General features: G+C 42.5%; 3 protein-coding genes across 4 annotated transcripts; 2 read left to right on the top strand and 1 right to left on the bottom strand.

The window, feature by feature from the left end:
* Window positions 1-14881: 14881 nt before the first annotated feature.
* Window positions 14882-31337, top strand: rtf2 (replication termination factor 2). Its single transcript, XM_076741324.1, has 9 exons — window positions 14882-15051; window positions 16179-16273; window positions 16519-16612; window positions 16705-16844; window positions 17112-17190; window positions 27598-27708; window positions 27912-27966; window positions 29456-29530; window positions 30077-31337. Exons 1-9 carry the CDS (start codon window positions 14983-14985, stop codon window positions 30271-30273), a joined length of 915 nt encoding a protein of 304 aa, XP_076597439.1. The 5' UTR covers window positions 14882-14982; the 3' UTR covers window positions 30274-31337.
* Window positions 17311-25526, bottom strand: gcnt7 (glucosaminyl (N-acetyl) transferase family member 7). Its single transcript, XM_076741311.1, has 5 exons — window positions 25092-25526; window positions 23373-23628; window positions 22284-23025; window positions 21386-21481; window positions 17311-20900 (listed from the first exon to the last, which is right to left on the bottom strand). The coding sequence occupies exons 2-5, from the start codon at window positions 23577-23579 to the stop codon at window positions 20659-20661; spliced, it is 1287 nt and encodes a 428-aa protein (XP_076597426.1). The 5' UTR covers window positions 23580-23628; window positions 25092-25526; the 3' UTR covers window positions 17311-20658.
* A 5470-nt stretch (window positions 31338-36807) lies between the features above and the next one.
* On the top strand, window positions 36808-44818 carry tfap2c (transcription factor AP-2 gamma (activating enhancer binding protein 2 gamma)). 2 transcript variants are annotated; one of them, XM_076744280.1, is made up of 8 exons: window positions 36808-37217; window positions 37921-38382; window positions 38809-38860; window positions 40146-40217; window positions 40774-40996; window positions 42264-42382; window positions 43628-43769; window positions 44003-44818. In XM_076744280.1, the coding sequence occupies exons 1-8, from the start codon at window positions 37170-37172 to the stop codon at window positions 44295-44297; spliced, it is 1413 nt and encodes a 470-aa protein (XP_076600395.1). In that variant the 5' UTR covers window positions 36808-37169; the 3' UTR covers window positions 44298-44818. The 2 variants fall into 2 exon arrangements, with proteins under 2 accessions (XP_076600395.1, XP_076600402.1); XM_076744287.1 differs by lacking the exon at window positions 40146-40217.
* Window positions 44819-70125: the final 25307 nt, after the last annotated feature.

The following is a 70125-nucleotide window of genomic DNA, read 5'->3' as shown; positions in this document are numbered from 1 at the left end:
TGGTGGAGGCAAAAGGGAAATCCGTGAAGACGACTGAAAAATGAGAACTGTGAGAAAAAGGAGACTGACCTAAGACCAGATATGGCCAGTAAACTAATACTGCCATGATTAGTCATGCTGGCGATGGCCTTTGAAAAGTACCCTGCATCCCCTACACTTATCTCCTTAAGTTTTAAGGTTTTCTTTAATTATTTTTAAAGGTGCAAAGTGAATGATAGTTTAAAACAAAAAATGAGCTACCATTATCATGTATTGTGTTGTAGAGATAGCTACTAAACTTAACACGCTAACCAGTTAGCGGCAGTCTGTCCTGGCTTGTAATACCACTTTGTACCTCAAGAGCCAAGAGTCCAGTAGTATAGCCCACTGTCGTTAAGCTGGGAGATGTGTGCGAGTTTGTGGCATTTCATAGGCGAAGAGCAGCAGTTACTCTGGTGACATGCTGCCCCCTATTTGTTTGGAGCAACCTTTGACAGAAACTGTTTGCTAACAAGTTCACATGTAAGGGGTTGGCTTGTAAAAATGGTGCTGCAGATATAGCTAGAGTCAGATTGCATTGACAAGTGAGTATTGTCTCCCAAGAAGTCTCTCTTTCTCTCCTCGCTTACAAAAATACAGTATGCGGATGTAATATCAGCTCACTCCTCCCCGCACTATAAACTACAACTACCTACTCAAATGTACCAAAACTCTTACAACACTGGGTTAACCAGAACAGCGTGAACTCAAAATGTTGGGACATTAGCATTTATTTTCAGGTTGAATATACAAGGCTGCGAGCAGGATTGAGGATATGATCGACTGAAACAGATATATAGCAGGCACAGTGGGTACAAAAGGTGTGAATTATAAAAAAATCATTAAATAAGGTTACAGAAACAGAAAAGAAAAAGATTATGAGGCATAGGATGTAAATAATGTCAATATTGGGGTCTTCCTTAACTTAAATACATGGAAATACTGAATACATTCAGTGTTGCATGTTAAGGTGAATTTGAGATTCAGACATCATCACTGACCACCTAACCAGCAAGGCTTTGAAGCACATTTTCAAACTATTAAAAACTGGTACTTTAAACTCACTGTGAATATTTACTCGCCCCCTCCCTGATGCAGAGCTGGAACTGATATGGCAACAGTGGAGCTGAATGGCCCTTTCAGGCTCTGTCCTTGGGCTGTGATGGCATTGTTGTTGTGAAGACAGTGCAGGGAGTTGGCCGAGGAGGAAGCGAAAACAACATCCATGCACACACAAACTGTACATTCTGTGTAACCCCACACGTCAACACATACGTGCTGTTCTCGGGTATCTGTTTCACGATGTAGTGGCTGCTGCCCAGCTGGTTTGTAGCTACTCAGAGAGGAGGCGGGGGAGAAGGTGTGAGTTAATTAACACTGTTTACAGTTCCTCAAGGCAAATGCTGCGACTGTGAAAGAAACATCTCGTTGCTTATGCGCGAGGAGACTCTCAGCGCACTTTACAGGTAATTTACGCTGAATTGCGAGAGGTAATTGAATGTTCATTGAGCACCGCCCCCCCTTAGTGCTCTCACATGGCACGTGCAGTTTACATTAATAACAAGGGCAATAGTTGCCTCACATTTTTGTATAATGTATTGTGGAGTGTAAATTAGTGGAGTGAATCAAGCTTATTGTTTCTAATGTGCAACCATTGATGTCACCAGCTGAAACAGAAGCTCTTGTAAGGTTTTATCAGTAGCTGTAGCTAGATAATTAAACGGACATTAGCTCCATGAGTTAAAATACTGTGGTGAAATGGGGTTTTAAATGTGCACCTTATGGCTGCATACATGATATTGTGCTAGACTAAGGCTAAAGTTAGATGCCCCAGGCGCAAAGTCAGCATCCTCATCAGTTGATGGTCCATGTAGAACATATGAAGGAGCAGCATTGTTCTTGTATTTCAGTGTAGTAGTGCGAGTATAAGAAAGACATGAAGAAAAATATAAGATCAGACTGCTATTTTGTTCTAGTATAACTTTGTTTGGCTGCTTAGCTGACATGTTCATATTATCAAACTTTTTTTCACTTTTAATGTTACAGTAGAAAGGGCTTTTAGGACTATGTGTAACACTATCTCGGGTAGCTTTGGCTGGAGTTACTGGAATGTAAACTTTCCCAAATCAGAAAAACGACTGGAGCTGCTAACAATAGCATCCAGGACCAGTTTACACTGAAATTACTACACAGTGGATGTGATGGTCATGATGTAACCTGGTACCCCACAACCTGATGTAGTGAGTTAATGATATGCCAACTCCTGGCCTTGGACTAATGCTCCGTCACTACTGTACGCACTAAGCTAGTTAGTAAGAGTGGACTAAAACACAGCTAATGCATTCCTTCCACACACACCGCTTTGGCATGTGGACAAATCCAAAGCTCATCAGACCTGCTGCCTATTACCGTCAATACATGATTGCTTTCAGTGATTGCTGATTGTTTGAATGGTTAATTTTGCATGATTCATCAAAATCATAGCTGCGTGAAATCTAACAGTCCCTGCCAATGTTTATTGTTTATCAAACTTGTTAACCTGTAGCCTAACTGTTGTTTTCACATGAAGGGGCAGCTATCAGTACACATTAGTGCAACGCATATTTCTCCACAGGCCCAATTCATTATGCTCATGTGGTGTTGTTTCAGGGTATTAAAACATATCCTCAAGCTCTGTGTGTTTTGCCCGATAGGCCGACCACAATGTGTGATGTCAGCGTTTGGAGAGCTTAGACTGGAAACCTGCCTTTCCGTCCTCCCCCTCTTTGCTCCTTCATCCCCTTTTCCCCTTCCTCATATATGGTTCATGTGTTGCTGATTACCCCCAAGTCCAGGTCTGGACCCAGAGCTTCCACCTTCTCCTTTCATATGGTTTGAAGCAGCCTGCTCCCTCGCTGGAAATCCCCCAACCGACTCCCACCTTAAAGCGCCCTGCACCCACATGCGTGTGCACAGGTATGTGATGTTTGTGGTTTGTGCACGCTAGCACATATCCAATCCCAAATGTAAACCCATGCACACTGGTACTGTATATGCAAACATATCCATGAAAATGCACACACACACACGCACACACACACACACACACACACACACACACACACACACACACACACACACATCTTCCCCTGCCTTCTTCCCTGGGGTCCTTTTGATTGACAGTGCCCACTCCTGCAAGGGATTAGGCTGGAAAACGGGGGGTGGAGAGGGTGGAAGGCCCGGGGAGGGGTGAAGGGGTTTGAGGCCGGGGCGAAGGAGAGTGAGAAAGAGAGCCAGGGATTAGGCCCTCTGAGCTTCATTAACCTGAATGTTTACACAAGCTGATCTCTCGCAATGAGACCCTTTTCCTTCCCACAAGTGTCCCCTTCAAGAATCTGCTGCCCCTTCCTCCATCCCCTCAGTCCCAGTGAAGCAGTGGAGCACCGTCCACAGCCAACAAGTCAGGCATACAGCCCAGTCTGATAAGAGCCAGGATTAATGGTCCTGCAGTTGTGAATTAATCGCCAGCATACTCCCATTTAGAGTTTGTCTATGCAAACATATTAATTCAGATGTGGGTTTCATTTTGTTTTTGCACAAGTTTAAGGATTCAAATATTCAGTAATATTAAAATTGAAATTTTAGGTGCAGTCAGTTTTGATTTTGACAGTTTCCATACAGTTTTGCACAGAGTGGTGCGCTTTCTGAAAATGTTATGTTTGTTATACAATGCAGAGAAAAACAAAGTCTGGAAATAATAAGATATAGAGTGGAGGAAGCCAAGCTGTTTGTATTTTAAATGACCCCCAGCAGCCTCTTAACTTTTCCAAGGCCATCACTAGTATATTCAACATTCTTTTTGATGGTAGGTAAAATAAGTGAGAGATCTGCCTCTTAATAATGCTAAATTAGCTGATATTACTAAGTTTTTCAGTCTTTCTGTGTCTTTTTTCTCCCTGTTGAGTGTACATAGAGTGCAGTGTTTAAACCTGAGTCAAATTCCTTGTATGTGCGTGCACACACTTGGCCAATAAAAGCGATTCTAATTCTGATTATGCTTGTTGCATAAAACTAGAGTCAAACAATCTGCATTAAATCCCTGCCATGTTTCTAAAATTAAGAGTCTAAATTAAATTGGCACTTCAGGTCTTTGTCATGATTTTCCAAGAAAAGAATGAAGAAAATTTGCAAAATTCAGATTTTGTTGGATCCTTTACGTGTTTTCCATAATGAATGCCTCTTCGGAGTTCAACTAAGAGCAGCACATTTGACACTCTTGACAAAGCAGTTCCTGTTTTTCCAGAGCAGTATAAATCACAGCTAATTATATAATGCTTTACAACATAATGTAGTACAAAAGTAAAAAGGGGGTAAAGAGCCAGTAAATTAGTGCCAATCACAACGCAGACTTCAAACACACCGACTTGTGCTTTTGTTGCTACTCTCCAAGGACCCATTGAGCCGTCCGGAGTTGTGCCTGAGCTCTAAGGACAACACTGGGGGCTATTTGCTTCTCAGATTAAAGGGGTTGAGCAAGATAGCCGGCTGAAAGCAGCAGCAGTAGGAAGAGGAGCTCTAGAGGTTTCTCCCCTGAAGAGCAGTTAGCAGAAAAGGACTGCCCGTATTGTTTAGCATCTCCGGGAAAGGGTGTTTTCTCTCGGCACTGAGGTGGAAAAGTAAATTAGCGTTCACTCTGTGCCTGGCTCCGACCCCGACAAACTGAGAATGGTGTGTCGACAGCCACAAGACTGCTCCTTTCAAGGAGCTGTAACTAAAGGGACATGGCTCATGCTAAAGTAAACAAAAAGAAGTCTAGAGCTCTTAGTTAGACAGGCAGGCCGTGGCATGTATTTCAAAATTGCCATCACATCAAATGGGCAGGCAGATCAACTGGAAGTTATTCTGCAAGAGCCACTTCTTTGGCGGCATCTGCCATGTGGGTCTAATTTTTCACCTTGAATGATTGTGAGTGCTGCGGAGGGTCAACATAGGTCCACGCCTGCTTGACAAGATGCTGATTCTGAAGACAGAAAAGAAGGAAAGGGAAAGAAAGCTCCAGAGAGAGAGAGAGAGAGAGAGAGAGACAGACAGAGAGCCGACAAGAGTGCCAAATCACGACTGCTGAGGACCAGCCGTCTACACAATCTCAGACAGGAAAGGGAATGTGGGGGGAAGAGAAGGGGAGAATGAGCGATTGGAGAAAGGGGTGCAGTGAGGAAAAGAGAGAAATAGTTTTTGAGGAGACATCTGGCTTTGATTAAGAGGGGCAGTGTGGACAAGCCAGCCTTTGCCGCTTGTTTTGACTGGGCTTTTGGGGGGAAGTTGATGCTGTTTGTTTTTGAATAGCAAGTGGCTTGTTAATTGATGAATGCGGGCCATGGACACAATGACTGAGCAGAGATTAGGCATTTTAGAAGTCGTTGTGTTTATCTGTTCGTGCGCTTATGCAGTTTGTGCACGTACAAGTACACCATGTATTTGCGGGAATGGGTGATGGCTGTGGTGGAGGTTGGAATATATACAAAGCATAAATTTGTCCTCGAAATGCCAAACCTTTCTTCGGTGTAATTCTCTTTGATGTGAGGACATGAGCTATATTTGTTAACCATTATTTTTCCAGTCGCTTGGGAGCTCAAAACACTGCCGGAATTCAGGGAATTGATGCTAATGAAGAATAGAAACTAAAACAGGCTGAAACAGATGACTTCTACAGGGGAGCAGAAAAGAACAGAAGTGGAGAGAAGTAAAGAAACAAGCTAAAAAACAAAAAGAAACAGACAAGATTAGATTGAGTAAAACACAATAGAATTACACTGAAAATCCGTGTTTGACAGCTGTAAAGCATCTGCCTTTCTGGAGAGAAACGGAGAAAATCTGCGGTGTTGGGTCGACTTTGAAAATGATCGTTGTTCCAATCTCAAGACGAGAGCAAAACATTTCAAGCGCCCATGCAGCAAAAGTGGGACTCAGACCTCCTTCCTGTTACTTCTTTGCAGACATATTGAGTGTGAGAGGAACCTCATGGCACAGCGTCCTGCACCGCTGAATATGAATAAACCATCAAGTGCAGAGACTCAAGCCAAGCCAAACTCAGCACGCAGGCATCACAGCAGAACAGGGCAAGAGGCCCTGGAGCTCTGCCTGGCAAGCACAGACGAAATCCACCCCGCCCCCCCCCTCGCCATAAACCCCGTTCCCAAAGTCAATTGCCCATCAAAAAAAGATAATGCCTTAAAAAAATCCTGCAGTGATTTTTTTCTGCTCTCTGATTTTCAATTATCGTTAGGGTGAGAAGACATGCAGTCAAGATACTGTGGGTCAGAGGGAACGGGAATCTGAGGGAATACTGGTGAGGCCGGTGGGGTTTCGAAGAGTTTCAGAGGTGAAACTGGAGCTCTGGAGTCAGGCTGCTTGTTCTCTCAGGGCTCTGAGGTCGTGATGATGATTGGAAGTGATGTCTGTTTGGTAGCTGCTGCTTCTGCTTCAAGGGCAGCTGCATAAATGTCAGAGGGGTTCGAACCTTGGTCTCTGGCACAGTGAGGCAAACTGAAACCCAAAAGTGTGCGAGGGATCGAGGAATGATTAAGAGTGGCGTTTATTAGCCAATGCTGTCTTAAGGGCAACCAGGTAAGGCTGCTGCTTATGCAGGGCATTAGACTGAGCTGGATTGGCTGGCATGGGATGAAACTTACTAAACATTTCTTTTAAATTCTGAGAAAGTGTTGGACTGAAGTGCTTTTTCAAAACAATAATATTAACTCAATATAAAGTTCAGACGGCGTTATTACTAAATGCTTTATCTATTCGAAGAAAAGTTGATATTTCAATACTTTGCAAACATTTCTGCCAGATCTTAAAAATTATCCTTTTGCTGGAGTGTAATTTAAGGTGACTTAAAACATAAACAGTGGCACATTTGACAGTTTATGGGCTTGCCAAAAAATACAGAAAAAAATGTTGTCACATTTTTACAGATGTGTAATTTGTATTGTATTGCAATTCATTATTTAGCATAAAAAAGCTGATTCCTGAAGAGAAAGCCAGCAATGTGCTTATTCAGAGGCTGTGACACAGGTTACCTTTACTTTCTAACTTCTACTGGACCCAACAAGTATATGTAATTGTAACACAACACTTGTGTATATAGAAATCAAGTCTAAGAGGGTTTATTTAAAGATTTGATTTTTTCCCAAATGGTTATTGTAATTAATCGTGCCATACTCTTTCCACTATGGAATGAATGATGTTTTAAATCGACACCTTACATCGCAGCGTGTGCTATCTCTAATGTCCACCCTCTGATAGCAGCCTCACTGTAACACCAGGCTTGAAATGCTTAACACCTCATGCAGTAGACAAACTTGTTATCTGTGTTGTGTTTAATTGGCTCAGAGGTCTTGAACCTCTGGCCACCACACCTTGGCAGCAGCAGCGCAGTGTGTCAGGGGATCAGTGAAACATTATCCGCAGGACGGGAAACCAGCTGGGGAGCAGAAAACAGGAGCGACTCGAGGATGTTCTCTCTGCTTACCAAACAGAAACTCAAGAGGATCCGTTCCGAGGGTGAGGAAGAAGGTGTTAAAGAAGGTATCAGTATCCTGGAACTTCTCGCATATCTTCAGGGCCTTCTGTTGCGTTTGCGGTGGCGTGCGAGGCTGTGTGCGCATGTGAGAGATTTCCTGGTCTTAGAAAAATATTTGACGCTGCCCATCATCGCCAACACAAGAGAGAGCTAGTTTTTATTTCAGACAGAATGACCACTAATGGTGATCTTTTGCCAAGTGGGGGAGGGAATGAAGGGGAATTAAAACCATGTTTTTCTATTGTTTTGTCCAATGACTGGGAGGTCTAAAAATTGAATTTCCTGTAGTTGTTATTAACGAGAGAAATAGAGCAATCAGTTGAACATTCAGTAAAGTTATTGTTTAATTTTCCACCCAGATATTACTTCATCCCATCCACAAGTTAAACATGGCGTTTTAACATGATTTTTGGTCTTGATTTTTAATCCGCTTGTTTGCAAATCCAGCAATTATCCACTGTGACTGTAAGGAAAAGCTGACATTTAATATGCTAATAGAGGTGAATTAGACCTGTCAAGAATAATAACTCTGATAATAACAATGTCAGTCAAAAGGTAAGAATGTCAGCATAACACACTGCAAGAACAGAAGTCTTTTTACAGCAACTCGAGATGACAGCGCCGTGTAAAAATTTCATTACAACTGTGTCCTCCTTCACTCTAATCTTACTGTCAGGGAGACCTTGCCCTTTACAGGCTTCGAGAGCATCCACCTTATCCACATAATCAACCAGTCAGTGCCAGGGCGCTAAAACAGGCGACCGCAGGTGAGGCCTGTGGCTGTCTGTCATTTTCTAATCAACCCGTCAATCACACGGAAGCGCCGCCCTGAGGGGAACGTTTCCCCATAGGCACACAGGTGAACCCTTAAATCAGCTTTAATTGGGCTGCGGAGTAACAAGCGCGTTTGAAAGGTGTGGGAAAGTGAGACTGGTGTCGGTGAACTTTATGGGGCTCTGACAGACTCCCCGTCAACTGCAGAGGCAGAGCGGGCGATAACAGTCTCTCTATCATCACTTGTTAATTTGCATAAGGGAAGAAAATCAACAAAGCATGGGAGGACATTATCAATATCTAACTACCATCCCAATTTTCTGTTTTTCATGAGTTTCTATAAAACATTTATAGATTATCTATATGTTTCTGCTACATATAAGGCAGTAAAGACAGTAATCATTTTCATTTTCCCCCAAAGCAGATGCAGAAAGACAGCAGCATTCAATCTTAACTCTATTGATTTATCATAAATTACTTTCTTCGAGATCTTGCTTTTACTGCACATGTCTGTTAGCTTGTTGACAGCATGAGAGCATTTTTATTTGATCGTATCGCAGCTTACTTGTCAAACAAGGCGATTCTGATTCTGGTATAAATTTTGCACATTTCTAACTCATACGCCAGCAGTTTCCTTCAAACCATATTTTGGCCTTCAGCCTATAGTCTATTAACCAATAGCTCTCACAGACAAGCACCCACCCAGCACAGGAGCCCAATCTCCTCGGCTCTGGCTGTGGATACTTCTCTCAACTCAACACTACAAATTTATTGACAGCTTTTAAAAAATATTTACTGCCCCACTTCCTCTCCCAGCGGGCACCTAGCCTGTAATCTCCCTACCCGTTTATTAGATCATTTGTCAAAGCCTCAAGCTTTTCTTCTCTCTCTTTTCTTTTTGTCATCATCCCCTGCTTTCACTTTCTGGAAGGAGGTGTGTGTGTGTGTGTGTGTGTGTGTGTGTGTGTGTGTGTGTGTACTGTATGTGCATGTGTGTATGAGCGAGAGAGAGAGAATAAAGGGAGTGCATTGGGCCTTGGAGATTAACTCCTTCCATGCCTTCCTTTTCCTTTTTAAAACAGAATTTACAGCTGATTAGCCTCCACTGTAAAGACAGGCCCCAGTTCCCAGAAGGAACGCTGCTAAACATTTATGCAAGGCCAGACGTAAAGACCCTTATTAAAAACATGTGTTCCTCCAAAGACCCCTCAGAGAGACATCTAGGAGGGGACTGAATAAAAACACTGCAGACCGAAGGCTCATTTTCAGCACATCATTGAAGATTGAAGGATGCAGGGAGAAACAGCTAGCTCTGTTTGGTGGTAACAAAATCTGCCTATCAGCACCTCTAAAGCTCACTAATGAACATGTTACATCTTGTTTATTTGTTTCATGCGAAACACAAAGTAGTGTTCTTCTGGTCCTGGAGAAGTAACTTCCTGAAAGCTTGCTGGCTGTCTTTCAACTTCATGATGACAAGTTTTCAGGAAGTTTCTGCTCCGAGCCAAGAAAAACTCCAAGAAAATACATTTTTTTTAAATCCAGTTTTTGTACAGATTAAACAAACAAGATATAACAGGTCATTTAGTGAACGTTAGAGGTGCAGGGAGGTGTTTTTTCTGACTGTCAGACAGAGCCCTGCTAGCTGTTTTGCATGTTTTTATGCTAAGCTAATGGGTTGCAGTTGAATACTTTCAGGCCAGATGTAAGACTGCTATCAGTCTTCTCACATAACTCTCAGCAAGAAAGCAACTTTCCCAAAGTGTCAAACCATTCCTTTAAACTATTCCCAAACGATTCCAAAAAGCTAACAACTTAGGCTAATAAACTCAAAATAATAACTCCACTCCAAATGGATTTTTGGTTAGCATTCAAAGTTAGCACTGAGCTCATCGTGGCGCAGCGGTAGCCTACACAGAATCGCCCTCTGTTTCCCCTCATGTCTGTGTAATGTGAGTGTGTGTGGGCAGGAGACAGACGGTGAAAGTGAGAGTAAGAAAAGAAAAAAAAAGCAAAAAAGTGAGAGTGAGTTTTATTATTGCTGAAGACGTGTATGGTGAGGCGGCGGCTGGCGTGGACACCCAGAACCTTAGCTACCGTCGCTGCCAGGCCTCAGCTGCTACGTGTGCTTAGTCTTCACCACGTGCCCACAGAGTACACAAGGCAGCCGCAGGTATGTCCCCATCACCCCGGGCCACACCAATCACAGCCAGGAGCCTGTCAGAACCTTTCGGGTATCCCGTCAAGCTAATGAGATGTGACTGAGTCTGTGCTGCCAGCGCACAAGCAATTGTTCCATTCATATAGCCTCCACTGATGTATGGAGACTTTCCTTCCCCAGTCACAGGCATCAAGGAGGGACCATGATCGTGTGAGTGTGTGTGTGTGTGTCATATGGTTGTCTGCGTACTGTGAATGCATGTGGGCCTCTACGTACCCATTTATCCGTTAGGGCGTTTGTGTCTGCGGGTGTTCAGAGCTGGTTTGCCACAGTGGAAAAGATAATCATAAACTGGCTGCTGGTAAAAATGTGTCCAGGTGGACTGTGTGTGCTGATGCATGGGTCTGCGTCTCAGCCTGGCTAGGATCATACCAGGTCCCGGTGCCTCATGAAGTTTGTGGTAAATAAAATGTTGAGCTGTACACTTCGGTGCAGCCGATGGATTAAAATCGTCGCACAACAGGCTGGTGCAACGAGGGAAAACGTTCCGCAATCATCTGCTGGGGGAATCGTGGCAACATCGGGCATGTTTTTCTTCATCAGTCATCCCTTGGAAGCCGAGAGATACCGACAAAACCTGATTTCCTTGCTGCTGACTCATCTATCATGTTTCCAAATCTAATTGGAATCACCTACAATAATAAACCCTAATCCTTTAAATTTGGAATTTTATCCTGATCACATTATAAACAATGACAATAAAAATAAAACGCTAGTTCTGATTTACGTTCATGACTTCATGCCAGACTACATGGAATATTTGACCGTACGAGCTATCAAAAATCTGTATCAGTATGTGGCAAAGCTCTAGTGGGTTAATCACACTCATACTGCTCAGACCAAGTGGATAGAAAAATTAGTTATGGGCAATGTTTCCAACTGACATAATTTTAGGTATGTGAGTTTCAACATAAACAGAAAAAGGAATGAGAAAATAATTGTGGTCGACTGGTGTGTGTGGTAACCCGTTGCAGTCCTCATGTTGGATGTGGTGTGCTTTTTCCAGGGTTTTGGATTTCTCATTATATGCTAGGTACATGAACTTGCATATGGCTCTGTACATGGTGTCGGGGCTGCGTAGTGAACAGTGGTGTTCCCTATTCAACTTAAAATCACAAATAAAATATTCTTTCGTATAGCAGCCGTTTTATTGAGGGGAAATGTTGCGGTGACGGTAATTTTGTAGTTGAATTTTTTGACGTGGGACTGCTTGCACATTGTATGGTGTCACTTCATCCACTCGAGTTGCTACAGGACGTTATGAAAGGCCTTCACAGCAGCCTTTATACATTTTGAATTTTGGATTTTTGGGTTCCAGGTCTTGACAGTTCTTGTAGTATAATACTTTAATCAATGTAATGCTTTTTATGTAAGACTGTTTATGGTAATGAGCAAATTAAATGGGACGGATGTGTGATGTGGAGATCGAGATTAGGGTTGAAAAGATTAGTCAATTAACCCTAACCCCTAATTATAATTATATGATTAATTGACAGCAATTTTGGCAAATCATTGAAGCCCAGTTTCACATTATTATAAAGTCAATATCATTAGATTTTGGACTACTAATCGGAAAAATAAGTAATTTAATTTAAAGATTTCACCTGGGGCGCTGGAAACTGATTTTTCACTGTTTTTTAACATTTTACAGACAAAACTATAAATGATTTAATAAAAAAAAAATCACAGATTATTTGACAATGAAAATATTTAGCTGAATACCTGGTGGAGATTATAGGCTTTCTCTAGTACACACAAGACATTCACCTCAGTGCTTTTAAATGAGTCATTTCAGAAGCAAAATAGGCCTTTGGGAGCAAATTCCCTCACAGTATGGCATCACCTAACACTAATCAAATTAGTGCACTATGGATTTAAGGTAAAATTTGAGGGGAAAAAAAGATTCACCTCCCTGCCATCCCCCTTAATAAACCTGTGTAAATATTCCTCTTCTCTGTTCCAAATAATTTCCTTCCAGCTCTGTCCAGAGAGACTTCAGGGACAAGGCAGTTTGGTTTCTCTCCTACAGAGGACTTTAGCTCGGTTGGCTTAGAGGGCTAAGGGTCCAAGTCTATCAACTAGCGCCAATGTAAACACAGCAGTTCCTTCCCAATTAGAAACGCTAAATGCATTGGACTCGGTGCACTACCAGGGCTGGTCCGTGCAATTAATGCAGCCTTGGTCTCCGCTGGCTGCTTCGGATGGCTGGGATGGTTAAGATGTATACAGTTTCAGTTCAAGGCCAGTCAGTGGAAGTCTGATTGGGCAGGTTGGACTCATCATGGAAGTATAAACATGAGGTTGGATGGGCGCTTGGTGGTTGGGGTTTTCTTTGGGTCAGCCGTGCTGGGTAGCACCACAGCAGGCCAGGAAGATATGTGTGGTAGTGAGGTCAATCAGAGAGGGAGATTTGGGGAAGAGGAAGCTGCATTTCAGCCGTGCAGAGTCTTCAGATTCAGCTGTAAAACTGGAGAAGATGGTGATCAAAACAGTGGAGACTGACTGATGCTGGCGGGGGCGCACTGTGGCTTTCGATTGCAGTCACGTCAGAAATGACGCAGGGTGCTTTGTTTTTTTGCCTTCTGCAATTTCAAGTTGTTTTAAATCTCATCTGATAAAAATTTAATGAACTGCAAACTTTTTCTCTTACACTGCCGTCTCGTATCCAAAGTATCTGAACATTCATGTAAAAACTAACGTGGTCTGCAGTGAGAAATCACCTCCACCTTTTGGCAACCTTCACTGCCCTCATTTTGTTGTTATTTCAGGGTACCTCTGTGGTAATTGAGCTGTGACAACACACGTCTCTCTGTTACATGGAAGCTGTGATACCTGAATGGTTGGAGTAAATGACAAGTAGTAAACAACCAACTCCTCTGCCTTTAACCATCCAGCTTAAGTTACTCAAACCTTCAAAACAGACATTTTTGGATTACCTTTGGCATACCAAAATACTGTGAGATGGTTGGTTGTAGATATTTGCAATTTTCCCTGATATACTTGAAGCTATTCTTAAATTGCTGTTTATAGCTGACTAAGAAGATGTGAAGTAATTTGTAACTTGCATCGCACAGGCGCAATGTGTAACCTAAGTTTTCTGCCAATTTCCGCTCAAGAGATCTCTGTAGCATGTTTTTATGCCTAGGTGCATCAGATACATGCCAACGTGAACACACAAAACTGAAATAAATCATGGAAAACAGCTATCTGGCCGTGTGGTTTGGAAAACAGCAAAACATGCAAGACAGGGATAGAAGACCATTGTTCTGTCTCCTTTTGTCCAGTGGCCATTGTGCATTGTGTGTTCCTGAGGTGTTGGTTTGCTCTATCAGCCTGGGGCGCTGCACTCTCTCAAAGATAGTTTGCTAACAGAGCTTTCACTCCATTGCCTCTAATGAAAATCCATACTAAACATTTAGCTCTGTGTGAGAAAGGGGGGAAATTCAATAAGAGACATAACACAATTTATAAATTACAGGAAGGACCAATCGAACAAACAGGCAAAATGGAGAAACGTTTTTTTGTTTATATTGTTCATTTTGCTGCATTTTGGGAACCACAGTAGCGGCTGCTGGTCTGTGGTGAGCATAAAGAGGCTGAAATCTAGTTTCTCAGCCAAAATGAAGTCCAATGCTGTGTTTTTATTCAGTCTTCTTTTCCACACAGATTATTAGTCATGCCGCCAGAGATGTCTCCACTGAGGTATTCCCCAAACTAATGGTCGCTCTTGGACAGCACCATCGATAGTAAACTAATCTGCAGCCTGCAAGGCACAGGAAACAGATCTCATTAGCACTCATTGAACTATCTTCCAAGGAAACTTTCATCTTTAGACCACTCTAACAACAACCCTGAAAGCCAGACTAATGTCACTTACTAGTTCTGGGTTTAATGGCTGACTGAAAAATGTCTAATAGATAGATGGGCAGTAAGAGTGAAGTCATCTGGGGGATGTTTTCTCATGTTTACATGCATGGCAACAATACTGTAAGGTGCTTTAGAAAACAAATAAAAATGCTGGTGGAAAAACAAACAATTTTGGTAGAATAACTACAAAGAAAGATATTCTCAGTATCTTCATGGTAAATGGTGAATTTCCATTTGCTTCCCATTCCTCTGGCAGCTCTCATCTGGGCTGCATGCTGAACAGAAACTTGAATTGATATTTGGAGTAATACCTCCACACTGTGGCTGAAGCTATAAAATACATCAATAAGTTTGAAGTCGTATTCAATCCATCCAGAGGTGCTCTATTCGGCCACATGGGGGCGACATCAAATTAATCGCACATCCCGCGAGTCTTGCAGACTCTCGTCGTTTGTTTACAACCCGAGAACTTCCTGTCTGCTAGTACCGTTGTCCTTAGAAAGCCAACTCGATAATTGAACTTTAGAAGTCAGCTTTCAAGATGGGATGTGATGGAGGAACGATTCCCAAAAGACACGAGTTGGTGAAAGGTCCCAAAAAAGTCGAGAAGGTAGGTCACGGTTATTTTTCTTCCTTTTCAAATTCGTCACTTTGCGATGTTATCGAAAGCTGTCAGTGGTTGCTAAGCTAACTGTTAGCCAGCTAACACTGTTTATTAGCATATGTTCTCTTGAAAACTAATTAGCTAACTAAAACTAAGTAATCATAACAAATTCAGTTATTTTCAAAGATATATTAAACAATCAACGTATTTGTGTCGAGCTGCGTTATGTACACGTAGGCTGGCTAACAAACAGACTCGACTGTTAGCTAAGTAGCTAACGTTAGTTATTAAAATAGGGTAGATAGACGGAGACTCCCAACTGAGTTCGCTCACGGACGCGTAGCCCCAGGTGGTTTAGACGATCTATCCCGCCGGATTATATTTCACGTATTATCATATATATACACTGCCCCCTGATTATATTTCACGTATTCGTGTCATTTATAGCATATATTATGTATTGGCACACGTATTATTTCTTAACACCACTCCAGTAAGAATAACACTACTGGATAAAACGACGGCGGAGTATGCCAGTCGAAGCGGCAGTAATGCCAGTAACAGGACGTTCTTGGCCAGTAATAGGACTGGTTTGCTAGTCCGGAGTTGTTGTTCGCTCTTTTCAACAACAACAACAACAACTACTACTACTACTACAACTACTACCACAGATACTGAACGAAGGATACAGTACATCGTACTACCAAACCAGAGGCATGGCGAACTCAAGAGTATCTGTGATGTGACGTTAACTGACCGGAAACGGAAAGAGGATTTATCCACCACTTGTTAAAACGTAACGACAAAGTCAATTCATAGGCTAATGGTCATACTGTAGGTGTATTTGAAACAATATGTCACTAATTATATGTCAAATACACTTGTACGTAACAAAAAACTAACATAAAAAAAGATAACTAGCTCCGTTATATGTCGGTGGGCTCGATAGTCTGGCTAGCGGGAGAGTGCCGACCGGGGATAGTCCCGCGTTGGGGTAGACAATCAGGGAATCTAAAATAGGACAGATAACCCACCCTGAAAAGTGAATTTAATCACCATAGACTAAAGTCAAAGACAATTTTCTGATATTATATGTGTAAATTGTGCTCTTATGTATCTACGCATGTGTCCAGGTTGATAAAAATGCGGAGCTGGCTGCCAAATGGAAATACTGTGCCTTGAGCCAGGAGAAACTCAGACGTCCCATTGTTGCCTGTGAACTGGGAAGGTGAGAGTTGGCTTTCTTTTTGTCTATCATCGAACAGGCTTCCGAGGTACCCTTCTTGAGACAGGACGGCTTGGTGATGTGACAGTGAATAAACATACTGTCATTAGTTTGCCAGACTTGTGTTAAAAACTGATAATAACTCTCATGTGAAGGAGCCCGTCCACCCATTCATCCATCATTCTTTAAAAATATTCACTTATTACAGCTCACTATGTTCTTAAAGTCTCGTCCATGTTGTGTTTTAGGCTGTATAACAAAGATGCTGTCATTGAATTCCTTCTGGATAAGTCTGCTGAGAGACCCAATGCTGAGGCTGTAACTCACATCCGTGGGATCAAGGTATGTTAATACTAAAGTTGGCAGCGCTTGTGTGCATTTGTCTCTGGTTTCATAGGATAATTGTCATGTTTGTTGATCTATTCCTTCCACAGGATATAAAGGAACTGAACTTGACTGATAACCCTGAGTGGGAGGGAGAGAGAAGAAATGCTAAAGGTGACAGATATGAGGACATCCACTGCGGCATGTTCATTTGCCCTGTTGTTGGGTTGGAGATGAATGGCAAGCACAGGTAACAAACAACAAGTAAAGGATCCACAACCACAAGTATAACAAACAGGCTGATGCTTCACTGTGTTAACTGTTATGCACCAAGTATAGTTAAAAAAGCTTATCAATTTGATCTAAAGATCAGTTTTATGTATCTAGTTGACTGTAGTGCAGTACTTACTGGGTGAGACTTAAAGGCCTTATGAGACCTTTGACAAGTTCAAGACAGTTCATTTGTGCAGGAAATGTCTGTAGAGGTTATTATACGCCCTGTGGTTTCCATTTTCAGGTTCTGTTACCTGCAGACCTGTGGCTGCGTATTTTCCGACAGGGCCATGAAGGAGGTAAAGACAGAAATCTGCCACAAGGTGAGCAATATTTCACATTTTTTCCCCCAGTCACTCTATTCCAACTCTTTGATGTTTGCCAACTGTGACTGTTAAATTTCCCTAATGTTAATCTTTCCTTTCAATAAACTGCTCCCCGTTGCAGACCTCTCAATGTGTGGCAGTGACTCTGCTTGTTTTATTTACATACAGAGTTCTCTCACTGCTAATGCTTGGTAAATAAACAGCCTTAATATCAACGCAGATAACACACTATAGCAGTCTGGTATTGGCATGATTCCAGATACACAATCTTTTCCTCACATGCAGAAGAATGTGTGTTAACAATGTGGCCCTGTTTGCACCTGGAATTAGCACGTATCTCTGGTGATCCGATCACAAGTGTACAGCTCTAAGTACAGATGTGAATGCACCCACAATACATAGAGCACATACTGAGATGTGATTGCTCAGACCACATCTGGAGGTGGTCTGAGCTGCATATGGCCACATTCTTGTGGTATAAGCGAATGTGTCCTGGGTGACATTGAAAGACCGCCGACTCAGCAGACATCCTCTGCGTAAGGACACAGTAATTTCCATTTGGTTCACTGTAATGCAAAATGAACGAATTGTTTTGGCTCTCCTTCCGCTCAGATAAACAGCAGGTGTTTGTGAACTCACTGTTTCAGTTGATTTTGCCATTTATGCCAAATTTATGACAGAAAACATTTTATTAATGTTACACAGGAAATATTAAACAGTAACCAATATTGGCTAACTCTTTGTCACCTATGGAGAGGAAATCTTGCAATTTTGTGAGTTGTTGAAATAGGAGAAACTTTATAAGCTATGTGAAAGGCTGCCTATGACAAATCTTTAATTATTTGGGCCTCATGTCAATTTGGCAAATAATTTCTGTCTTTCTTTGTGTGGAAACATTGTGTTTCATGTGTCGGCGTGTGTTTGATGTTGCTGTGAGGCCGCTGCACTGCTCAAAACCAAAACCACATCTGGTCTTTGCAAAGGGAAACTATCTATGTGTTTGTTTGCACGTAGAGTGAGTAAGTGAGATCCGATCACAAGTGGTCGCTTGAGGAACGTGGAGACTTTTGGTAATTCCAGGTGTGAACTGACGCCCTTAGAGCTGTGTACTTGTCATCGGATCTCCCAAGATGCATATTAATGCCAGGTGTAAACAGCCTCTCTGAAGTGTACTGTTTTGACACTCCCATGGGGGGTTTTGACATTTCAAAACACTGTACGCTGGTTGAAAATATTGTGTCAGCTTGAAATTAAAACATGTTTGCACTGTTTACGGTATTTAAAAGGCTAGAAATGCTCACAATAAGTAGTGAACTGTTAAAATCTGTAAGTTTATATAGCTGAGGAGACAGTCTGACCGCTGTGGCAGGCAATTAGCTTAAGAACCGTCCAGTTAGCCTGGGGGTAAATGAAGGGTGGTCATTTTGCATATGTCTTATGGGCTTATAGTACGACATACAATACAGGACAGATGGGTGGATAGCTTATCAGTTTTGTGTTGCTAGTCTTTATAGGTTTCCAAAATGACGGCTGGAAAGCAAATTGAAAAACTGAGAAAAATATGTGCATTTTTTCTGACTTTATTTTACAGTGACATTGTGTTAACCGAACATTTTCTTCATAATTTGTTAAACTCAAACTCAAAAAAAGAAGAAGAAAAAAACAGCAACAGTAGCAACAGCATTAACAAACACAGTAGTAGTTACAGTTTTTTAAGTTGTCTTTTGTTTGGTCCAGAGGGACACTATATTTTGCACGTACCTGCTACAGATCTCTTTGTAGTTCAGTGGCATACAGTCTACTCCAATTTGACCCTTTCTAAATGTAGTTTTGTATTATTTCTGGATTTGTTTCAAGTGGAAAGTGTGGTCACAGACCAAACTAACTTAAAGACGTTCCATATTCTTGTCTAGTTTTCATCAAGCGTCTGTAGACATCTGTAGGCTTTACTGTTCCTCTTTTTGAGCCGTTTCTGACAGTGACCTAAATGGAGCCACATGGGAACCTCACAGAAATAGAGACAGGGCGATTTGGGTCCTGACCTGTGAGTTTTAAGTAAATTTATAGCTATGGCCGTAACTTCTCATGCACAGGCTATTATGAGGTAGGAGACAGCAGATGATATCCAGTCTCTGCTGTTGTTCCTGTGGCAGTGAAAGCATCTTGGCACAGATCAGTTGTTTGACTTTGCCAGAAATAGAGCCTGAAACCATAAGTGAAGTTATAGTGCTTCTTGTGGGAAACTGACTGTCTGTGGAGATTTTTGCTAAGATAGGCTTATTAGGCAATACACAATTTCTTGACTTTGACTGCTTCTTATTTGGCTGCCATATTGCAGACAGTTGTTGGTACACTTGATGAACATGTTGGAGCATTTCTTTAGCATCTATCCTGGTAATCTGTATCATGAAATGAAACATGTAATTGTTATCTGCTGGACAGGACGAGGCTTGAGTAGTCTGAGGGTTCAGGGCTGAGGTCATAGGTTTGACATTGACATCAGGCCTCTCTCTGTCTTTTTCCCAGTTCCTCTCCTCTTCATTTCATTTCCGCACATTTAGTAACCCTGCACGGTAGACTTCTTGGTTTGTATTTTAACTTCGACCTGTACCTTGAAACAGCATGCCCTCATATACACTCTTCTTTGTTTCCAGGGCTGTTAGCGGTCTAAATACGCCCTAAGCTGGTGTGTTTATCTTAATTTTGTGTCTTAGAGGTTTGAAGGTCACATAAACTGATTAGTACCTGCAAATCTTTGCCTGAGCAAGTCACTTTTGTAAAACTACCAATGAAAGTGCAGGGGAAAATATCAATTGCTAGCATGTTAGCATGCCAATGTTAGCATTTTGCTCACTGCGCAGCCTCATAGACCTGCTATCATGGATAGAGACTCAGTCCTGTTTGAAGAAGGGAATTTTTTTTCGGTGTTCTCTTTATTTGTCTGTTTATACCTGCTGCTCCCTACTTCATTGAAAAAAAAAATTAAGCATTAATTTCATTAAATAATATTATTTTAACTAGACCACACACCGAACAGTATTAAATTAAACAATATTAAACATTTAATATATTAAACAGCATTAAATGCATGTTCAGCATTTTCTTTAATACTTTGTCAAGTGTAGTCATCTTAAATAGTCATTTATATTTACTTGTAATTTTTTCATGTTGGATACGTTGTACTTCTCCTTTAACTGCATTGGTTTACTGTAAAGATATTTTAGTCATCTGACATAAACTGTGTCTTCTAACTGTCAAAAAGAACAGTCATCTCACAGTTTCATAAATAGACAAATCCATCTGTGAACCGTGGGCGTGCTGCAGTCAGGAGGTGCACAGTGCATCATCCTGCTGTTCCCAGTTCAGTTTTTTCCTGCTCACATTTTTAACATCCCCGGCCTCTGAACAAGCAAATAAACTGATCTGCATGTAGCCCGACTTCTGTTGAGGTTAGCAGCAGCGGTTTCATGCTGCGGTGCTGCTGTTGAAGTAGCTGCTGCTTGAGTTGCTCTGCATGGCCAGCAGCCATGATGGCTCTATGGGAACAGTTGCCTGGCTCAACACTTTGTTCCTGTGCCACTGCTCCAGGCAGTCCAGTGCCTCTGGAAAGGAATTACTCTCAAACTTATTGGCAAACATGCTGTTCCTGTTGATGATCCATGGCAGGTCCTCCACTCCATAGATGCAGATATCTCGGACGTAATAGCCTAAAAAATGACAACAGTTTTGGTCTAGACAGTAGGCATGAGTCTGTTTTGAGACAGGATTCAATTTTAGACCTTTGATGATGCTGTGTGTGTTTGTCAGTAGGTTTGTGTGCTGCTGCTTTTCGTCTTAATCTTGTTAAAGGTCATATAAAAGACAGACTAAACCTATCGGAGAGTACATCATATCAGATAAATCCTCATAACGGTCCTCCTATCATCTTTTGTTGTGTAAATCTTGACTTGCCTTAGCCAGTACTTTTTCCTGTAATCCTGTCAAGAGCATCAGACATGGAGTAAGGGGCTGGCAATTTTCCTTTTATAGGAAGAAGACAGTACAAACTTGGCTAATGTTAGATTAAGACATTAATTACTGCTTGTTTGTGTAAGTAGTAGTGAGTTTGGCCACACAAAAAAATTGTGAATTACATGCCTAATTCTGAATGTTGCAGAGTCATTTCCACAGTAGTTGCACTTCTCTACTGTACCTTTGCAGCCATTGTGTGCTCCACCTTCTTGATCCCTCCACTTGATTGCCCGGATGTCTCCTGCCCAGCCTCCGTCTATGTGGCTACCGGGAGCATCTTCAAACACATAACCAGACAAAATGAATCATGATCATGCGACCAAACTGAATTAAAGGGATTTACTTAGTGCTGTTTGAGACCGTCTCAACCACTGTGTGGGAGACGATCCCGGGTGCTTCCCGTAGAAAAGCTGAGGGAAGCGGCTGTGTGCCGCTCTTTACTGGATGTGGGGAGGTTCATTACATTTGTGCTTTGCAGTTCTCATCCTTTAAGGCTTTTCTTCTGTAAAAACTGAAACCAATACCAAACCAAATGTCATCTTTGTGCCGCTAGAAGCAACCAACATATGTTGCTAGAAGAGTGCGGTTTGTTACACTAAGCCCATTTCATTTCAGCCTCCATCTTTACAGGCAACCTAATTTCTTTCTTATGTCAGTTCCTTATTTGCAGTGTGCTGTAAATGCCTTATTTCCTAACTAAGGTGGTTGTCTTTTGGTGTAGGAGGAAAACAGTCATTTCAATTTACCGAAAAAACGTGGCCTCATGAGACTTGACTCAAGCATTACTCAAGTGTGAGAGATGACACTTAAAGGGAGTTTAATACCAACACCTTGCTGTAGATTACACAGCTCAGGTAAACTAACTGACCTTCTGACTTGTGCTTTAAAAGCACAGTCAATGGCCCAGTTTGAATGGTTCAAACCTCAGATATGATATTTGATCTTGCTGCATTGATTGTTTTTCTGTATCTCACTTAGCGTCACCTGCTCTCCTTTTGCTTTAGCATGAAAGAAAGGTTATGTTGGCAGAAGTAGAGGTTACTCCATGTCTCTATACCCCTTTGAAACAGGCAGCTTACCTTTGACGTGGTTGAGTGTCACCCAGTAGTGCTCGTCTGGACTGAATGTGTCTTTGGACCACTCCAACAGGTCGTGAGCTATTGGACTTTTCAGAACAAAGTCTACAAAAGCCCTCGTGAGGGCATAGTAGGCTGTTCCAAAATAAACTTGCAGATTATGTGGCGGGGGACCTTTCTTTAGTCCCACCCCTTTCAGAGCCACATGTGACCCTGTGATCTCCATGTGCTGGAGCTGCGTCCTGTGCCTCATCGACTCCGGCTGCTTGACCCCAGGCGTCATGTTTCTGTCCCTCCATTCTTTGCCCTGCATGTACTGCACCAGTTCCAGGTTGCTCTTGACGGGGAAGTCCTGTCCACACAGATTCACCACCTTCCTCCAGCCGATGGTGGACTTTGCTAGATCCTTCATGCAGTTCAGATCTGCTTGCAGGCGGGAAAACCCAGCGTAGGTCACTGTCTCGCTGCGGCTGGAGAGGAAGGTGTTTTTAAAGCAGCTGACGAGCTTCCGTACGGCCGCCTGGTACTCCCACGGAGCCTTAGCATCCACATGAATGCAGTAGACATTTTGTGGCATGTAAATGGCCCGCAACAGACGCACAAAAAGCTCCAGCTCCTTGTGAACGGTCAGAATAAACGCTAAAGGGTAGTCCTCCTCCTCACGACTCAGAGGTCTTGTGATGAAGTGCAGGTTTCTGGTCAGATTGGAACACTGCAGATGACTGTTATGAATAAAGCGTTCCACCTGTAGACAGAAAATAAAGATAAACGAACACTACACATGTTATTAAAACATAGTTACCCATGTTACACTAGAATCATAGCAAGTTTGGCTAGCATAAGCTAATGTGTTATATTCTATACTGAGCACATTTGGTAAATCAGAAAGCTCTCCAAGAAAGCATTGAGGCAGGAGAAAATAAAATTGAACCTTTTATTTTATTGCTTCCGTCTCAAATCTGCGTCACAGTTGGCTGGTTGGGATAGTTTTGATGTGAAATATTTGCAGGCTAGTATTTGCATTTTCTTGCTGTTTAGAAATACAGTAAGAAAGTACTTGTGTTTATGAAAAGAAAAAAAAAAACTACACACCTGGCAGTCGCGGTGGTACCACTCTACTCCCTCTTCCACGTCAGGCAGAAAAGCTTTACATTCAGGGGAGAAGGGCTTGCAGTTTTGAGGCTCTGAGGGCTTGGGCTCTGATGGCATTCTGGTCTTCAAGTAAATGACTGAAGAAATAATAATACTCATCCCCAGGCAGAACAGGAAGCTGAATTTTGTCCTTTCAAGCTGGCGCATAATAGCCCCGCTTCACCGTATTCAGACAGCAACACCACAGATAAAACTCCTGCAATAAAGACATCCAGATTGGTTATTTGCAGGAGGGTCCGGGGGCCCGTGAGGGATGTGAAATAGGGTTAAATATGTAGGTTAGCACTAATTGATGAAGCCAGTTTTTAGCTCAAGAAATGGACTTTATTGTAACGAATTCAGTCTATTAATGACTGTTATCTGAGCTGTGATGCATAACTGGCAACATATTGTTTCTGATTCATCTTTGTAAGACTTCAGTGAACCTTTTAAATGCACTCATGGAAGTTTCTGTCATAAATATTTTCCTTTTGCTTGGATCATGAATTAAAACCAGTGCTCAAGTGATTAGCAACCAGCTGATGAATAGAAAATGTATTATAACTTTGATAATCAGTTGGTTATCATGTAAAAATAAGAGAGACTTGCTGGTTATAGCCTGCTTTTGTAGGTTTTATATTAGAAAATTAGCGAATACATATTGCAGACACCATCTTGAGCAACAATGCTGTTCGTTTTCATTCACAGGAAACCAGTTGGCAAATAATCAGCAGCAATGAAAGCAAATGCAGCTTTAACTGAAACATTCTAAGAGACTCACTGAGTAAGTCTTGGCGGATCATCTGAAAAGTCAGGAATTCTTCAGGAGCTAAATGTACAAGGTGCAACAGATGACATTCAGTAAACAAGCATTTTTTATCAGATATGAGGATAAATGGTTTCAGACTGACTGGAGAATAGTTGAGAACAGAAGGGCAGTAGCCTGGGATGATCTGAACCTCCCAGGCTGCTCAGTAGTATTGGATATAGAGGCGGTTTTATTGCAGAAAGTACCACTTTTTCTTAATGGAAGGCCTCAGGACACCTCAGTAAATTGTTTCTCATGATTTCCACCCATGAAGCCAAAACAGACTAAAATGAGCTGGTGTGGGTACTGGAAGCTGTCATAGTTTTACTGAGTGCATTGTCCATATTTTTGCAGTATCTGAGTTGCAGAATATCTTAAATGAGCAGACTAGAGAGTATTAGAGAAAACATGGATCTTACATCCCAGTGCCCTCTTCAGAGCAGAGAGCATCTCCCTGAGGACTATTGTCAGTGACGCCTCCTCACTTGAGTCCCCCCGCTGTGAAAGCCGTGTTGTTCTTGAGCACAGCACCTAAGATCCACGGCGGCTCCCATGGAAATGTGTACGCCTCTTATCTTCTGTGGAGATTAGCCGAGATTTCCCAACAGGAAAAACACCTCTGACCCAGCATGTAAGTAAAGAATAGCTTGCTGCTTGATTGCCTTTTTTGTTTGTTCAGTCAGAAACCGTCAGGTCTGGTGCTTTAGCTAATAATCGTTCCACATTTCAAATATTCATTCAGGATTCAATCTTTCTATGTTTACGTTCGCTGGCTAGATCAAACAGGTAAAGCTTGTGTCAGTCCCACACATATAAACACAGACAGGATGTAAAGACAGAATACCAAAGCCAGCGCAAGGTGAGCCAGTTACCTTTGAGGCAGTTCAGTCTGTAGTCCTTAAGGTGCAGAAGTACAACACTGTACCGATCATTGTTATCTAAACAACTCCTCCAAGCTCGTTACTAAAGTCTATCCAGATCCTGACGGAGAGCACAAGCATGGCCACCATCAGCAGGAACACCGGGTACGACAGCAGCAGGAGCGCTTTCTGTTCTGCGGTCGTCAGGATTGTTTTCTTGTTGTTTCTGGCAGCTGGTGACCCGGGCGGCTGCGCTCTGAGCTTGAGACCCTGTCCGAGTGAGACGCGGCGCTTTGTACATACGTTTTTTGTTTCTCTGTAGTTTGCTGATTAAGTCGCGCCCCCCCGCCACATCCCCACGAGACGAGGTCCGTCCCTGCCTGGTTACCAGCAGTAACACCCACGCACACACCTGCCGCACAGGAACACACTCCCATCTCACACACTCTCTCCCTAAGGTTTTTTCCACTCTCCTCCCTCGTACAGTTTCCTACTCAATGGTGCGTTGCGTCTTTCTTTTTTTGTCCTCTTGCTTGCCATCATTTTTCCCTCGCAGCCCCTTCACGTCAGGTTCCTCCCTTCTTTTTTCCCCTCAAATGCGTTTTAATTCCAGCTCATCTGTCCAGTTACAGGCGCACATGTTGAATTATCCACAGTGTCTCTCCACTCAGCGCCGTCTCTCTGTCTTGTTTGCCTTCTTGCTGCCTTGTCGAGTAGCCGGTTTGGTGCTGAAGCCAGATTCTGGTGTACCTGTTTGCTGACTTGTTGATAAGGTGCTCAGCTCACTGTGTAGTTTGTGGTAATAGCAGCAGCAGCAGCAGCAGCAGCAGCAGAGTGACTGACTTCAGAGCAGCAGCCACAGAGTTTGTTTGCTGCTTGGTCAGCTCCTGAGATTATCCCTCTTGTGTTGAACAGAGCACATGGCCGGAGTTCACTGCCTGCATTACAGCAACACAATAGATCCCCTGCTGGTTACTCAGGGGTTTAATATTTGTGCTTGCATATGGGTGTGTTTTCCCTTTTTTTGAAGCAGTCACGCTGCTTATGCAAGTGTCATTTTTAAGCAATGCACAAAATTATTATTTAGAGATATTTGCCCGTCTATATTTGGCTTAGTCTGTCCAAGAGATATGCAACAATGTTTAATGATCAGTTTTTCTGAGACTGTGTTTCCCATCGGGTTTCATTTCTGTAAACAATTTACAAACTGTTGATAAATCAAATATGACATCCACCATTTCAGTGCTGCGTTAGCATGTGAAGGGGAAACTCATGCAAAGTGCCCACCATAATTCAGTTAGTCTGCAACAAACATTTTTTTTATTATTTAGTGAAAGTACTTTATAGTTGCCGAGGTTTGTTTGTCAAACGTTACCAGTCTCTGTTTATAAGGAAAAGTCCTGCTGAACAAGTTTAAAAGACCAATTAAAAGATGTCTGTGGATTTATTCAGTCAGATATTCAGTTCGTAAGATACCCAGGTCATTCAGCTGGATTCAACAATATAAGAGTTTATTTGTAGTGAGTAGAACAGACAATATTGTGATCCTGGCTGGATGTTTTGGCAGGTCACAATGTTTGAAAATAGTTTCTGCATCCATCAGTGCGCGTCTGCTTGAATGATTGATTGTCTGAATTTGCCTGTTTCCATCTGCTTCGCTGTGTTTAGAGTTTGGTTTTCCTCTCACAGTGAATCAAATGCAGCCTGCATGCAAATGAACACAAAGGGAAAGTGGTGTGGCAGGGAGATGATTTGGAAGTCGATATGTCATGAGTGCGTTCATAGAAGCGTTCAGCACATTGCATTTGTTTTTCACACAAAAACAAACAGACAAACAAAAACAAATTTATGCAGTTTGGTATGGAAATAGCTTCACTTATTTTACTATCTGCCATTCTGGGTGTCTGACTCTGCATTGATAACTCACAAACAGCTTTAAATGGATGTACTAAACATTGCTTTGCAAGTCAAAGCACATCTCCTTACCTGTCGCGCACCTGAAATCAGGACTTTTCACCAAATCAAACATCATTCATGTCGTGTGCTTATGTGTTTTTAAAGACGCTTACACATCGTGGATGTTGTGCAGATGTATCCGGGGTTAACTTTTTCAAAGAAATGTATAGCTGTGAAATGTATGTTTCAAGGAAGGGGACAGGAAAAATCCTCTGAATGCATTAAATGTCCTTCTCATTCTCATAATATAAATCGGTAGCGTAGAACGATTTACCACAGGACTGCTCAAAAAAACATTATAAGACAGTCTACTTAGTTTCACCACTAGACAGTCAACAGTGTTTTCTTAAAGATTAGATGTGGTTAACGGTAATTAGTAATTAGCAGTAATTCTGGGCAGGGTAGGACAATACTGTCTAAATACTGTTCCAGTATCGTTGTATATGCAGCAACTAAGTGCATCACCATGTGTTAAAGGGTCAGACTGACTGCTGTGCATTACTTCATACAAAATACAAGCCACAATATGTGTTTTTGTTGTTTGTAATTCCTCCTGCTTCAGTGTGGGGACCCGTTTAAAGACGAGGATGTCGTCGTGCTCAACGGCACTAAAGACGAGGTGGAGAAGCTGAGGGAGAAGATGGACGAGAGGCGGTCCAAAGCCAAAACTAAGGTGGGTTTTCATTTAACAAGAGCTACAGCTAATCTACGATGATGACTTCATGGAGTTGGTGGTTGGGGTTGAGTAAACTATAAAATGTTTCCTTGGGTTCTAGAGAGGGATTTGTTCTCTGTTAGCTCTAGAACAGTTTTTGTCTTCACTAGAATGAAATCTGTATTGTTTTCTAAACGAATGCATTTCCCCTTCTGTTTTAGAAATCAAAGAAGAGCAAAGCAGCTGAAACTGTGGCCCCATCATCAGAATCAAAAGGTCGGTGTGAAGGCTGGTCGAGCCATCGTGCACCTTGTTAAGGCAAACCTGTTTAGGATTTACATAAGCACAGCCAAACAGCACAAAAACCACCAGAACCTTTACTTCTTCATTTGGATAATATTTTGAATGTGTTATAGTGGTGTAAGCTGGGTTATTCAAAAGTTTTACATGCATGAAATCTCATTAAGTACATGTACATTGAACATTAAGACTGAAAGACACAATCCTGCAGAATGTGACATGGTCTGCTATAAAAAAAAAACCCAAAACAGTTACTTCAGTCTGCAGCTATCTTCGCACATTGCTTTGAGAGGTCGATGATCTAAATCTCTTGTGTCGAGCCACCTGGATCCTGACTCATCTCATCTCATGATCTTTACATATAGCCTCTGCTCCGATTACATCATTTCTTCATCTTACTGTGGTTCTGCAGAGATGTGTCAGGGATCAGACTTGTGGTAACCTGACCATTTCTGGAAATATTTCAAGAAAACAATAGATGTATCATGCAGTGACTGAAGATTTAAGGGAAATGTTTTGGATTAGTCATCAAGTTTTATAAATTTCCCATAAATATTAGTATGTGTATTACTCCCGAGTCTCTCTTCCCTGAGTCTTGTGAATATGGAGCCAAGGAGGTGTCACTGTTAGAGGAAAGAAACTAATTTGTGATTTCTCTGATGTGTGATGTGTAGAAAGGTACAGAATGTCATTTACCATTAGGTCCAATAGTCATTTGATAGTTGATATATGTAAAGTAATTATTCAGAAAGAGGCTGAACTCTGTGTCTGTGTTTGCGCCTCTGTGAAGTAAACTACTCGGATTGGTGGAGTGGCTTTGTGGCTTTGTGTGGATGGTCACAGAGTGAGGGACAGAGCACGTATTTGTTCTTTTTTCCTCCATGTCACATCGGCCCTGTACACAAACATGCAAAGAAATGCAAATCGTATAATGGTGTCACTGGAGTAGGTAAAGCGATTGCACAGTGTGGCCCCGTGTTTACGAACGGTACATCAGAGACCTTCAGTGTTGTGTGCAGTCGGAGGCGACAGGTGTGGTTTCCTGTTTAGTCCCCTCCTCTCACCTCACAAGCGAACAGGCTGAGAAACCGTTGACATTTACTTGTGTTACTCGAATCAAAACTTCAAAAGAAAAGACTCAATGAAACAATAAAAAAAGCCCAAGTGCAGCTTTTTCCTGCTTGTGCAAAGCTCAGTCTGGATTGTAAAAGTAATAGCAGATAAGAAGACTGGAAAACAAACAGTATTAAAAACTAACATCTCCATGTAGGTACATAGTTTCTAGTTGATTTAAAACAACATCTCCTATAGGATGTTTAGTAGCAAACAAAGTTCACAGTGATTTAACCTGAATGAGAAACCTTTTATGCGACGCTCTGTAATTCATTATCAAGCAGGTGGTCTTTAATTTATATGGGTGTTCAATGTCTTAATCACACTCTCTGACTCCTGTTTCTTCCTGCAGATGACACAGAATCTCCTGAAGTGGACGCCGCAGGGAGGAGCTCACAACAGAATGGTGGTGACAGCAGCCAGTCAGGTAGCTAACCGCACTTTTCTGTCGTTAAAAATAGACAAACCAAGCTTCAGTGGTGGTTTAACCTTTCTAAATTTGAAAATGGCCTTAGTGCTGAGCAGAGCACGTCTGCCACAATGACTTCAGGCAGCCCTCACTTTCAAACAGCATGGCAGTCACTCTGAAAGAGAACAGCTTAAAAGACTCAGGGTTTAACTGAGATGTTGCCAGATAAGTAGAAAAAGGATAGTCTAGTAGTTTGTATAATCAGCTTCTCTTTCTCTTCTTCATGATTTCTCTCACTTGACTTTGAGCACAGAAGGGCTCAGTGCCCAGTTGGCCTCTTGTTCACAGCGCATCAATTTTCCAGTCACATGTTCAGTGAATATGAACCTCTCCAGTGAGATTGCTTGTTTATTAAAAAAAAAAACAAATGAACAAAGAATTATCAAACTGTGTCAGAACAGTAGTGTTTTTACGTTGCAGCATCACATCATATTCCCTCCTTTTGAAACTTTCCTCATTCTTTCGTCTCTTGTTTTCTCCGTCATTTGCCGTTTTGCTGCCTAGATGTGGCCGGACCCTCAGGATCCTCCAGCTCCTCTAAAGGCGCCAAGTCTTCGACAGCCTCCGCCACCAAGAGGTCCATCCAGAGCATGGAGGAGAAGTCGGAGGCCTTCAAATCCCTGTTCACCACCCACAGCTCTGCCAAGCGCACTAAAGAGCAGACATCCAACTGGGTCACCCACACCCCGTATCACTTCTAGTAACCGCCACTCACCGTATTTAGGTTGCTCCAGATATTGTGACCCATTAAAGACTGATAAACCTAGTTCTACGTGCCTGGCTCCAACACACACACACACACACACACACACCACCCACCTGACCTCTGATAATACCACCAATGTGTGGAAACCCATCTTGTGTTCAGTCCCCAGTAGGTCAGTGTTTACGTGTTGTCAGCGTTTTGTTAATAGCTCCCCAGGCTGTTCAGACTCTTTGTTTTGTTACTTAATTCCTCCCTCATGTATTCCCCAGCACCTCCATGTTCTCAGTCACAGGTGCTCTGAGAATTGATGCTAGGGCGACTTTATCGTCTCTGTCACTCTGCTGTCTCCTAGTGGACAGAGTGAAGCTTTTTAAACTGATCTCTGTGTGGTGTCAGGTCAGGTATGGGCTTGATTTCACTCCTCAGTTAAGGTAAAAAAAAGGGTGAAAGCTTTACTTCTGTGTGATTCCTGTCTGTGGATGAACACGTGTAGGTCATTGTAAGCTCCATCAGTATGGGCTTGGCTCACAGTTCTTCTTTATAGAATACATAATTAACATGTTGAGCAGAATGCTTTCAAGTTATTTGTGATCATCGTTCTGTTTTTTGCTTGAAAAGTTTGCGGGGAAAAAAAATAGGTTAACAAGATAAAGACAGTTTAAAGCATCTTATTTATTCTGATGCTCATGAAAAAAGTGCACACATAGCGAAAGATAAAATAAAATTTAATGAAAAGGACAGTAGGAGACATTTTTAGTTCTCTTCCTCATTCTTGAGCATCACAAGCTTCAATATTGTCATTTTTTTTTCCAAACAAGGTGTTTCTGACTGTTTTTCCCCATTTTGGAAGGTCTTTGGTCTTTGGTTTGCATCTAGTTTAACAGCAAAATGTAGTGAAATAGAATGATCACATTTACAACACACTGTTTTTCAGACAGTTCTTTTAAAGGAGATTAAAATGTATTCTTCCTGTTTGTAACAGGACAGTCTTTTCTTTTTCTTCATTTTAGTTTTTTGCATGTAACAAACAAATGTCAAAATAAATTTATATTCAATCCCGTTAACATCTTTTTTTAAAAAATATTCTCCTTTTATGTGTATTGTGCAGCTCCTATTACAAGTAAAATGCACACTTAATTGCGTGTTTCTCCTGTGATACAAAGCTTAGCTACACTCTGCTTTATGTGAAAGGACAGGCAATAATTACTGGTGATGACAGCAGCAACAACAACTCCCTGTTGTGCCCTTCAAGGGAAAAACTCCCAACAAAAACAAACTATAAAAAGCTCTTATTCCATTCAGCATCTTACACATGTTTACACGTAAGGTGTGAAACTTACAGCTGCTGTGAGGTTTAGTGTTCAGGGCGCTGATCGGGACACCCAGCTGGCAGCGTCTAACACTATAAACGTTATTAAAACAGACATCGTTCTGCTGCTCAGTCGCTGCCGCACACATGGTTTCTCAGATGTCCTCTAATGATGCAGGAGATCAGAGCCGCAGCTGCCAAACAGATAGCCCAGTGGGGCAGATCTGTTGAGGAAAGGTGGCAATAAAACCCTAAAATACTCAATCACAACAATAAACTACATTAAAAATGTTACTTAAAGTCTCCTTCTAGTCAAAATACATTTTTCTTACAGTCACTTGGATGTTTTAGCTGAACTGTGCAGAATGGTGTATGTGCTCACATTCATCTACTGAAGAAAAGTGTCTCTGTGCTCACCTTAAACCTCAGTTTAACACACGTACCTATGAGCAGGACTCTGCCACATCACAGCCAGTATAGAAGCCCATCGTGGTCCAGTTTTCAACATGAACAAGGTTGATGTGGAGAACTGAAACCAAACACTGAGAATGGGCTTTTCAGTGAAGTAGGAGATGCTATGTCCAGTCATTAAACTTGAAAATGCTGATATTTGCATTTTTTGGGGGGGATTTTTCAGTGACAGAGGAGGTGTAGATTTTAAGTGTTGTAAACTGGATCTCATTTGAACTTTATTTTGCTTTGAAATAAATAGTTAAGTAAAAAAAAAAGTACATGATTTCCTTCATATGATGTGCAAATTAAATACATATTTAAACTCGAGTGCAGTGCTTAAGTAAACTGGTTTAGTTAGATGCGCCTGTATGAATACTGTCTATGAATACTGTCTATGAATTAGGATAAACTCGATCCCAGGCGGCGCTGATCCTTCGGTAATCCTGTGGTAATGTGAGGCTGCAGCCACAAGGTGGCCCCAGAGGCCTCCTTATCACCCTCTGCTGTTACGGACTCGAACTGTGGTCGCAGGGTAAAAGAAAAAAGAACTCACAAAGTGGAGTCTGCCTGCTTCTCATTAAATGTAAGTTACACCATAAATAATCCAATCATGGTGGCTAAAAATTTAAATAAACACTGCGTCCTCTCGTCTTCATCCAGCTGCAGTCTATGACGTTGTTATGTCGTTGATTTATTTCTCTGCGCACGTTAGATCAATGGATAGGTGGTTTACAAAGAAATAATGCGTCAATAATAAGAACCACAGAAGCTCATGCAAGGGTTTTATTTTATTTTATTTTTACTGACCTCCTTTTGGCAACCATAGAAACTCTTTGTGTTTGCGCAGGAGAGAAGACAGACGCTTTTTCGAGCAGCCCTTTGGTTTGTTTGAGGCCTGCTTTTCACAGGAGCGTTTCATGAAGGCATTGTCATGGATTTCTAATTTTAGGGGCACCAAGATACATAATCTGATCTGAGTAGATGTTTCTTAAAGATCAATTTACCACAGACTGCAGGAGGATGTCCAGTCTCAGAATGCATCTTTAAATAGATTAATCTGAACGTTTGCACTTATGATAATATTGTAATAAATTGTAAAAAGGTGTATATTACACTGAAATTCATTAAGAGGATATGGAATAAATATTTGGGAGTCAAATAAAGTTGGAAATCATTGTCATAGAAGCAGGCCAACTGTTTGATCATGTTTTTTGTTTTTTTGTTTTTTCAAGAAACAAAGTGGTTCATCCAGCTGGTCTTTCGCGACTAATGCACAAAAGATTAATAGACACTGGGAATGAGAATTGATCTGTTTCAGAAATCTATAAATTTCCGCGTAAGACGCGCGCCGTTGTTCCCTTTATTTCTCTCAATGATTTGAAGAGGTATAGTTTGATCAGGCTCTCCTTCTGGCAGGTGTCATGGCTGCGGATCAGAAAGGTTTTGTTTTCTTCTTGGAATAAAATGTAGGCTACATTCTCAGCCACATAGCGAAGACACTTTGATCTGTTCATTAGTTTAAGCTAAAGTATTTGGGAGATCAGATAACAAGAGCCGTTTTAGGCCTCAAAAAGCTTCAGAGGCTTTTGAAAGCAGATTCCTTCGGTCAGCCTGGGGCGATGCGGCTTTGGGGGTGGAATTACCTCATCTTGAAATTTCCTCACGTCTTTTTTTTTTTTCCACCTTTTCTTAAACTTTAGCCTGTATGACTTTTTTTTTTTTTTTTTTTTTTAAACTCAACAATAGCAGATCATTATGAGATTAACGATAATTCTATCTCGGTTATGGTCTAATCCTGTGAGTCGTATATTAATCTTACGTTATTAAAATAAACATATAATGGTTTTTAATACATTTGACGCGCTCCTTTTCTCACCTTAATCCATTTCAGTACGCATGTTGCATTACGTAAGCCATAATAAATGCGGGTTTTCATCGAGCCACTGCGCACGGATTGTTTTGATTTATCCCACTCAGGTGTATTACACTGCAGGGCGCATGCGCACTGCTCCGCCGTCAGGTGAAGTCAGCAACGTGAACCTCTCATGGTTTCACTCATTCGCTGCGTCTCAGTGGGATTGCTGTGTGGAGCTTTGCAGATGTCTGTACTGGAGAGGATAGACTGGAGGGTAAGTCGACTCGTGTCTTTATCTCTACAGCTGACTGGCTCTAACCCAGCCTGCATCGTGTTTATCGCTTTTGTTGCCGAGCCTATATTTATTTACTTTCCACCATAACCACCTGTTTAGAGTCGCGCAGCGCCGCTTTTAAATAACCGGTGATTAATGCCAATGAGCCTAAGGCTTCACCCTCTCAAAAACTTTCAGTAATTTGGTTTGAGGCCACTGGATTACAAAACGGTGACGCTGTTCGTGATCGAAACTGGAACATGCTTACAATAGAAAAAACAAGCATACGTAATTTTATGATTTCTGTAAAATAACTACAGCATTTTTCTTTTTAATTACAAAGTAAATAAGAGAAAAAACTCCAGCAGGAACTGAGGTATATCAGAAGGGAATGCGGTTATAGCCACTAACTTCACAGGTGACTAATGCAAACATACTCTAATATACATGCATATGACGTATTATGGGTAATATAGATAATTTGCAACATATACATTTATTTACAATATATGAATATGATATGAATATCATAGTGACCGACTTAATGCGAATTTGGGATTTCAATCAGGTTTATTACTGAAGAAAGTCACATCACACTGTAAATTAGTCTTAAAATATAATATCTTACATACAGTAGCTACGTGTGTATTGACACTATATTTATACCAACCAGTTGAAAAGTCCTTAAAATGGCCTCCCTCACTGATTTGGCTGACTTTTCTCATTTGTCCGGCCGTCGATCCATTGAAGTCGTTGCACCTGACATGAGCTGAGCCGGTTGTCGCAGCAGCGGACTGTCATTAACAAGACAAGCTGAGCATCAGGATTGTCCAAACCACCACCATCAGGCCAAGCGTGATTAACGTCCTTTAGGTCTGTTCCGTGTCTCCTCCAACGTAAAGTAACATTTAATCTGCGCGCATTTCACTTCTGCGTCGCATCACAACAAGCCAAGGACCAAAACAGATAATCCTCAATCGCCCACGTCCTGTTGTTCCCATGGACAGCCGATCATCGCAGCGTGGGTGGACGGACGCCACAGGCTGTTACCCAGAAAGACAAAGGTCTGTCCAATAATCTCACAAATTATAATCTGACATTTTAGTACTTGTCAAGTGATACAAAACCAATTAATGAAAAGCCTCCAAGTTACGGACACTATGTTCTGTTGAAGAAAGATAATTTAGAAGGTCTAAAGGCAAAGATAAAATACATATAATGGACAGTTGGGTCGTTATAATTAAGAAACGGGAGAAACAAGTCTTTTGTGCTCACTTTGATGCATATCAAAGCTTCAAAGCAGCCTTGTTTTGGACATCGCAAAGCTCCACCAAAAATGTAAATGAAGTTAAGAAAGAGTTGTTTGTTGAGATCCTTCGAGCTTAGAGGTTTTTGAGAGAACGATGACTGCTAAACCCTCGGGCTCATTGCGGTTTGAAACAAGCACTTAACCACCACCGTGAAACACCGACATTAAAATGTCATGGGTTCATTTGAATGCCTATTATTCTATTTAGGCATTTAAACCGGAGAGCTGCAATATCTTGCTGATTTTCTGATCAAAAAAAGTGAACCACAGTCATTTTGAGGGCAAGAATTGAGTCAAGTTAAATGGGCATGCTTAAGGAGGATACAGTTGGCTTTTTATTCTGCTATATTTGTGATAACAGTAAATGTGAAGCCACCACTGAAAATAACAACAACAATAATCATTTATTATTAATATAGTTATTATTCAAAAACAACAATTATTATCTAATGAATAGGCGACTTGGCCTGATTAGGTGTACTGTGATTAAAAAAAACTTGAAAAAAATGCAAAATGTGAATGATTATTTATATTGGTATATCCTGAATTTAATAGCAATAATGAAATTAATAGATTTCATTAACCAATTTACATTAAAAAAAAAAAAAAAACTTAGAACCACCGCTCAGAGAAACAAATGTATTATTTTCTATCATAATAACAAAACATGTTGCCCCTCTTCTAATCAGTTGTTCAGAACACCCTCAACATTCTAGAACATCTCGAACCGAACAACGTGATTGGCCGGGAGGCATTCCACTGAGCGTCATAACGTCACCATGTGTTACTCAGTAACCTAGCAACCCGCCACTGCAACGTTCTGACATGAAGTCTTAAGAAGAAAAAAATAAATAAATAAAAATAATAATAATACTAATAAAAACTAAAATAACATCTTTACGAAGCAAGAAGTCAAAATAAATCATACGCTAAATATCTGGGGGGATATTTCCACAACGAAACCTTTGAATTTCTTTGTTAGTGTGTCTGTAAGGGATGTAGGCCTGCTTCTGAAACAGAGTATAACTGTCTCTTTACACATTTAAAAGCTGTCTTCAGATATAAACAAACACAAACAAGGAGCGTACTGAGAGACTTCACCCACTGCGAGCCGCGGAAAGCGCGCTCCAGTAAAGTCACCGGGTTTAAATGTCTGACACTGCCCATGAGGGCAGAAGTCTGATTGGACCGTTGTCCCGCCAATCAGCAATATTTTCATTTTCCCTTTTCACTGACATCAACGGGCAGGGTGACGCCCCCTCGGAGCGCCTGTGCAGATATAGTACAGAACTCATGTAGCGAAGAGTGAACATCGCTGTCTTGTCCATCAGAGGGAGTCAAGTTTCTTATAAGCACCGTTTTCGCCCACTTCCACATCACAGCCACAGAGCACACTGACCGGAGAGGGGGGAAATATCGTTTGGCATCGATCATTTTGTCTCATCGCGGCTGTGGAGGCTCATATCTGCGGCTGGAGAGTCAGTCAGTCGGTCAGTTCGCCCCTTCAGCCTTCACCCGCAACTTCGCCCTGTCGCCGCAGCCGGAGAGCAAGCGGGGTTCATGATCACCACCAGGAAGCTCTTCATTTTTTCTTACCTGGATTAACTCGCAGACGACAATCATCTTTCTTTTTCTTCTGTTCTATTCTTTTTTTTTTTTCGGGGTAACGGAGAGCATTTTTCTCTGTCACAATGTTGTGGAAATTAGCCGACAACGTGAAATATGAGGATGACTGTGAGGTGAGTTTCGATCCCAAAAAAAAAAAAAAAAAAAAAAAAGGAAAAGTGCCTTTTCATTAAGTAACAAAAGTTTGACATTCAGCGACAAGAGTGACGGTGGGTTGATTTTTATCGTATGTGCTAACGGTAAAGATGAAGATGAAATGGAAATCCTAATCGGCCAGTAATACATAACAGGCGACAACAGGACAGAAAAAAAACACCAAAAACCCCTCAAAAGTCAAGTTAAAAAAAAAAAAAGTTGAAAGACGCCTACAACTGTAAAAGCAAGACGCAGATTTCAGAATACATGCAGAATAATTATTTCTACAATAGCAGCAACATAAACAGAAATAGACACAAGAATAATAATTATAATAATAACGAGCAGCTTTTTATTCCCATTTTATTCCAAAGAATGACGGGCCTTAAGCATTAATTCGGGTCATAACAAACACGTGACAACATTTTAATATGATTTCAATGACCAGTTTAATTTAATCAGTAAGTGAACTTTCTTCACCACGTTAAAGAAGAAGAATAAAATGTCCGTAAATATTAAAGTGAAGGTCTAAACGCCCTTCTCTAAGACACTACCTTCAGTGGACATCATGGCAGTGGGTAACAGACACTTGATTCCCTTGAGGGGAGGGGGACACATGTCACCACTACCTGCCATCTTGTTGTCATCTCTCACAGCTGCCCTGTCTCTTCCGTCCCCCAGGAAAGGCACGATGGCAACAGCAATGGGAACCCGCGGCTGCCTCACCTGCCAGCGGTCAGCCAGCACCTCTACAGCCCGTCTCCCTCCCTCTCACACTCGGCCAGTTCGGACTTCCAGCCCCCGTACTTCCCTCCTCCCTACCAGCCCATCTCCTACCCGCAGTCCAGCGACCCCTACTCCCACCTCGGCGACCCTTTCAACATCAACTCCATACACCAGTCGCCGTCGTCGAACCAGCAGCAGCCATGGCCCGGCCGACAGGGCCAGGACGGGCTCGGCGCGCACGGGAGGAGCGGCCTGGCGAGTCAGATCCTGGGCCTGGAAGGAGGCTCGTCCGGGGTGAGGAGGGAAGGGTTCCGCCGGCCGGAGCTGCTGCCTCCACACGCGCACGGCATAGAGGCGTCGGTTATTGGCGATAACATGGGGATGCACGACATGGGCCACGGACTAGAGGACGTTCAAGTGAGTGGATCTGACTGACATGAATGCTTGAAATGGCACTTAAGCGTGGAAGTTTTCTGCGTGTGCGTGCGTGTATACACTCACTGACACAGACAGCCAAATGCCATAACGCATTTTTGGATGCCTTTAAAGCAGAAAACAAAGCGAATTATTGTCAGTATCTTATTGTATATCAAATAGGAGGATTGTGTTGATCACACAGGAGATTAAACCAACCAAAGGTCATTAAACATCTCATTTCCATATTGAAATAGCCCTTAATATTTTTCCTTGTTTTGCATGAAGGAAGCAAAAGGGAGAAAGAGTCATCCAGACAGACTGCATATTTTGACAGAAATTAGTTCCAGCTTGCTATGGCTTTAACATTGCTGTTTTGTTAACAATGATGGCTTATCGCTGCTTCTCTTCTTTTTTTTTTTTTATCAGCATGTAGATGACCACAGTATTATTATGGCAGATCAGACAGTCATCAAAAAAGGTGAGTTTGCTACAGGACTAATCTGACGTTTAGTGGCAGAGAAGCACAGCTCTGTTAATTTGACGAGGGGAAAAAAAAAGTTTTGGAAAACGCTGCCTGGGGTACATGTGCCTTTGTACAACCAAATAAAGATGCAGTAATTACTGGCAAGGGCTGGAAATTTACCGTAAGGGCTGTATTTTTTTTTTTTTTTTTTCACTCTCTCACTCATACTTGGAATTGTCATAACAATTACTTCTATAGTGGCATGTCAGGGCACTCAGTGTGAGAGTACAGCAAAGGAGGAGTCTTGTATTTGTACTTGCACTGCATACACTGATAATCCTCGTAGCCATGAGATGCACTTATCTAAGCTTGATATGATCCATAGCCTATTCTGTTGGCGAAGGTGTTTGAATGGATGCCCAGTGGGAAAGAACTGATCCCTTTCAAAAAACGACAGGCTATTGACAAGACATGAAAATTGGGCAATCTCACAACCTCGGTGTTGACTGTGAGAGAAGAGGAAAGCTTTGGATCACCTTTAGGCTGGTTAAGCTTGCAATTGCAGCTCTCTTCTGTTCACTTTAACAGGAAATTACGCGTTGATCTCGAAGCAGTGTTTGGCTCTGCAGAACCAGCTTTTGGCGGGGTGTGGCATTAGGCTTGCATGTGAAGGACAGTTTAGTAATTTGTTGGGACATGAACTGTTTTGAAGGGGAACTTATTCCTGCTGTTTTGTCATCAGGGCTCCATTAAACAGACTTTGAGTCAGAGGAAGATCAGCTTGAGCAACATTATTCTATGGCTTAGCTTTCTGCGTTATTCAAACCATACGCAGGCAAACAGATAGATTGATAGATAGATTCAGCAAAAATCTCTGAAACTATGATATATTTAATCACATAAAGACAGGTTTTCCCTTTTTGTTTCAAAATGGAACCCTTGTGTTGTAGTTTCTCATTATCATGCCTGACCAATATCACAGCAGTTTGGTTTATTCAAAGACATTTATGTGGTACTTTACAGTGAAAACGGCCTTTTTTCTTCAAAAGCTTAATCGCAAAAAGGTGTTATGATATTGCGATGCATAGCCACAAACAGAAAGCCGTTCGCACAGCTCAGCGAACCAAAGAGTCTGCATTTGTTACGGAAGTCAGCGATGGCTCATTATATTGTTCCCATGCTCAAGGGCACACTATGGGCAATCTAGGTTTTCCACTTGTAAACAATGGCATGTCATTCCCAGCCATGTGCCCCAGAGGAGCCTTTAAGTACTCATGTGACTCTGTGATTTCTGTCTCAGTATTAGGACTACGAGGTGGCAGGAACCTTGATCGCTTACAGAGGACTTATTATCAGGGGGGCGTTCTTGCGGGTGAGGATGAAGCGAGCTATTTTTTGTAGTGTGCTGTACTGTTTTGTTTGTCCGATGCCTGTCAGTGCTGTTGTGGGGGGTTCAAAATTTCGTTTAACTACAGAACCAGCATAAAACATACACAGTGTCCAGAATACCCAGAGCCTGTGAGGCCAAATAATAAACAGTGCTGAGGTGTATCTGTGGCTTAGATGAGGGGCAGTCTGTATGTGTGTACCTGTTTGTGGATGGTGTTTGGCATGAGGGCATTTTAGCTGTTTAACCATCAGGCATTCAATGTTTGGAAAGCCACACAATGTTTCGAAAGTCTTTCCTGCAGCAAACACTGGTTTTCTCAGTCTTGCAGAGCAGCATACACACTCTTCCTTGTGATTACGTACAAGAAAACACAGATTCCCTGTTGCACAGAAGGGATTATGATGATTAGAGCTTATGTGCATACACAGGAAAAGTGTATACATAAACAAAATCTATTGCAAAACCAGAAAGATTTTTGTTTTCTTTTGTAGTTCTTCACTCTTCAGCTTACCCACATCTTTTTCTCCTCACCCTCCAGGGCCTGTCACTCTACCTAAAGGCAACGCGCTGGGTCTTCCCTTCCAGAAAGAGTCCCTGCTGGGCATGGTATCAAACCCAACAGAGGTATTCTGCTCCGTACCGGGCCGTCTTTCCTTGCTGAGCTCCACATCCAAGTACAAGGTTACCGTGGCTGAGGTCCAGAGACGTCTGTCACCCCCTGAGTGCCTGAACGCCTCGCTCCTGGGAGGGGTTTTACGCAGGTCAGAGCTCAATTCATTCAATGTGACAGCAGGCCGGAGTTAATGCTGTTTCCTTGTTGTTGTTTGTAAAACTCCAAAGCGTAGCACAGGGACACAGTAGCACAGATTCATAAAAAATGAGGGTAGCTAACCGCAACATCCTTTTTTTTAATTTTTACATCCGTTTTTATTAAGATCTCTGCAAGCTGTTGACGAGGTTGTCTGATTGTCTCAGATATGAATAATCATCACACTGAGGAGTTCCAGCTCAAGTGATCTGTAGACTAAAGCTCAGCAGCCCATGGGAAAGGCTTTTCTAAAAGCACAGCTTGGCTCAGTTGGTCTGGCTCATCAGTTTTTTTGCGTAAGGTTCGTGACATTCTTTGTGTGGTCTGCAATTTTGGTTCTGTGCTTCCTCTGGGGATAGGTTACATCAACACAGTTAGTACCAATCTGAAGACTCCGTGGGTGTGTTTTTGTGTTTGTCAGGGGTTGCAGCATGGGTAGCTTTATCTGTGGCAGAGCAGTTGACCTTATGGCACGTATGTTAGTGTGGCAGTCTGTCGAGGGATCGTGAGGTTACGGTGCGTACCCAACAACCCTGGCTGGAGCGTTTTGTGCTTGGAGTGCACGTTTGCCACTTCCCATGTGCCTGTGTTAATGCTGACATGCACACACACACATACGCGCAATCACACTTTTATGTAGGTCATATAGCAATAGGAGGGGGATCGTTAGCAGAGGGACGGGGGGGGGGGGGGGGGGGCGGGGATGAAGGGGTGGGGGCGCTCATACACAGTTGCCTCCCGAAAGATGCACCCGCCATGGAGAGGGAGAGGTTGCCCCGCCAGTCATGTGGAAACCTGAATCGGCTATGGCAAGTGGGGAGTTAAAGCGTTTCTGCAAACGTGTGTGTGCTATGCTTTTTGAGTGGAAGCATCATTTGTGTCAGTGCTTTTTAGGTCAGTTTGTGTGATTTATTTGTTATCAAGAGTTCACAATGAGAGCCTCTGCCGGAGTGAGTGTCGGCTCTCCTCTGACAGTTTACATCTGAAGCAGTCGCTGTAATCAGACATCTGTTTATTGCTTTTAATGTTTGGATTAAATGGCCTTAAGAAGATACTAAATGAGGGAAAATATTCATGATGTGTGTGGAGATTATTATTTTCCACACTCCTTAGCACAGTGTGTGAAAGTGCTTGTAATCTTGTGTTATCTGTCTGAAATACTTCGCAACTGTAGGCTTGATATGCATTTTGAAAAATTGTATTTTACTCTCCTTCTGCAGGGCCAAATCAAAAAATGGAGGCCGCTCTCTGAGAGAAAAGCTGGATAAGATTGGGCTCAACCTGCCTGCAGGAAGAAGGAAGGCAGCAAATGTCACTCTACTTACCTCACTTGTCGAAGGTATGACATGTCACTCAGTGGCGCACAGCAGCTTCTCGGGTGTAATTGCTGTTTGCGACGGCTGGAATGTCGCTCTGAAAGTGTGAGTGTGTGTCAGTCTCATTCACATAGTGTGTGTGTGTGCGTGTGTGTTCTCCAAACACCATTCATTGTTGAAATATTCCATTATATGAAGACACAGTGAAGGCCGCAGAGTTTGCTTTCTTGAGGAACTCTTTCATTCGCCCGGCTTTCAGTTGCAGTCCTTTTGTTCCCTGGTGATTCTGTATATTTAGACCACGTAAGAGCGGCTGAGCTGATGTTTGAATGCGAGCTGCTGCAGACCTGATGCAAGACCTGATATAATCCTCCAGCACCGAAACTACCACTGTTACGATTGTATTATTTTGCATTACACTGTACTCTAACCTGCGCATTGTTTGATATTTAACATGGCCGCAGATCTACTTCATATCAGGGCGTTACATAGCAATGATGACGACACCTTCACCTTCCTTTTTGCAGTGCCTCCAATATTAAAACAACATCAGTCATACCTTAGCCAGACAGTGACGCTTCACCGTGAACATGCTATCACTTTAATCACATCTACCTGCCTGCAGGCTAAGGTAGAATATTTTTTCCTCTCTTGCTCTCTTACACGCCTAATTTTTAGAAACGGGATGATGATTCTGTGCAGGAGAATGACTCCAGGCTTGTGTTATTTAGAGACCTTCAAAGCTGAATTAAGCCTTGTTATCTTGTGTTCGGCTCGCCAGGAGGGCCTGCTGACCTTAAAGCTTGTGCTTCTGAATAGCTGTCCGTATCCTCAAGTCATGTGTGTATCTATCAATAAGCGGTGCTGTTGGTGCCGTGGGCACTCTCTGCTAGCATTTATCCACATAAGCCCATTATGACCATGCAAGTCAAACCACCCTCAAGACGGAAATATATTCATCTCACTAGCTCTTGTTCCCTCAAGCTAGAGGACTGAGCTCAACTGATTATTCTGTAGTTCAACTGCTTCACTTCATGCGCCTTGATGCTTGTGTGGATCAGGCTAATATTATGCTCTAAATTGATAATTTGCTGAGGCCGGCCAACTTACCATTTGATCTTTGCCCAGTGTGTCAGTGGACATGCAGTGATACTGTCCGTGGAAAAAAATCTATATTTTCATAAATATGCAGCCTTGCTTTGAGTGTCTGACTTGGGTTTAGAGGTGACTTTTCTCTCATAGGGTCTGTTTTCTTCTTCTTCTCTTAGGTGAAGCTGTGCATTTAGCAAGAGACTTCGGTTATGTGTGTGAGACAGAGTTCCCTGCGAAGGCAATTGCTGAATACCTGGGCAGGGCGCATGTGGAACGCAATGAGGTTAACTCTCGCAAGAACATGCTCCTCGCTGCCAAGTAAGTGTCTTTTTTTGGATGGTTGCCTTTAATTTTTATAGAAAAACCCCTCTAGCAAAGTAGGATGTAGCAAGCTGACATATCTGGAGCTTTTTGTAGTATTCATTGATTACTGGAGGATTTTACGGATTGAATTTCCTTCAGACTTTGTTCTCAGATCAGAACGAATCAGTAAATGTAGTCAATTTAAGTATTTTCCCTCGTCCTAAACCACCCTCGTTTCCTACCTTCAGGCAAATCTGCAAGGAGTTCACTGACCTGCTCACTCAGGACCGCTCACCTCTGGGAAACTCTCGGCCGGCCCCCATCATAGAGCCTGGAATCCAAGGCTGCTTGACCCACTTCAGCCTCATCACTCACGGCTTCGGCTCTCCGGCCATCTGCGCCGCCATGACCTCACTTCAGAACTACCTGAACGAGGCGCTCAAACAAGTGGACAAGATGTACCTGAGCTCTGGTAGCGACACCCAGGGTTCCTCAGACAGTGGAAGCAAATCTGCCGACAAAATGGACAAGCACAGGAAATGAGAGCTCAAAGGAGAATCCTCACGAACCTGAGAACCCCTGAGTCCCTTAATCTTGCTGCCCTGTCTGCCCTTTTTTGGACTTTTTTAAAATCAATATCGATTGATAAGTATTGTCATTTTGAGAGCTGACTTTGTACGTGAGTGTGTGTATGTGTGTGTACTCGCACTGTTGAATTTATAGCGTATTTCATGAGAAATTGATGAACTTGTCACAGCTGGCTGCAAATCAGTCTGTGTTGGCACCAATGGTGAAGGCGCGTGTACCAGCCCCGGTGGGAGCCCGTCGTGTGTGGGCGTAATACACACCAAATCACACTAACCACTATGCAGTTCCATACAGTTGCCAATGTGCTGAGGCTCCAACCATGAGACCTGCACTCTGTTGACAAGAGGAGGAAAAGAACAAAGTGCAGACTGTTTTTTTTCTCCCTAGTGGACATCATTTCAAGATGAGTTGCTGTGGCTGTGAATTCCTCTCAGCCCCCGCCCCCTCCACCCCCACCCCGCTCTGTCTGGAGGCAAATCCACTGATTTCCTGTGTCTCAATGGACTTGCAAAGGACAATTTTTTTTTTTTTTTTTTTTTTTTTTTTAGATGAGAAAGAGAGAGAAGAAAATCCACTTCATTTTTTTTCTTCTTGTGCTTGATTTGTACAACCACTTCAAAATGGCTCCAGTGTTATTGTGCTTTGTTCATGAGAGATGATTTGAATCTTATGTAGGCCTGAATGAGAAAAGACGATTTTTGGTTTGTCAGTCTGTGTTCGGTCAGAAACCAGAGACTTTGAAGCCTCTTCAGTGTTCATGTGGATTACAGGCGTAGCAATGCTTCCATTGTTACTCTATCTTTTAAACCTGGCAGTGAGAACGCGTTACTCTTGTGACCATGTTCGGTATTCATCATTCTCAGTATTTAAAAACCCTGAGTTACCATCAACCTACCAGCCGGTTCCATTCCGCCAGAGTGTATGTAAGTCGTGAGAATGTGTGTAAATGTATATATTTCTTTCTTTACAAATGTTTTTAATTAGACATTAAATTCCATTCCAACATAGAATTTTATCCAGTGTCTTGTCCTGGATGTAAATATTTTCTAATTTATGTTGTAATTTAATGGGCTAGTGTAAATAATGGTATCGCTCTGGTGTATGGTTTCACTTTTTATGATGATGTGTTAAACTTTTATAAATGGGTTAGTTTTTTATCAAGTAGAGGTTAGGAAGTGGGCATGATATACTTTTTTGAGAATATGTTTAAAACAAAACTGTTTTAAAGTTTCAGGAAAAATAAAAAAAAATAAAGTGAAAGACTCGTGCCTGATTCAGTGAATCAGTGATGTTGCTTAGGCCACACACACACACACACACACACACACACACACACACACACACTTGTTTTTGTGCACCGTTGTTCTGTAGCCTCCTTTTCAGCAGTATTTCACAGTCGATGGTTAAGTCATGTGTTGGAAGATTTTTCTATTAATAAACAGCAAAGAAAAGTCCCCAAACTAATGGGAACAGTAGCCATCATTATCTGCTCTCACTTAGCTTCACAAATAGGCTGTGTGGCTCAGCGAGGGCAGAGACCTCAAAAGTACATCATGTGATGAACAAAGACACACAGCTGAGAGCAGACAAATGGCTTGTTTATGTTTTAACTTAGAGAACTATTGACACATAGTGAAGAGCTTGTTCTCAGAGCCCATCCCTGAACACCCTGTCTTCCCGAGCTCGCCGTATCTGCTCATATTTGCCCTTTCTTCTCTGGTTCCTGTGCTTGTGACAGGTGTGCCTCCACAGAGAGTGTCAACAGCTCCGACGCGTCGTTCATCTGTGGAAATGCGGTGCTGGAGGTTTCACGCCGCAGATGACAATCCCTTTGATGTCTGTGAGAACAAAAAAAGTGGTGCAGAACTGCAGATGGGATTTGCATGTGGCGCAAGGTTGCTTAATCATCACTTGCCCAGCCAGTCCTTGCTGATTCATGTGGTCTGTCTGTTTATGTGTTTCGGGAGCTTACAGTGAGTGTATGAGCCATAGTAGCACCAGGCCAGCGCCTTTCCGAGGGACGCACAGCTGGATTTATGAGTTTATTTGTGATCCACAATAATATATTGACTGTCATTGCTCCTCATGTGTGCTGCATTAGCCATACGTCCTGCTTTGGAGGTCAGTAGGTGAAACCAAAGTTTCACAAAGGCCAGGCTCCATGTTAAGAAAGGCGGTGGCAGCAGCAGCAGCAGCAGCAGCAGCAGCAGCAGCAGCAGCAGCAGCAGGAGCCTGCCATACCTAGCAGTTAAACAAGTATCAGCCTCTCCCCTCAGAACCTGTTCAACCAGACCTGTCAACCTGGTGGCTCAGCACAGCGGTTGACTTTAACTGCCTTCAGTTACTCATGTTAGCTTGTACGCTTGGGCCAGAGAGAACAGATAATGGGAGGAGGAGGTGGTAGAAAAGGAGGGAGAGGTATTGGTGGCGGCTTTTGGAGGGGGGAAGAGGAGCAGGATTTTGAGTGTTTTTGACGGGCACATTTGAGACAACACCTCCCAGTGTGTGTGTGTGTGTGTGTGTGTGTGTGTGTGTGTGTGTGTGTGTGTGGCTTTGATTAGAGGTTGTTCACCCCGTCCACTTCTCTCTCTCTCTCTCTTTCATGCCGTCGCTCTGTCAGAGTGTCAGGGCAGTGGCAGGGCTTTTTGTTTTGGCAGCCGTGAGCTATTAAACACACATGTAACATTCACTTTCCTCACCTACACTGTCAGTGGAGGAGGTCTGCTCTGAGCATGTGTGTTGGGTTCGAGCGTCTAAGCTGTCCAATCTCAGGTCTATGAGCATTTCCAAATTAGGTATCAGTCAAGGTAAACTAGGTATATAAGTAAAGAAGTTGGGTGGAAAAACACAAATACCTGTACCTGTGATAAATAGCTATAAAATGTTTTCAGTCAGACCACAATGCACCTGTTTAACATGTGTCATTCTTTATCCTGTGTTTTTCAAAACACAAGCAACATAGTAACTGGTCAAACATTTTCCTCTCAACTGTGAGACAGCATGAGTAATTCACCTCTGACACACCTAATAAAGCTGGGAAAAAGAGGCGAGCGTGGACTTGTTCAGCTTACCTGTTACCTTCGTCTTCTTTATTGAAAAAAAAAAGAGAAGAAACTCACACACTTCTCTTATTTTAAGAGATCATATCTGACGTGCTAATGTAATCTTTTGATCTCATTAGGATGCCCAGGGCTGCTCGTCAACTCCAGATTCACTGAACTGTGCTCGTATTTCATGCACACTCTGACTGAATGACCTTTTCTATGTGGGTCACGGCGAGTCACATGACAAAGCTGTCAGGAAAGAGGAGAAATGTGGCGAAGAGTAAAATCTCGATTCATATTTTATTTATTAAAACTGTCGCTCCGGTCCGACTGGGTTGTATTTTATTTTTTCAATTTCTAATCACTTTTAGACAGCAGGCCAAAGACACCAGTTTATCAGCTGATCAAAGGTGAAAAAAAGGCAGAGAAACACAGGCATCCATCTCTCATTCAGTCTGAAACAATGCTTACGTTAATAAAACCCCCCGACAGTTACAAATTTCACAGCACTTTCCCCAACATGTTCCCAGATTCTTGTAGCACTTTACTTTCACCCTTTCCATTTAGTCCAACCACTTCCCTTCCACGACTGCCTTTGAAATCTGTTGTACATTAAGGCTCATTTGCAGTCAGACTAATCGCTTGGTTGCAGTTCCCAACCACCGAAACCACTTTATGAGTTAAACCATAGTCTTAACATCCCATGTCACAAGCGACAAGTCATACCGACGACAGTAGATTCTCATGTGTAAATCAAGAGTCAAGGTCAAGTTATTCCCAGCTCAGCAAACACGGGAAGCAGATGATCGCCTGAATTCAAAATATGTGTCCCTCATTAAAAGAGGAACGAGCCGATCCGCAGCTAATGAAATTTGCACCTCTCAGAGATTAGATCAAGTGATGAAGAGGTCGGTGAAGAATGAATGAAATGAGCAGACAGAAACCAGAGGAAAAAAAGATTACAGTATGGCTGATTTTGTGTGCAGTATTTGGTTTAATTGTCGCCATTCGTGCCCGCCACCAGACAAACTCATCAACATTTCCTTATTCATCACCACCTTATTTCCGTCTCGTCGCTCCTCTCTGACAGGTGAGAAAAGTGGATGATGACTCCATGTATTCTGGCGGAGACGTTCGGCTCTCTATGTAGCAAGTAAGCAAACTTTATTAAAATACTGGCTATAATTTATTTGATCAAATATCTTTAATCAGGAATAAAATGGGAAATGAGGGGATAAAAGAGAAAGAAAGACAGTAAATAAAAAGAAACAGACTTTAGTTTACAACTGAACAAATGCAGAGAACACTAAAGAAAACAAATGAGTTTTAAGAGGCTCTTGTGCACAAATTTGGTTGTGCGTCTTCTCTAGAATAGCTGGTGTTAAGTACACAATAAGGACTACAGTGCAGGTAAATTTCCCATTTAAATGTGGCAAAATAAAAGCAGAAAATGCTAAAAATACACAAGTAAACAAATAAATGTTAGCTTTATATTCCTGGTTTTATTTCAGTTTGAGTGTTTGCTTGTTGCTTTGAGGAGCGTTTGAATCATGTCTGCTCCCAGTCCTCAGCACGCTCCTGTGCCATTAAACCAACACACCTGGAGTTACAGCGAGTGACCTGCGCTGGTACTCTCACACTGTGCTGCATTTTCCAGCCATCAGAGAACAAGGTGACTTAGATTTAGTCTGGAGGAAGCTGCCAACCTTCCATCCTATGATCAGTGTGAAGGGATTGTTGCAGCACCTTGACAAATATTTCAGGATTCTGTCCAATTCAGTGATTTTCTTCAAAGTGGTCGCCACCTTCTGTTTGTTAGAAAAACTTTTGGAGATGGGACAAAAAGGTTGCAACAAAATTAAATAAATAAATAAAAAATCCTCCTGACTGCTCCATAACAGGCCACTTAGGTCAATAATTGCTGCCATTACAAAAGTAGCTTTGTATAGTACTTAAAAATACATCTGGTGACAGTATTTGAAAGTAGAAAAACTCTGAGTTGACTCCCATGAAGTCTTTGCTGCACTAATGAAGTAAAATAACACATCACTATCATTTAATGCCATTAAAAGATCAACACTCGCCAGAGCTGAGAGGCTTGCATTTCTGAGTTTGTTTGTGTGTGTGTGGAGGTTGGGGGTGGGGTGGGGAGGCTGTGGGGGGAACGTAGTTCAATAATGAGAGCATTAAGCGACTATGGTAGGGGGTGAGCCGAGTGGGTGGGGGCTTGGGGGGGGTTGGGTGGGTTGCAGCCTAATCCTTGAGGAAAATGTGGAAGAAATTAATCTAAATTACAAGGATGAGGCTAGTCTGGAGTCTGGGTCTGGAAGGGCTACAGAGGGAAGGGAAGGAGGGGAAACAGCCATTACTCCTGTCCTTTTCTGTATTTTGGTTGTTTTTCTTTTTTTTCTCTTCTCTGTTCTCCCCATCCTGTGGGAATGAGGTGGCCTGTCCTCCTTCCTCTTTGGCTTGCCACCCAGACACCCCTCCTTCGCTCGCTCACGCATAGGCCTCTTACCAATTAGTCAGCAGTGTAGCCGTCAGGGGCGTAGCACCAAATTCTGGGCCCTGTACACTCTCAATGTCAGTGGGCCCCTATCCATGCCAGTGCACGAGGCGCGTGGGCAAAAAAAAAAAAAAAGAAGAAGAAGAAGAAAAAGACAAAAAGAGGGTATTTATTTCAAATTAAAAAAGCATAAATAGGGTTTTAAGCTACAGCCAGATCAGATTATATTGATGAGTGGTTCTTTCATTCACCACCTGAATTGATGCATTTGGTCTACTTCTGCTCAAATACCTAAAACATTAGGCTACATCTGGTTTCTGTACTAACGTTTTGATCCATGACACTCTTGCAAATTTTGATTTAAAAACATTTATTCTTGAACAGGAGAACAGGAGACAACTGCACACTCAGGATCAAATCAAATAAGCTGCATTACTTTTGTAATGAGATGGTACAGTATAAATGAACAGAAAAATATTCAGGTTCAATGTGAAAAAAAGAAGCTGTGACTGGTTTCTGCTTTTTACATTAAAGGCCTATGTCATTTTATCAACAGAGCCTGCGATAGTACAAAATGTTGACTGTCAAATTGTTCTTCAGCTTGCAGAAAAAGAAATAAAGCCTTGCTGACATGAGATGTAAAGTGACAACTAACGTTATCTAAAGCTGCAAAAAGCTGCAAGCAGCCTGGTTGGAAACTAGCAAAGCTAAAGACTTCACATGAGCATACAACATCAGCAGCAGCTGTCTGTAGTGGACTACGTTAACTTTAATTGGATTTTGCATAACAAGCAAACTCGGTTCACCTTTTGGAAAGAAAGCAGTCAACAGCTGCCTCCCTTCATTCTGCCTTTTTTCTTTTGCCTTCCGCTCTTTCTTCTTTTGATACCCCGATTTTTGCTTTTTGGGCAGCATGCTGTCTAACCCCCAGGTCATTCAATCTGGGCTCACTGACGTTACACTTGTCGCCAGTCGCTGTCGGGCGGACTAAACCATTTTGCGCGTCCAAGAGGGGGGGCCCCCAGAATGTCCAATATGTTGGGAGGACTGTGACATAAAGTTCATTCTCTCAGTTGATGTTATAAATATATTTGAAATAAATTATGACACCAATAAATTGGAGGGCCCAATTCATTCGAAATAAAAACATCACAAAAAAAAAAAAAAAAAATCAGGATTGTCATGGGCCCCTCTCCCAACTCGGGCCCTGGGTAGTCAGGTCCACTTTTCCCCCCACTACCACGCCCATGGTAGCCGTTGCCGGCGTGGACGGGACTGCAGGGACCACTCAATCCCTGCTCTCCTCCCTGCGCTCTCTTCTCACAGACAACAGATGTCGAGGTTTCTCAGGGAACGTGCGTCTTCTTTGCTGGCCTCTTGCAGCCTCTGCTGCAAAATAAAAATCCTCTCCGGTCTCCCCAAACCTGCCACATCCCAGAACTCTTAGCTAACTGGAAAGAGATTAGCTGCTGAGGAGGGCCAAGACACTCACAAACGAGCTCATTCACGCACAGTCCAACACCAGTAAGAGCCCCTTCTTCTGTCTTATTTACCGACACAAAAACAGATAAATTACACAGGATGGTTGCCGCCGCTGATCTGTCTAATGAAAAGCATCTGGCGTCTAACCAACATACAAGCAAGTCTTGTTCACCTAGGCCTGAGCTCGGTAATGGGAACAAGCTGCTTGGTCAACAAACAGGCCTGTAAACACAAAATGTATTGTGCTTTACACACAGTATTTTTTACTGGTTTACCAGAGTCAGGAATCACAAGGATAGAGGTGCAACAGCAAAACATGACATACATAGTGTCACTGTTCACTCAGGTGTTTGTTTCTCAAAAGGTTTAATGCAAATAATACAAAAGTGGATCAATAGAAAAAGGATAAGTCTCGAAAAGTAACATTTGTTGTCTTTTGTTGCTACTGTTGATGGGAGTATGGATTAGCGGGGATTATTGATCTGTCTGTGTCTCATTGTCCATCAGTTCTTTGTCTCATCACTGGCCCACACATGGCTGATTCCCAAGCCCGGCGAATGCATGGGTGAAGAAGGGGTTAATGCCACAGTATTGGCCACGTCATGTCGGCGAAGCATTACAGAGAGTTTCTCAGAAACCACCTGCTGCCATTATAGCGCTGGTCTCACAACACGTGATGATCAGATGTGAAGTTATTACAAGGAAATTCTAAAGAACTGCCTTGATGTAATAGCACACCAAATAGCATTTGGTTGGCGATCACTGTACTGTAGAGGACACGTTACAGTCCTGGTTTCCTTCGGGAAAGTGTTCAGCAGATGCTGTAAGCAGCGTAGATTCTTGCACATCCTGTCTCCTGATCACTTAATTTAGTCAATGACAGCTTAAACAACAGGCAGGCTCATTAAATATCTGGCATTTGCTGTGTGAAATGGCACCTCTGCTCTTCATTTCCTGAAGCTTATTTGGGTGTTCATTAAAGTGTATTGATTTTTTATGATGTTCGCGGAGGAGGTCTTTGCTCCATCTGAGGCAGCCCACCTCTGCCATAACACAATGCACAAAACCCCGGAAGAAGAAACAAGACGCTCACTGGAACAAATAAGCAATGAATGTATTCTTTTCTGTTGTTTGACTCTTTAAAAATGTGTGTCAGGCATGATTTGTACAAATTACATGGAATAGCTTGGAAAAAACAATAACAATCACAAGACCTGACTGTAAAGATGTCAAAATCAGCACCGCTTCCCTCATGCTCTGCTTGGTGAACTCACAATACGTCTCTCCCTACTGACACTTCATCACACAGCTCATGGTGCATCACTTCCTGCTGTACGACATCAGGCGGCACAGGCTTTATGTGGCTTTCCTGACATCTGAGATCGCACTCACTGACCTCTGTCGAGACTCAACGACTGATGATTCCTCAACAATCAAAACCCACCAGCAACAGCTTGGGCCTTGTTTTCCTCAGCTGTACGCGATGAGGGGAAACGATTTAAAACTAGAGAATGGCAGCCGTTACAACTGGGGAGATGGGGCGTCGAGCGTACACGTGCATGTGTTTGCGTGTTGTCCTCACTTCAGAGCAGGAATGCCCACAGGCAGGCACCAGCCTTTATGGTTCAGCTAAAGGTAAAACTCATTACTCCGGCCGACAGTCCCTAACCAGCTGTACTGCATGGTTTAAGCTGTGGCCTCAGGCACACTGACTTGCCACTAATAAAGAAAGCGGAGCAGAAGAGAGACATGGAGAAGTGTGGGATTCTGGAGAAAAATGAGGAGAAGATGAAACAAATGGAAAAAACAGAAGTTACAGAAAAGAAATAGACAAAATGAAATACAGATAAGTGGAGAGGATGCTTGAGTTTTGTATTGTTTCCTGTTTTCAGTAGAAACCATTGAAAACAGTACAAATTCTTTAAAACTCAGACACAACTATCCAAGTTAGAGGGCAAAAATCAAACACGGTAAGGTGCATTTTAGAGGTAGGAAATAGCCAAATGAAAAGATACATATCTGCCAAAGCAAGAGAAAATAGTAAACATGTGAAGCCAAAGCTGCTCTGAATGGATTTCTTTGAAAGCAAATGCTTCCAGTATGGAGTGAATCATTGTAAAACCACATTCATTTCCTGCCTGTGTTTATCCAAAGAGGGATGAGATACAAAGCTGTCCAGACTTGTTTGCAGTGCGCAGAGTAGTGCACAGAGAGGGAGATGCGCTCATCTGAGACAGGGAAAGGCCATACTTAAGCAACTTGTAGTAACAGTTTTAGGAATAGTGGTGTGACAGCTTCATGGCTACTGGATAAGAAATGAATGAATGGCAACAAGCGACTTTCAAGCCAGGTTTCATCCTTTACATTTTAGCTGTTTCATTTACAACCAACATTAAGGATTGACAGGAACTCAATCTAAGTTTAAATGAATGATTTAATCAAAGGCACGGAGCCGTTTTCTTCTTTCCTCCCCCTGCTTGTTCCTTCCCTCCCCACAACTTATCCAGCCCATGTTTGGCATATGGCAGCCACAGACTTGCATGCCTCAATTATGTTGGACGCTATTGTGTTGGTGGGAGGGAGAGAAAGGGAGTGATGTTTACAGTACGTGCCCGTGGCATCCAGCCACGACGCTGCTTTTTGCATAAAGAGGGAAGGTGGTGATGAAAGGTGTCAGTGTCCACTGTCGGATTGGCCTGCCTCCTCTTTAAACAACGGAGAGAGAGAGAGAGAGAGAGAGAGAGAGGAAGAAAGTGAAACAGTGGAGCTTTTTTCCACTGTGGCTTTAGTTAAGACACAGATGGTATGAAGGATGCAGAAAGAATTTAACCTTCCGATATTAGACATCTCAAATCAGTGCACCAGTAATTATAAGATTTTTTTTTATTTGATGTGGAGAGAGGAGCCATTGAACAGACTCACCACACTGCAGTGAAAACTGTTACTCATGCACACTGAGATGGAGAAAAAGAGACATATGCTGATGTCTGGATGTGGAACCGGCAGGAATGAAACTGATGTCTCCAGGCTGTATTTAGGCAAACACACATTTGAATAAAATCTCAAATGTTTGAACGAGCTGAGAGATGCTTGTTTTAGGTGTTTGAACAGTGGTGAAAATTGCTAAATCCGTTCACTCCAAACATAATTATTCAACAAGCACAAAGAGCATACACTGTCTGTTCTGCTTATGGATGTGTTTTGTGTTCCTGTGTTTGTGTACGGCAGTTTGTGTGTGTGTGTGTGTGTGTGTGTGTGTGTGTGTGTGTGTGTGAGAGAGGGAGAGAGGGAGAGAGTGAGCGAGAGCGTTAGAAGTATGTGTTTGTGTGTACGCTAACATGCACCTGCCTATCCAGGACATAAAAAAAGAGAAGCGGTGAACGTTTCTGCTGATGTAACCACTGCTGGATAAGCTGGCACGTCAAAGGCACAAAAAATATGAACATAAAGAGCACAAGGGAGAGGAAGAAGAGAGAGAGAGAGAGATCCCAGATGTCAGTGATATGAGGGTGATAAAGTTCATATCTCAGCATGTTTACACTCAGAGAACTGCTGCTGTATACTATCTGATTGTTTGGTGAGAAACAGAGCTGTCACACTTATCAAGACGTCATTTGAACAGCCTTCAAAACAACAATGTCCTCCCTGTTCCTCCAGAATACTGATGAAATTGGTTCAGTTCATGCAGATATGACTCTACAGTTTGTCTTACCATGTGTCAAACCCGGGAGGGTAAGAAACCCTCAGCCATATTTGTCCACGTGAAACCCTTGCATTAACAGGAAGCAGCTCTGCCAAAGCAGGGAAAGAAAAATAGGATGTTAGTGACACATTCCATCATTCATTTTTAACCGAGGACCTGTCACTGTGTCGGGAAATCAGACACGAGGAGTTCATAAAACTCTGCCATCTGCACATCTGTGTGTGAGAGCACCTGCTCTGGGTGTGTGTGTGTGTTTGTGAATGTGGTATGAGACACAAGATATCTAGTAACATGCCTTTCATGCAGCATACAATCTGACAACTGCCTCAGATCTCAGATAACAATATCTTTTTAATTTCTGGTGCTATGATATATACCGAAAATCCAGACATATTTATCCCTTCTGTTAAAACACAACTGTGTGGACGATAATCTGTAAAAATGTAATACAGACAGACAAAGGTGGACACTATAATGAAACTAGTGGCCTTGTGTGTGTGTGTGGTGTGTTTGTCCTCATCTGTGCACGCATGAGTGAGTACGAATAAGAGCCCGTGTGATTACACAAGTGTGTGTTAGTGTATAAGTCTGAACGTATACATGTGTGTGAATACACTTGTGTGTGTCTGTGTGTGTTTAGGGCTTTGTGCAAACAGACAGACAGAAGTCTCAAGCAGCGAGAAAAATGTGCAGCTTGAAAATATCAGTCTTGTTCTGACACGTCTCATCATTTTCTGCCCTGCACCAACCGCCTCGCTTGGAGCGCAGCTGTCGACCGAGCAGCCTGACAGTAGCAGCAAAGTCAGCAGCTGATTGAAAAAGACAACTCAAAAGATCTAAAAGTCACATGATGGCTGTTTTTAATTTGCTCCCATTTATATGGAGTCAAAACAATTGTATTTATATAGTATTGGAGCTTTATTTTTTAACAGAAAACAAACAGGATGAGGTAAAAAAAAAAAAAAAAAAGACAAGTCTGAGATGAAGATGTGACACCAAAGGTTTCTGCATGTGTGAGTCGTGGCAGAGAACGTAACTAAGACTCAGAACGACTTATCAGTTTTTGTTTATCTGTTCTGAAGAGCCCTTACTTGGAGACAAACCTAGAAAAAAATGTCACTATTAGTACAGATGAAGGTAAATGTCTGAAGGGAACTAAGTAAATTAGCTAACTAAGCTAAAGTTTCAACACAAGTCCATTTCCTCTGTTCACAGATGTCATGAGCTATACTGTACATCCCCTTCACTGTACCACCCGTTCTCCTTTCTTTACCTCCAAGGGGAACATCTACTGAGCTGTCTAATCTCCAGATGACTCCAGTTTCCTCTGAGTGTCTGTTTATCCTGATGCTTCATTTAAGATATGATGTAATATTACGGTGTTATAGCGCTGATGACAGTGATATGAGACTTGAACTTACACGTTCAGGTCAGAGGTCAGGGTGAGCTACAGAGCGGCACCCCTGCAGCCGCTTGGAATTTACTGTCTTGCCTGAGCAACTCTTGCAAGGTGGGGAACTTTGCAGATATTTGAGCCAGAGGAGCTGCATCCACAAGCTTAAAGGAGGTCTGACTTCCCCTCACTTTTTGGCACCCCTGTCTTGCTTTAAAACAATGGAGCAGTTAAGTCTGCCGCCTTTGGAGCCACGCACGTGTCCTTGCTGACCTGTGATCAGATCCCACCAGTACTTTCAAATGTCAAATATGGTTAACAACTTCCTGGCTTCTCCCAGTGGCTCAGAACTGAGTCCTGCCAGCTCTTTCTCTTCTGTGTAATTACCGTTCTAGGAAGATGGCATGATAAAGACGTTGGTTCACCCTGGGCGAGGCTCAGGACAGCCTGGCTTGTGAGGTTAGATTCCCTTCGAGGGGATCCCCTACAAGTATAAAAAAAGATACCAAAAGATGAATTATGCTTCTGCGTGATGCTGTTTTGGTGGTGACACATGGAGGCGTGCAGGAACCGAGTTACAATCAAGCAAAGAACTTAATCCAGTTACTGTTGTAGCACAGCTGCGGCTGTCGACTGTTCCGAGATGTGTTATCAGGCCCTGCTGTGCAGCCATCGTACATCCGAAGTGTTTACAGTCTCTGCTGCAGTTTATAATGGAGAGAAGTCATTTGTGGTGAGAAGAAAACGTTCGCTGGAAATGACTTTCACAAAATTCAAATTTATCCAGCGTCACTGAAGAGGAGAAAATGAGCCTCTCTACGACTTCTATTCATCGTCATGTGCTGTAGAGAACACAAAGCAGCCCAAAGAGACCAATCAGAGTTCTTGTGGTCTGCTATTGTCCGTGTAGCCCCAACATATTGTACATTTTTGAGAATATGCACATCAACAATGGCGGTTAGGATACAAAGTACAAAAACAAAGTCATTTTGTGTATTGTTTTTGCCTGTATATTATCATGTTTCTGTAAAAATGTGATTCTGTTCTGTAATTTGGTTTTTTGTGTATGTTTCTTTCTTTTTGCCCACACTGCAAAAAAGTTAAACAGTCATACATCTGTGAAAATATCATACTGCTAAAATGACTTACAATGGTGTATCACATGTACCTTTTCCATTATGTTGCAGAAAAAATGGGTTATCCATCACATCACAAATTAGTAGACACACTTTGAAAGACATTTCCTGCCTGCTACAAACTGGAAAACATGTTTTGGCTCCCTCGTAAAGATCATGTGACAAACTGGCTGAGCCACTGTTAACGTGAAATGAAATGTTATCTATGGATGCTGCTTTCACCAAATTGCTAGATGTTAAAAAAATCTATATCTCATTGCTGACCCTGTTATGTACTGAAGTTTAAATGGACAGATGAGATCCACACCACTTACAGTGCTCTCTGCTCGTGGGAAAATCAGAAAAGCAGGCTCATGGAACTCGTCTTTTATTGGTGAACATACCACGGTGGAGAAGGAAGAGGTTACAAGGCATACTGTATTGCCGCTGCTGTTATGCATGCATACACATGCACATAAAACAACTACATAAATGCTGGCATCCAAAACATGGCAATAAAGTCATGACATAAATGCGGATGTGCACAGCGCTTACACAACACACGCATGCAGATACGCTGGGTTGGGTAATTACAGCGTGTTTTCACAGATTTATGATGTAGTCTGAAGAGGAACAAGTTATGCTATATTACATTAATTACAAAAAATGATGTGTGACATCAGATTGCAAATACTTTGACACCGTGGCAACATTTAAAAGAGAACGTATAAATACACACACCAAGGTGTTTTGCTGCTACAGCCTCACATGGTCTGGTATAACCAGTAGTATATGGTGGCTAGTGTTTAACAAGCTTTCGATGCATACTGCTGTGTAAGAGGTATTACTGAGTCACTTTGTCACCTGCATGACTCCTCTGTGCTTGTGCAACCGCATTCTGTTTTCATTTATGCTTTTCATAGAGTCACAACTTTTTTTGGAATTGGGATTGTAGAAAGCTAACAGCTAACAGCAGATTGATGACAAAGATCACCGTTGGACTTGAACTTGTTGCAGGTCATGGACAGCACCTTAAGCTCCAAGGCCACCAGGGTGCCTCCATTGAAATGCTTTTAGTATAACCTCGCTCCATCCTCGCTTGTGAACGACTGAGCCTTTCCAGGATGCCCCATTCATACCCAATCATGATACTATCACCTGTTTTTGGATCATTCCACATCTTTCCCAGTCTTTAGCTGCTCCTGAACCAACTTGTTTGAAACATGTTGCTGCATCAGATTCAGAATGAGCAGATATTTACAGAAATCAATGAAGCTGATGAGGTGAAACATTAAATATATTATGTTTGGACAGTTTTCGGTTGAGTATATGTATATATGTACATCAGCAGGAGGCATGTTTGTCATTTTCGGCTTCTGGTCCAATTCCACCATGTATGTATTACGAGAGACAGATATGTTGCCACCACTCACAGTATTACCATTCCCCTCATAGACCACATCTATAAGAGAGATGTCTGCAAAATATCTGTTATTTCATTGAAGCGTCATGTTTGAATGCGGTACCCAGTTCTTATAGTACGTTCACTCACTCTCAATGTGCCGCGTTCCTGTAATCACAACTTGTAGCCACAGAGGCTGCTGCTCAGCAAAAGTTGGATAGCTGTCCTTTAAAAGTAGAGAGTTAATATTGTGTGTAAACAAGATATTAAATAATAATAATAAAAAAGAATTGACAGGAGCTGCACATTTGAATAACATGAGGACCAGAACAATTTAATTTTCCTGCTATCACTTAGTAATCTGATAGCAGCTAATTAGGCAATTAGAACATATAATGTAGTTTCTTGGATTATCTGTAATCTCTTACTTAATATCGACAAAATACTGTAAATTAACTGCAATGGAAAACACTGTTTCCCTGTGCATAAATCCAGAAATCTGAACGTTCCTGCCAACACACAACCTCATCTTCAATATCTTCCCACAGCCTGTGACAGTGACATCACTGAGCAGCTGTTGGCGTTTATCACCTGGCCCAGTGAGGCAACAGGTAACAGTGAGCTAAGACGGTAACAGGCAGACAAATGTTGGTGATCTCCGTCTGCTCAATCTACTGTGTCACACTGAGCGCAGAAGAAAAGCAGCACAGTGTGTGTCTATGAGCGTGCACATGTGCTCACATACGTGTGTCAGTGTGTGTTGGGGGGGGGGGGAGGGGGGGGGGTAGAGCAGCATGTACACACATAAACATCCTCTAGGCAATGGGAGTCATCCTGGGAATATTTATCTTTGCTGGTAACGCAAAGAGGCAGCCAACCTCTAATCTGGCCCTCAGCTATTTTCTCTGAAATCTCCGAGAGGGCGGGGGGAGAGAGGAAAGAGGAAGGAGGGAGACGGCGAAGTCAGTGGGGAAGGAAAGAAATCTGTGAGAAGGTGGAGGATGGAGAGAGAATAAACAGGAGAGACAGGGCTTGTCTGGTGCATGTGCATGTGTATTAAGTGTGTGTGCTCCTTGACATCCCTGTGTGTCAGTGTGTGTATGCAGAGATTGTAGGTGTCTGTGTTTATGTGCGTTTCTTTTGTGCATGTGTGTGTCCGGGCAGGTCAAGAGGGGTGGCCACGGGCTGGGTGATGAGGCGTGGTTGGGATCTTGCGTTTGGTGTGTCTGTGAGGCAGAATGAGGTGGGGTGATGGAGGTGTGTGTGTGTATGTGAGTGTGTGTGTGCGTGTGTGTGTGTGGCAGTGGCCATGCCCCCCAGCCTGAGCTGGATCTCTCAGTGTGCGGCTGATTCGAAGTGAATGGCAGCGTGCCGTGCGGCTCCATCGTGGCCAAATGACTTCTGACACTCCTCGCCTTGTTGCCTGACGTCTGAGGAGACAAGACAAACACACACACACATACACACACACGTGCACACGCACACAATGCCATAACTGGAACACCAACATAAATCTCAAAACCCACATGCACACACATGAAGATGCATGCTTACAAACACACACATAAAACTGGAACATCTGACAAGATGTTTCACATTTTGTCTCCAGCGTCTTCTGATGGAAAATTCAATGGAAAGTTTGACGATCCAGTGTTTCCCAAAGTAGGAACATGACAGTTGGTTGTTCTGTTTGCTTTCATTTACTTGTATCTATTTACTTTACATGTGTTTTACTTTAACATCCCTGACCTGAACTAGAAAGGGCCTGAGGGAGAAGCACTGTCATGGGACGGAGCGCACACAGAAGGAACAAGTCTGCTTCACTGCTCCATCCCTCTGTGTTTATATTCTACATGCCAACATACAATACAACATATGTGCATGTATGTGCAATTGTCTAACATTTACTGCTTGAGGAGTGCCACCCTGACCACAGATGCACACAAACACACTATTTGTCTGGGCAGCCAGTGTGTGTCCATTTGGGTTCGTTTAAAACCTCTGTCATGTCACATACAGTCTGCTCGGTGCTGCGCTCGTCCTCGCCTCGGGGTGGACTCGTCCAAGACAAGCGCTTGATTTGACTTGGACCATGTTTTCTGGTACACCACAACGGCTCATCCTTACTGAACCTCTTTAGATCTCAGCAACGACAGACAAGGGTTTTTCCCTCGTACAACCCCGATGCTAAAGAAGTTGGCACGCTGTGTAAAACATAAATAAAACAGCATTCGTTAACTTGCTCATCCTTTTTGACATATACTCAATTGAAAACAGTACAAAGACAATATACTTAATGTTTTACCTCATTAGCTTCATTGATTTTTGGAAATATATGTTTATTCTGAATCTGATGCAGCAACACGTTTCAAACAAGTTGGTTCAGGAGCAGCTAAAGACGGGGAAAGTTGTGGAATGCTCCAAAAACACCTGTTTGGAACATTCCACAGGTAATCAGGTTGATTGGTGACAGGTGATAGTATCATGATTGGGTATGAAAGGGGCATCCTGGAAAGGCTCAGTCGTTCACAAGCAAGGATGGAGCGAGGTTCACCACTTTGTGAACACATGACTGTATAAAGGATATTACTACATGGGCTCAGGAACTGTGGTGAACACAGTTCATTTGCAAATGATTGCGTTCACATTTACGGGGAGGAAAGTATCACAAATGTTGCACCACCATTCCTGATACGATGGTAAGCAACAGAGCAACACTGCAGGAAAAGCTATTGTGGCGCAAAGACAGTTCAAACAAAAAGTAGTATTACACGCTGTTAACCTAAATAAGACCAAATAATTGCAAACAGTTAATACCTAATTGAAAAATACCTAATAATACTTAAAGAGCTCAACATGTATTAATGAGGGTTAATCTTTAAAAAGCAGGTCATTTGTGGTTATAGCAGGTTTTTTTTTTAAATAAAAGTAGAAATATTACCTGTAATTGTTAATTAAGGAAGTTTTGCATATAAACCATCATCCTGACTTTGAGTTGACTAATAAACAAAATGTGAACCCAAAGTCAGATTTTCCTTTTAACTGAAGCCTCATACAAAGACTTCCTATCTGAGCGTAAAATTAAAATCAGCATTGATTTATGGTGCCACAGCAGTGATGTGTGTGCCAAGGCCTGCAGGCTGCATATTGTGTCACACTGCATTCACGACCTGGATGGGAGAAGAAGATCTGGGCGATGACTTAAAATACGAACGCCGCCATTTTTAAGGGCCGTTTAGTGGTTTTCTGCCGAGCCCCACCCCAAGTCACTCACTCTCTTTCCGCACACACGCACAAGAGTTGCTGACTGTAAAGTTAAAAATAGTTGAGTTTTAGATGATGCAACCGCCTCGTGATTACACTGCAGAAAATGTAACTTCACATTTTTCAACATTTTTGCTTCAACTTGTCATCCGCCTGGAAAGAGGCGGCTTCTGTTGGAGAAAAACTGACCAACATTTCATTAGATTTTGTCTGATTTTTCCCACTGTAAAAAAAAATCTAAATGCATATCACAGTATTTCACCTCTCCTTGAGAGGGACATTGTGGTTCTTGTTGATGATATACTGTCTTCGGTAATGTATAGCATATCCGTCACTTTGTGTGTGCTCATTACGTGTTTGTTTTACTGGCAGTGTGAATGGGATTAGAGAGAGTGTGTGTACAGGCTCCCTCAGTCATCAAACTCTTTTTACTTTTTTCATTGAACCTGTTCCCATACACTAGTTTGCGCACCGATTACATACTAGAAAGACTGTGTGTGGGTTGCATTTTCCGGTCTGCATCTGAACCTGCAGCGCACTGGTTTCTGTGTGTGTGTGTGTGTGTGTGTGTGTCTGAGCATGTGTATGAGTATGTGTGCACAGGTGTGCGTTTGTTGATGCTGTTCCCTCCCTGTGAACATCAGGGAAATTTATACGGTTTGAACAGCAAATACAAACACCAACTACATGTTGTTTTAGAGGAATTAGCACTAGGTGGCACATCACAACAACTCACGAAACATGATTGATCACATGCAAAAAAAATATTGTAATCCTGTGAAAGATGCGTGGCTGCAGAACAACACTCGGACCTCCGCCTAATGAAAAAAAAAAAAGCTTGAAATCTCAACAACTGCAAGCCACAACTTCAGGAGATTAGCCCCAAACGCATTATTCTGTGCAAAAAAATCAGAACCAAAAATCACATTAAACAAATATAAATAAACACAATCAAATGAGTCAATACAGACGTCCTCCTTGTTATGAAAAATGCTTTCCAGTCTCCACTTAAAACTCCATGAAATAAACACATTTACTTTCTCTTGTGCAAAATCCTCTTTAACAATGCAGTGAAATACTTTGGCCAGTTTGTATCACTCCTACTTGAGTGGAGCTATAACACATATTCTTGACAACTCTCATTTTACCCCCATGTAACCAGCATATTATGCAAGAGTGGATTATGTGTTGTGTTGCATCTAAGGGCAAATTACATACTTGTCTCTTTCAGTGAGTATCATCCAGCACTATACATGGCTGCCCTTCCCTCCAGCCCACTGTAACCCTTCTCTGCAAAACAAAGAAGAGTGGGAGAAAAAGATAGACACAGAGGGGTGGAAAGAGAGAACTAAAGAAGTGAGAGGAGTTAAAGGGGGAAAAAAACTTCACAATGATGTGATCAAAACTTAAAGAAAACAGTCTATCCTGTCAAAATGTGGAATCCGATTTAATGAGAAACATGTGGCGCTTTAAGGGATAATATCCGCTCTGTTGCTGCTGATGTCATTGTCAAACTTGCTCCCCTTCCCGGCACACACACCCCCCTCATCCCTCCAGCCTTCTGTCCCTACCTCTCTCCCTGCCTCTCTGCGCTGAGCGCCCCCGGCCCTGTAGACAGGCTCTGTAAGGATTAATTAAACAATTAGGAGAGGAGCCCCTGGGAGGCGTTCGAGGGTCCCCTTGTTGTCATTACACACATACACACAGGCCTCAATTAGGCTGTGCTGTGATAGGCCTAGAACTGTTCAACCCCCCCACCCACCCACCCCCATGAGTGACCGAGTAGGTGAGTAACCTTTTAATTGAATTATGGTTGTTATCCTGATGTCCACTGCTTCTGCCCCCTCCTCTCGCCCTCGCTATTTCCCCCCGAGGTCCTGCTTGATGAAATTAAGGAGGAACCCCCACAGGAAAGACACGGAGGTTCACCCTCCTTTCTCCTCCTCTCATCTCTCCCTCTTTCTCTCTGCGGAGATCAATGTTCATTCCATCGCTTCGAGCAACAGGCTTGAAAGCTTTGTGTCTGCAAATTCACCTGAAGGGAACGTCTGTCTCGCTCTCAATCAGTGGGATGAGTGATGGAGGGATGACAGGATGCGGGAGAGGAACAGAGGGCTCCAAATGTAAAGTAGAGGAGTAAAAGACACAGCTGTATCGTAACATCTGTCCTGAAGTGTGTCAGGTTTTGAAGATTTGGTTCCTTCCCTGCCCTCCTGTGCAGACTGACAGGAGCTGGGATGCTAGTGGACTGTGGGCCGTGCAGGGCTTCGCTGCAGTATGCTGTGTGTCAGCGCTGACTGGCCTGATTAGGACAACGCCACAGACAGCCACAGACGCAGCAGGGGAGGGGAGGGCCGATGCTGCCGGAGACAAGACAAGACAGGCCCCCCGCTTCTCATCATTTCCTCATTTGTCTGCTCACTTGGCCAGCCATCACCACCGATCTCCATGCCAGCATGTGACCTGAATAGGATGGGATGCAGATCTATTTGTTAAATGATGGCCTGACCTTTTGGTCGAGACACTTAACCTCTGCGGGAGAGTCGTGCAAGAGCCTCCGATCGGTCTGCGTTGACCCCCACAAAGCGTTTACGTGCAAAAACAGGAGCCCCAGGGCTGGTCCACGAGGCTCCATTACACTGGTTAATGTTTTCATATAAAATGTGCAGGCCTACACACAAACAGCGATCTGTGATGGAGGTGACACTCACATCACAGATGCTGTGGTATGTAAAAATGAATTACACCTGTTTTTACTTCTTGAGTTTTAAAGAGTGGCTGCAGTAAAGAAGAGATCCTGGAAGAGATTTTGTAGCATTGTTGCTTCCTTTTAGCCAAATTGGATACTTCTGTCAGTTATACTGCAACGTGATTGACAAATTCAAATGTAAAAGATTAAATTACCAACAGCAGTCCCCTTTTACAGCGGCAAGCAAACCTCCTCTCAGTCCAGATTAATATGGACTCATTAACACACTGTGGATCACTTCACATGCAGACGACTTCACACAAGATTTCAAAATTAAAGTTTTGCTTGAATATATCTTTTGATTAAAACAATATTGGCTACAAATATCAAATCATCTCGACATCATCCGTTTGGAGCCACACAATGTTGAAAATGGAATTAATAATATGTTCAAGTTCACATACCTCGTTTTCTTTCTCAGTTCTTAAGAAAGATTTGGGATGTAAAAATTGTGTTTTTGGCCGGAAAAGACTGAGGAAGTTTTTTGCTCCTGTGGCTCTTCTTTGTTTGAAACATTACAGACTGTCATTGTTCACAAACATAAGACGTATGTGCAGTTAACTGATGTCATATCGCTAGAGTTCTGAGTGTTAATGTTTATATTTTTCAGACAGTTACCATCTGCTGCTACGTGGGGCGGCCAAGTTGCCTCAAACTTGTGCCATACATGCTGTTTATGTTAGCAAATTCTGTATTATGTTATTGCCCTTTTATGCCGGCCGTTTGATCGTAATTGGCTCTGCATGCACACACACAGAAAGAAAGAAATCAGAGAAACCATGCATTAATTTCCAGGATGACGGCACAATACTGTATTTCTCACATGCTAACGTACTGTTTGTCTCACATATTTGCACGACTTACAACCAGGAATTGATCAGATGGCTGAAATGAAAAGGTTCTCTGTGACACATCAACAACAGTTAGACAGTCTCTTCGTTGTCGCTAACTCTATCTCCTTTCCATCTGTTAGTGATCTCCAAGAGCACTGTGCGCTGTGAGGGAGCGATGGGGAGAAAAAAGGGGAAGGAGAGGAAAGGAAAGTAGAGGTTTTACTGCATCCTGGTACATCCTGCCTTAATGAGGCCCCCCTCTCTGTCTGCCCATCTGTCCCCAGCGGGATTGGCCGCACAGGGCCCCCATGTTAGTGAGGAGGTATGTTTGTGTGTGTGTGTGTGTGTGTGTGTGTGTGTGTGTGTGTGTGTGCATTTGTGTGCAGGGGAGATGTGCTTGGGAGTCATGGATTGAGTCAAGATTGGAGCAACTGCACCCCCTTTAAAAGCTAATGATGATGTGGCTGACCGTGCAGAGAGCAGGTAACGTCCCTCGATGTGGATTTAACCTCTCTTCGTCTTATGTTTTGTCACTTCCCGTCGATTTAGTTCCTGAAACAGGCTGTTCAGTTACAACAACACATGTTTAGGATTCCCCTCTGTCTCATTTAACTCCTCAGTAGGAAGGGGTCTGAGTCATCCATCTTCAACTCCCCCACCCCACCTCTGATGACCCCTCTCCGTGGTACAGTCTCATTAGCCTGAGCTGCAGCGGCTTGTTAACCCCACTAATCGAAATGGGAATGAGCATAAAAGAGCCCAAGAATTTACTGCCAGGTCCACACTTCAAAGGGACAGTGGGGAGGGGGGCATCTTCCAGCAGACTGAGCGTGTGTATAGGTGTATGTGTGCAATCAGAGGTGTGTGTTGGCTCAGTTTGATGAGTTGGTTTTGCTAACATTTGATTCTCGGCTCCCATTTTGGAGAACACATTTCATGGTTGTCACAGAGGAGCACATCAAACCCAGCACCTCGGCAAATGCAGCAATTTTCAGCTTACTTTTCTAAATATTTGAAGTTGGAAGTTGAAGTTTTCTCAACCCAGCAACAAAGAGCGTGCACTGTAGTCGGCTGGATCCTGTGTCAAATTCCCACAGTTCTTTAAATAATGTATGTGTAACAGAGGCATGCTGCAGCGCGCCCTACTCTCATCACAGCAGAGCTGCCAGCGTTGACAGACTCCCATATAACTAATATCTCCACTTTACCACCACAGCAGGCCCAATGCGCATTGCACACTCTGCAGATTTGGCTACTTTTAACAAATTCAGCAGCTTGAGGAGTCGTTTTCTCTAATCCAATCACTCTTACACTCCCAACCTTACACTGTCCCATGCAGGAGGAATCTTGTTCAAATCAAACAAACACCCAAAAACTAGCCTGCTGAAACAGTTGTTACAAGCATTCAAGCTGACCGTAGAGTCACGTTTGACACATTTTGTGTCGACACGATAAAATCCATCTGATGACCGCTGGAAAGCAGGAAACAGTGACTCTGAAGCTGCAAGGATCAGTCAGCACACCGTCTCCTCCAAATCTATTCACTTGACCGGGTGTGGCAGTCAACACTTGGCAAACTCCAAAATCCCAGAGGTGCAGAAAGCTACTTTTTTTCACGGGGAACATGTAATCCATTTATTCAGTCATACGTGTTTATCTTTCGGATCCTTTGTGTCACTTACACTGTGCTTGTTTGCTTTGTGTCATTTTCAGTGTCAGCACAAACTTCTCTTTTTATATTATTCAAACAAAGTGTGACACTGCGGTTTGGTTAGGTTTGACCGGAGAGGGATTTGGCTCATCTCGAGCCACGGTGCACCACAATAGCTGGTATGAAATCTGTTAATACCAGCCCGCTCGCTATTATCTGAGCCCTCGGGAGCTTTTAGACACAAGGCTCGGTGGGAGCCGATGATACGCAAAAGCAATTCTCAAAGGATGATTACAAGTTTGTTTAGAAGGCCTGACTTGGTTATACAGGGGCTGATTGATAGAAATGCATTCCCAAACCAACACTGAGGTCAGTCATGATGCACTGCTGAAGTCATCTCAGATCTGAAGTGCATGACTGTATCAACAAGAGAAGCTGACTGGCAAAACCAGTAAAGTGGTGCTTTATCTGTGTGTATGTATACTTACACATTGTCTTATACATTTAGGTATATTTCTGCATATTTGAATTACACTCGTCCTGTCAGGCCTCTGGCTCGCTGTGCTCGTACTCCAAACTTTTGAAAGCCAATCTGTATCCCAGCAGGATGGTGACAGCTCCTCTGAGTCCTCTGTCTCTGAGTCCTCTGTCTCTGAGTCCTCTGTCTCTGCCTTGTTTGGTTTCATCCTGGAACAAACCAGAGTGGGTGATTAAAATCAATTTGTTTGATATACGCTATGAGAAAGACAACAATCAGTTGCACTAGAGGGTGTTTAGTAGAGGCAAGCTTTAAAGTGTGCAAATTTGGCTCGCTGGGAAATGAGGGACAGACGGAGAGCGAGAGGGAGAGATTGTAGAGGAAAGAGTGAGACACGTGTGGCTTCGCTGGCACTGGTTCTGTATGGTGCCTCTAATTTTCACCACATGCTATTTACCAACTTATATGAGCTTCACAATAGGAGTGTAGGTTTGCAGCAATGGCAAGCTTTTGTATTGTTATAGAATTAGAATTAGAACTCGTGTCTTTTACCAAAATACTGAAACACTTTCTTGCAGGACATGGTCTTAATTATCTACAAAACCAAAGCAAAATGTGTCGCTCAAGTTTCTTCATGACCTCGTTAAACAAACATCTCATGCAGTTTCTGTGTCGTGACTTGTTGCGCAGCCAAACTAACTAGTTATTACTCACCCAAACAACAGAAAATCTGTGTGAAAATCTCATTGTGTCCATTTGCAGATGCACACGCAGCACAAACACACGCAGCACCGGTACAGCTGTGAGAAAGAGAAGCTCTGCTCTCCACACATCAGTGACGGCAGAGTGGGACGATGAGTGGAGCATCATCACCTGCGAAGCTGCGCTGTCTGATATTTGAATAAATAAATAATGTTTCCAACAAGATGTGATTTGTACATCTTTGATTCCAAAAAAGTTGGGATGCTGTGTAAAACATAAATTAAACAGAGTGCGATCATTTGCTAATCCTTTTTGACAGAAACTCAGTTGAAAACAGTACAAAGACAATATATTCAATGTTTGACCTCATCAGCTTCATTGGTTTCTGTAAATATCTGCTTATTCTGAATTTGATGGCAACAAACAAGTTGGGACAGGAGCAGCTAAAGACTGAGAAAGTTGAGGAAAGCTCCGGAAACACCTGTTTGGATCGTTCCACAGGTAAACAGGTTGATTGGTAACAGGTGATAGTATCATGATTGGGTATAAAAGGGGCATCCTGGAAAAGCTCAGTCGATCACAAGCAAGAATGGAGCGAGGTTCACCACTTTGTGAACACATGGTTGTATGAAGGATATTAGTACATGGGCTCAGGAACACGTAAAGCTGTTGTCAGTAAATAGGGTATTAGTCATTTTATTTAGATGATAAATTTTAATGTCTTCAGCTGGCAAAACTTGAATAAATGGGATCTTATAATAGCAATCGATTTACCTCATCTCACCTAATGAGTGCACATCAAATATGGTCAAATAGATTAACTCTTTGTTTACAATTGGTGTTATATAAAGTATGTTTCCAGGGTAAAATATGATCATAACATTCATGTTTAACTTTGAAATAAAAAAAAGTGCTAAGCTATCTTGTAGGTGTGCTGATTGTACTATTTCTTTATATGAAATATATTTTTTTTAGAAAAATGTGAATAGGCTTGTCAGACCATGATAAAATACAAAAGGTAGCAATTTAATTTCCCGATGATTCAGATTCAAACAAGCATTTAAGCACTAAATGAGATCAGCAATAGATCACACAATGATCTGGGCCAAGACGTCAAACCAAAATGACTCTAGTTCCTCCAGCAGGAGACCAGAACAGATACTTTTAGAAGTCTCTGTCTCTGTCAAAGGTCTTTAGAGACAATCAAGTGGCTGTGAACATTAAACCATGAAAGATGTTGTACATTTTTCTGGGACCGTTTGTGACGACAGCATGGTTAGGATGGATCAAAAAGCAACTTTGTGGTCTAACAGATAGATTGATAGAAAGAGAAAGATCGTTACCACCACTGTGGCCTGATGGCTCTAATGCTGTAACGATAAGGGGTTCACTGGAGGACAATGAAACGAAACACGTCTAACACAGACCTTGCACATATTTTGGAGAGCTCCTATAAGTGGT

The sequence above is a fragment of the Chaetodon auriga genome, chromosome 2 (assembly GCF_051107435.1).
Source record: "Chaetodon auriga isolate fChaAug3 chromosome 2, fChaAug3.hap1, whole genome shotgun sequence".
Classification (NCBI taxonomy): Eukaryota; Metazoa; Chordata; class Actinopteri; order Chaetodontiformes; family Chaetodontidae; genus Chaetodon; species Chaetodon auriga.
Note: the sequence above shows the minus strand (reverse complement) of the source record. Positions and strands in the feature narration are given on the sequence as shown.

Excerpts from the sequence above, each read along its gene's own strand:
- rtf2 (XM_076741324.1), top strand. The coding sequence starts at position 14,983 with ATGGGATGTGATGGAGGAACGATTCCCAAAAGACACGAGTTGGTGAAA. Across the intron at positions 16,274-16,518 it reads GTTGCCTGTGAACTGGGAAG|GCTGTATAACAAAGATGCTG; the intron begins GTGAGAGTTGGC and ends GTTGTGTTTTAG. Across the intron at positions 27,709-27,911 it reads GGTCCAAAGCCAAAACTAAG|AAATCAAAGAAGAGCAAAGC; the intron begins GTGGGTTTTCAT and ends CTTCTGTTTTAG.
- gcnt7 (XM_076741311.1), bottom strand. The coding sequence starts at position 23,579 with ATGCGCCAGCTTGAAAGGACAAAATTCAGCTTCCTGTTCTGCCTGGGG. Across the intron at positions 23,026-23,372 it reads GGTACCACCGCGACTGCCAG|GTGGAACGCTTTATTCATAA; the intron begins GTGTGTAGTTTT and ends TTCTGTCTACAG. Across the intron at positions 21,482-22,283 it reads GACACTCAACCACGTCAAAG|ATGCTCCCGGTAGCCACATA; the intron begins GTAAGCTGCCTG and ends ATGTGTTTGAAG.
- tfap2c (XM_076744280.1), top strand. The coding sequence starts at position 37,170 with ATGTTGTGGAAATTAGCCGACAACGTGAAATATGAGGATGACTGTGAG. Across the intron at positions 40,218-40,773 it reads TCAGGGGGGCGTTCTTGCGG|GGCCTGTCACTCTACCTAAA; the intron begins GTGAGGATGAAG and ends CTCACCCTCCAG. Across the intron at positions 40,997-42,263 it reads CTGGGAGGGGTTTTACGCAG|GGCCAAATCAAAAAATGGAG; the intron begins GTCAGAGCTCAA and ends CTCCTTCTGCAG.